A 72,089-nucleotide genomic window follows, 5' to 3' on the forward strand; every position below is an offset into this window, starting at 1 on the left:
TCACAATGCTCATAAATCTGAGGTGTAGTTATCCTTGCTGTGTATGCAAAAAAAAAAAAAAAAAAAGGAAGAAGGGGAAAGAAAAAAGAGACCTACAAAGCCAACTCAAGCGGTTTAATTTACAGCACTGCCTCAAAAAAAAAAAAAAAAAAAAAAAGAAAAAAAGAAATGGGCAAATGAATTCTAAGATAATAGACCTCTCCATATTATATTCTTTCACAATACGGGCACTTAAGGCTCAAAAGCTCTCTTCAAAGCCAAAAAGACTTTTAAGATAATCATTATGGTAGAGAATATAGGTCATCATTAGCACCAGGAGTGACGAAAATAAAAGAGGTGGTTAGAAATTCAAGTTCGCCTGCATCAAATGTTTTCCCTTGGCACAGTTAGCAATGCAAACAGCTGTTGACAGCACGTCAGGACAGGTACATTCGATGGGGAACAAATGGCTTTTTTAGTCGCTGCTTCCCAGAAATGACGGGCTGTAAGTCTAAGAGGCCAAAGGTCAAGCAGACAATGATGAAATATCCCCCACAGACCCAATGTCAGGTGGTTCAATGTGAAGATAGCTCTGATATGGTCTCTCGGCCTCGATTTCAGCTCCACTCAAGCCCCATTAGAAATAAGGGCAGCCTATTAAACCAGCAGGCAGCAAAGCTTTTCTCATCTGAGTATAAGCTTCCTGGCCACCTGGCTCTTTGACCCCCTGTGGTTTATTTCAACCATCATCAGTTTTCTAAATAAAAATTGGGGAAGAGTTGAACCTTTTGAAGTCGCAATTCTTTAACACTTTGGAATGCGAGAGCTATTGGCTCTGAAGTTGTCCAGAATGACAGACAAGTCTGATATGCTAACTGTCTAGTTCAAATTAAGACTAATATTTGACTTATGCCATCTAACAGTGGAGATGACTCAATTAGAGCTTTGATGAGCAAATTTGGTATGTGGTCAAGTCTCAGAGTATACACATATATCTGGGAATTTCAAATAGTGCAAGAAACTACACATTTGCTTGGGCAACACCAGAAGTGCTCAGTTGTATAAAATTGGAGAGAATGGTGATAGAAACACCCTCTGCCTCTGGGTCTCAATTCTGACCCAAAGCTTAAGCTTCTTCACTAAATTTTGTCCATTGATTTTTTAAAGGGAGTAGAAGGGAGGAGGAGAGAGAGAGAGAGAGAGAGAAACATGGATGTGAGAGAGAGAGATTGGTTGCCTCCTGCAGGTGCCCTGACCAGGGCCAGGAATTGAACCTGCAACTGAGGTATGTGCCCTTGACCTGGAATTGAAGCAGGGTCCGAGGGCTGACACTCTAACCACTGAGCCAAACTGGCTAAAGCCTGACCAAGATATATTTGGTAGCTACATAGCTGGCTCACTTCAGAGTCATCAAGTATATACCAATATGTAAAAATTCGCTCCACATACCTTTCCAAGAATACCTACAATTCCATCATTTGAGATAATCTTTTTAGTTTAAGACAAATCATCTTATCAAAAGCAGACATCCTTGTGATTTGAAGAGACTGAACTTGGAGACTTGAGTGCAGTGTAGCCAAACAGACTTCTGTGCAAAGAAGTTGATCAGACTCTTCCCTGGGAGCAAGTGAACACACTGGACACTTAGGATGGGAGGACTATTGGAAGGAGAAAAGGGAAAGCTGGGGCTTTCAAAAGACAATCTTGTCTCCAAGGCTATGAGATCTTTGAGAATATGGATTATATGTCTCAATTATTATATCTTCAATGCTGAGCACAGTGCCTGGAACATGGAAAGGCCTATTGTATCCTAAAGGATTTGAGGCAATTATCCAGTTCTGCAGAAGACAAACTTTCCTCCAAAAACATTAATCGCACATGTGCCCAAATGTTCTAATTAATTTCCCATTGGATATAGGAATAGATAGGTAGAAAGAGAGGAGAGTGATGAGAGAAAAAGAGGAGGAATTACCCTCCTCTTAAATTGTTGGGTTCTCCCAGAAGACTTCTTCATCCCCAATCATTATCCTAGAATTCCAAGTATTTTGAAAATTCCTAGTGTTCCATTGCTTATTATTTAATAAGGGCCACTTTCCAACTGAGCACTCTGGTGTGCTATAAGGTTGGACTACATGCATGGTACTTGAACTCAGTCTTGCAGTACTGCATCTGAGTGCTAGGCCTGAAACCAATGGCCTGAGTGCACACCTCTTGGTTGGCCAGGCCAAAGCTCATCCACTGCCCACATGATACTAAATGTGGGTTTGCCTAGACTGACTCCCTCCACTTGCAGTCAGTTGGAAATTATGCAGGTATATCCTATTCTCACAATACTCCACAGCAGGGAAGCATTCATGCCCCTATTTGACAATGATATTGACTCTTTTTAATTGAGCAGTTCTTTGTGCCAGGCACAGGCCTCTGTGCTTCACATATAGACCTACACATGATCTTTCTTTCTTTCCACACTCTGTTAGATTACTTGGAGGGTTTTTCACTCATATAAAGTTCATGTATGATCTCATTTGACCCTCACAAAACATTTCAGAAATAGGCACTATCATTACCTTATTTATAGATGAGAAAACTGTGGCTTAGACCAAGTTAAGCAACTTGTCCAAAGCCACACAGCTAGTATGAGAAGTTAGAGGGATCAGGGTCCAGAACTGTCCCTCTAAGACCCCACGTATGAACTGCTATGGGTCAGCATTGGCAGAAACAGTGAGTCTCCGATCAACTTGCCAAATGACAATGTTGGAGAAGCAGCTAAGTTTTGGAAATGCATTGAAATTTTGAATCGAACATGTTGCTATGACCTTAAAATTCTAATTGCTCTTTCTTAAGGAAGAAGAGGAAGGAATGCCTTCCTGGAAGCCAGAGACTTGGGCCTGAGTCCAGATGAGGAAACAGAAAGAAGGAAGGGGGGCTGAAGAATGCTAGGACAGTGCTATGGTTTGAGCATTTTAACTCAGGCATGTATGCGATGCAACCTCCTTCATTAGCTTTCTTACCATATTGCAACACTATTCTACAAGCAAGTCTACAACTCTACAAGCTCGTCCAAGAGGCTCTATTGGCAGAAATAGCTTCCTTTTCTGGGGCAGAAACAATTCAGCTCCTTGTTACTAAAGGGTAGGAATCCTCCTCAACAAAATTGCCTCATAAGACTTTCCAGCACTGTTACTCTGTAGATAACATTGGGTGAGCTACTGTGTATGATGATCTTTATATGGAGGAGAGAACAAACAATTCTTACTTAATATTTTAGTTATTTCATTTGCATCTAAGAAAAATCCTGAAAGCACTCCTGTGGAAAGGGGGTGGATGGAAGGAAAGCTTGCCTTGAAGCCCAGTGGGTTGGGTTTACTTTGGAAGAGGCAATGCTGTCATATGGAACTTTAGGCTTTTCTTTCTGTTTCATTTTTACTACCATAGTCATAAAGGGTTGATAACAGTTTGTTGAGTGAAGAATTATGGGCACCAAAGGCTTTATAATTTGCTTTATATTTAGAAAAATAGGAACTCAAGAATGAGCATTAGGGCGGTGGGCCCACAGAGCAAAATACAAATCTTGTAACATAGAAACACACACCTGAAACCTATATGCTAATATTAACCATTGTCACCCCAATACATTTAATAAAGTGATACAGAAAAGAAAAGAAGAATAAACATTAACCTAGGGGAAGAAAAAGGGAAGGGAAAAAGAGAGACAAAGGAGTGACCATAGGCCCTGACATGACTCCTAGAACCAGCTATCAGTGGGTGATGACAATTAAAAAAAAACAGTAGCTCACATGCACCACATGTTTTGGTTCTCATATACAATATCTCATAACAATCCTTGTAGTAGATCACCATATGTACATTTTAAAAAGGAATGGAGAACTGGGGGCATTTGTTGACTTCTGAAACGTCACCTGTAGCAGCAGAATGGAAAGTGGGACTTGTGACTCCAAGTCCAGTGCTCCTTCATCTGCCTTGGGTGGGCTATAACTGGAGGGGCTGGAGCTCTGAACCAAATGTCTGATGAACAGAAGTGAATAGATGCTTGAATAGCTGAGCAAGTGAGCCACTCTCAGATTCCACTTGGTTAAATTAGGAGATGCAGATGATTGGTTAAATAAAAGAAATCTTAGGGATAATGTTGCACATCCCTTATTTTTCAGATAAGGAAACCAAGTCCCAGAGAGGTAAAGTAATCTATACAAAGTCATACAGCTCCTTAGTAGTAGATCCTGGTCTTGAACTCATGTCTTCAAATTCTGAGTCTCTTTCCTGCCAGGCTTATGCTATTTCTATTACCATTGCACTCTTTTCCCCCACTCCTAACAGCTTCACAATTTTGAATTTTCATGATGGAGTTTCAAATACATGGCATGGGGAAATCTTCTCTGTGGTCCACAGATAAGAATTACAGACTTCCCCACTGTATTAATTAATGGCCTCATTAATCCACATTTAACTGTTCAATTAAATGTTTAATGTAACGCTTAGAGGTGCCATCAATTACCATGTGTGAAGCAGCTCTTGGAGATCCTAGCCTGGAAGCCGCTATGTACATGTGCAAAAAGGCTGTCATTCGGACACACCATGTTATCTCTTGGAGCTCTATTCAGGGAAGGTGCCGTATAGCTCCGGTTTAACTCAGGGCGGATTAAATCAGCACGTTGCAGAAGAATGGAATTAAATGCTTTGCTGTAATGACTCACATCCTCACAAGTACCACTCATTAATTGCAGGTGCTACATGACATGAATGTGCTAGGGGATGGCAAATACAATATTTTGAGTGCTTTTCTTTCCCAGAATTACCCCAGAGAGAGAAAAATGATCTCAGTGGTGGTTACTGAAAACATATGCCGGCTTGACTTCCTTAACAGTGATATTAACAGTGAAGAGTGAAGCCTTTGTGCCTCGGCTCAAAGAAAGGCAGCTCGATTTCCACCAAGAGTATTTCAACCTGACCTAGGTAATAATTAAGCGAGCCGCTTGGGGAGGTTCATAATTGCAGTTGCTTATTATGCGAGCTAAAATGGTGAGATTTGTTTTTGCGGCTGGGTGCCTCTAAGCAGGCCTGTGGATTAGAGCCTGCAGTTGCCCCTTTGGAAGGCCACCGGATGCATGCGATGTGTTGGTTGAGACATCAGTGGAGAGTGGCACCAGGCATCAGGGCCAGGTTTATGTCTTGCATTTGCTACAGAACTCAGGATTTTGAATGTTGAGATCAGGCAAGTAAGTATTGCTGTTGTCCTAAGTGAGGGCAACTGTTTTGCTTAGTGGTTGCGACACTGTGGAGACAGCTGTTATGAGAAGTCCGTGGAGTGAGAGGTAGGAATCACTGGTATCCTCAGGGTCTGCCCCTCTTAAGGTTCATCAATCAGGAGTTTTTTTCCGAGGGCCTGGGTGAGTCTGCTTAGTGTCAGAACAAGAGGACACAGGGTGTCAAGGGTGCGTGCAGGTGGGAGGAAGGGGCAGATTCAAACCAAGCAGAGTGCAACAGCCAAACTCAGCATCAAGAAGGATGTCTGCACTGGGAACAGCTTTCAAAAGTATTGCTTCTAAATGAGAAACTGGGTTAAAATTACAGGGTGGAGTCAACGGAAAGACAGGGAATTCAGGAATGAGCCTGAGTTAGGCACGAACATGGAGTCATGAGGTGGAGATACACATGTTTGAAAACTGCTCAGGATCCTTGCCAGACAAGCAGGTTTTCATCCGGGTGCTGGGTGAAGTCAGGAGAGTGGAAAATGAGGAACGTCCAGAATGAAAAGATTATAACAGTGGGGATGGAAAAGAACTGGAGAGGTGAGAAAAGGGGGTTTTAGAAAAGTATTGCTGTGTTAGGATTTGGACTTCAAAAATACCAATAGGATTAGATTATTTTAAATTGGCTTTGGTCATTACCTTTTATTTCTCTGTCACCACTGTCCTAAAACAGGACCATATGGGTCCTTAGGACTTATTAAGGTTATATATGCCTCCATGTAGAAGAATTAGGTGGGACAAATCCTGATGTTGATCTGTTTCAGCAATAAGCACAACCTGATTTCTTACTAAGGTTTATGAGCATTCTTCTTGGATGCTCTGGATTCTTCTTCTAGTTCAACCCTGTGGCTTTGGACCTCACTGACATGTTCTGCTCACCCATGTTTTTCTCCAGGCACCTTTTGCATCTCAGAGCTTCAGAGCTGGCCCCAGGTGATCTGTATTTGTTGTTGTTTGGAGATGTCCCCTGTACATTGTCAGGCTGCTCTTCTACCCTGGGGGATGTCCTGCAACTCCCTAGACTCTCTGGAAAGTGACCTGAGGGCTCATCTCCAACTAAGCACAATGTTACCATGGAGCCACGAAATGCCACTATTAGCAGAGACACAGATCTTCTGGTCCAGGATTTACCAAATTCTATGCTAGAGAGTCCTGGAAGTCGCACATGGAAGTGCCTTGCAAACTTCTCAGGACAATGTTAGTGGAACTAGAATGAGGCTGAGTGGGAAGTCCTCTCCATCTTCAACCTTTACAACCTGCTTTTCTTCAATTTTATGTATTATGCAAGATTTTGTTCCATTGCTAAGAAAACAGATTGACAAACATTAATCCAATTGCACCCTTTCCATGCATAGAAGACAAGGTTAAAATCTAAAGAGATGAATGATCTTACCAAGGAGACTCAGCTCATCAGTGGCCAGACCAGTTAGAAACTCTCCTTCCATTGTTCCTGTGGCTACCACTAGGCTGATCACAGAAACACATGGGGTCTCTCCTGGAGAGACGGGAACATGGTCTGGAGATATGTAATCATAACTTTCCTAGGAAATTCTGACAGGTTTGGGAATTACTGCATCATGGCCACTGTATTCAAGCTTCCCCGCCCAGCAGGTATGAAGTAACATGAGGGAGACTCCTCCCCACTGATGGGAAGAAGGAAGGAAGAGAGGGAAACCGGGAGTCAGCCAAATTCCCAGCACTCCCAAGACCATAAACTTTCTTACGTAAGTGTTTACTGTACTGGCTTTTGATTAATGAATCAGAAACCTAGTCTTACATAATGCAAAAATTAATACCATAATTCATTAAACTAACCAATCCCTGGTGTATAAGGCATTATGCTAAACATTAAGAAAACACAGATTAAAGAGTTACCTCATACCTGAAGAAGGGGGACATACAAGTTAATGGACATATATAATAACAATATAACGCTGCAGTAAGCGTTCAGACCGAAAGCAATGGGAGCCCAGAACATGGGAGAACCTCCCAAACTGGGAGGAAGTGAGGGAGTCCTGATGGTGAACTCAGCCAGTCAGATAAAGGAGGGATCCTTTCAGGCAGCAGGAGCAGCAGGAGCAGACAGAGATGTTTGGAAGAGCTCCAGCTATTCTGAAAACTACAGGAAGCTTAGCCTAGATGGAGCTATAGGGAGAAAGGGGCCAGTGCCAAAGTGGGGAGTGCTGAGGGGGGAGGGGTGGAGTGTGGTCTGGCCATGGAAGTCCTCAATGGCCTTCACCTTCCAGGTGCTGGGGAGTCACTGCAGCATTTTAAGCAGAGGAGTTCAGTGATCAAATCTGACTCATAGAGAGCATCCCTCATTCATTCATTCATTCATTCATTCATTCATTCATCTCTGAGTGTTTATTCTGTGCCAGAACCTGGTTTTGATACTGGGATACAAAGGAGAACAGATAAAACATGCTCTCTCCCCAGAGTGTAGGGTCAATAAGGCTGAGGCCATGAACTAGGCTGTAGAGTGTCCAGTTAGTTCCTACCTGCCTCCATGCCTAGTCTGCACCCACTGTGCAGGCCCGACAGCCGGCTCACATGAGGAGGGGTGCACAGGAATGCAGAGGGCTCAGGGGTAACCCATCTCAAGGGTTTGAGTAAAACCACTGTATCTACGGCCTATGGCTATAGAGCACCACTGTTGCCTCTAAGCAATTATTATAATTTCTAGCTTAAAAGTAAAACAAACAAACTAAAAGAGATTCTGTGATAGAATTAACTTACCATCCTGTGTTATGACTGAATTGTGTGTTCTTACTCCCATCCCCTCCCAACCCAAATTTATATGTTGAAGCCTTAATCCCCATGGTTGTATTTGAAGATAGGGCCTTTAAGGAGATTACCAAAGTTAAATAAGGCCAAAAAGGTGGAGCTCTAATTTAATAGCAAGAGGAAGAGACACCAGAGATAATCCAGCATTCTCTCTCTCTCTCCTCTCGCTCTCTTTTTCCACTCACAGAAAAAAGGCCACGTGAAGACACAGAGAGGTGACCATCCTTAAGCTGAAGAGAGAGGCCTCACAGAAACCAAACCTGTTGGCACCTTGATCTTGGGCTTCCAACATCCAGAACTATGAGAAAATAAATTTCTGTTGTTTACTCCGCCTAGTCTGTGGTATTTTGTTATGGCAGCCCTAGCTGACTGATACATCCTGTTAGGTGATACTGAAATGTCTTATTCATAACACACATTTTTTTAGGAAATAGGAGTTGAAGGAAGAACCTTCCTAACAGTGTGCACAGGAGTGGTGAAGCCCCAGACACCATCCTCTGAAATGGTTCACACCTATGATAGAAAGTGAAATTTCATGTGAGGTTGGTTAAATTCCGAAACATCTCTTCACCATTCTAGAGCCATCCCAGTGACCCAAGTTCTGGGCTCAGTACTGCCAGCAGCAAGCTGTGCAAACTCCTCTCAAGGATTCAGATTCTTCATTTGTGAAAGGAAGATACTGGGTGGTAGTGAGGTGGTGGGGAGCAGCTAAATTCTTGTAAGGTCCTTTAGCATACCAAGACACAATGATTTTGTGATTCTTTTCTTTCTAGCCTCCTAGATAGATATTTCAATACTGACAAGACCTATTGGGACATTCACCAGATAAACACACCAATGGTATAGCTATCTAGAAGTGGCCCACTTGCAATAAACCTGATTGGGGAAAGAAATGGACAATTAATTTCAGGCAAACAATAAAAATGTAGGAAAATTAAAGATGCAGAGAAACTAATAATGACAGCGATGAGGACTGGCTCTGCATTTATTAGCATCTTTTGTGTTCTTTTATGAAACATCTATTATCGGCAAACTGGCTGATTATTCTCTCATAATTACCTCATACGGAATAATTAAATAAAATGCAGACAATAATCTTTTATAGACAATTACAAAGAGAAACATTTTTTGCAGGAGGAAAAGAAGGGAGGGGTGTTGGGTGAGAAGAGTGGGATGTGATTCCTGGTTCCTGCATTTTCATGGGGGTTCCTTTGCCAGCTCCTAGGTCTCTGCTAAGACCTCAAAAGGGATTATAAGCCTCTGTCATAGGTGTCGAGGGCCTAGATCATCACTTCTGTGACTAGAGGCGGATCTGGCTCTGTCGTAAGAAGGGAAGCGTGGACAGATTTTGTAAAGCAACTCTTGGACCAAATATTCACCTGCAAAGCTTTATTCTCTGCCTCTAGCCATGTGGGGATGTCAAGGCAGCTATGATGATAGACTCTGAAGCCAGACAGGTGCCAATTCAGTTCCCTATTCTTGAGACTATACCCTGGGGATCATTGCTGACACTTCCTTCTTTTTCACCCATCACACCTAAGTCATCACCATGGGTCTTATGGAGATTGACTCCAAAATATTCCCTAAATCTTCTACCATGACATCTACTTCCCTCACCCTACACCACCATCTCTCTCAGGCTGCTGCAACAAACCTCCCTATAAGTATCCCTGCTAAGAATCTTGTCCCCATATAATCATTCCTCCATAAGGAACCAGTGATTCTTTGAAAGATATAGGGTCATTCCTGTATTTAAAACCCTGCAGGGGGTTCCCATTGCACTTAGGAAATGTACCAAATTATTTTGCTGAACCACCCAGCCCTGGCTGGTCTAGGACCGCCTGGCTACTCTGCACTAATTTACCCTACTCTCCCTTCCTTGACTAGCAGTCTCAGCCTCCTGCCATCCTCCGCATGGTGTGGCCTTCCTAAGCTTAGTGCCACTATTTAGACTCTGCCTTGACTCTTTTTCTTGGGTAATTTCTATATATCTTTCACATTCACTAGTGAGGCCAAGGACTTTTTTTCTGTTTTGGTTACCTAGAATAGTGCTTACCCTCAGGGAGCCAATGTTTTATTGGGGGGGCATAATAAAGTAAATACGTAAAATCACAGTGCTGTGTGGTAATGAATGACAGGGAAATGTTAAATCAGGGGAGAGGGGTGAACTGTCGCTAGGAATGGTGTCAGGCATTGCAGTTTTCAATAGGGTAGACAGGGAAGGCCCGTGAAGATGACATTTGAGTAAAGACCTGAAAGAGGTGGGGAGTGAGCTCTGTCTACTGCAAGGTCCTCAGAGAAGCGACACCCTAGTAGGTCTGAGCACACCTGGCATCCAGACCTCAGCTCTGACCACCATTCTCCACTAAAAATAACTAGGCATCCTTGGAGAATGGCTGACTCCAGGGCTTGGCGGGGAAAAGTACAATTCAGATGACTTGCTCAGAGAATGATATACAGCGAGATGGAAAGGATGCAGGCACCAGTTTGAAAGGGCTCCTGCTGGCCAAATCTAGGACAAAGCTGAGTGTCAAAATAAATAATGACAGGAATGAATTATGACCCATTGAATAAAACAGAAATTCATGAGTCAGTATTGATATAAATAAAAGAATGAATAAAAACATGGGGAGAAAATAAAGCTCTTCATTACAGGAGAATGCCAACTAATAAATGTAGAAGGAATGAGAGAATTAGGAAATTTCCATTTGGCGATCATCATAGTAATACTTAGGCAAGAAACATCAATGGATGTTAAAACTAGTGATTGAGAGAGGGCTAATGAAAGAGATCTTTACATTGTCTCAAAGTCTCTCCATATGCAATACTTAGTATTATTATTTTTTAATATATCTTTATTGGTTTCAGAGAGAGGAAGGGAGAGGGAGAGAGAGTTGAAACATCAATGATGAGACAGTTGTCATTGATCAGCTGCGAGCCTGCAACCTGAGTATGTGCCCTGACCAGGAATCGAACCGTGATCTCCTGGATCCTAGGTCAATGCTCAACCGCTGAGCTACGCCCAGCTGGGCCACATGCAATACTTATTAAGCACAAAAGGGAAAAAGTAACTTTATAGTAGAGAAACGTGGGCAACACTATCTTAATCAAGTGATCATAGTATCAACACGAATGGGACAAGCTGACATCGCACACCAACTGAAAAAATGTCAATGAGAAGAATACAATATTAATTCTGGGATTTCCTACCAAAAAAAAAGTGTAACCTGGGTCTAATCAGGAGGAAAGATTAGACCAACCCCAGTTAAGAGACATCCTACAAAATGACTGCCCTGTAATCTTCAAAGAGGTCAAGAGCATGAGACATTATAAGAATAGACTGTAGGACTATTCCAGATCAAGGAAATTAGGAAGATGTAACAACTGGGTGTGCCCCAACATCCTGGATGGGTCCGCTTTGCTATAAAGGACATCAATGAAGCAAGTGGTGTAAGTTGACTGGGGTCTCTGGATGAACAGTATATGAAATCTCCTTGTACTCTTCTTGCAACATTTTTTGGTAAGTTTGAACTTGTTTCAAATAATATTGCATTAAAAAAAATTTACCCTCAACTTCCATACTGCAACTATTGCTAGTGATAAGCTCCTTGAAACACTAATTGCAACTGACTGTGATATGACCATGAATGGTGACAAGATAGTCCATCGCCTCAGGTCTGCAGGACCTTTTGGGCTGCAATCAACTCCGGTGAAAATGAAGAGGAAGAAAATTCATGTGACTCTTGCCACCAGCTCTCACTTGGAAATTCCTCTTCGGGAGCAGCATCATCATCAGAACCCTTTTAACTCTAAACATCATCTCACCAGTTGTCTTCCTGCGTGGCTGGGAGTATGTGGGTGGCACCGAATAGAAGAAAGATATAAAAAAGTAGGAAAGAAATAGATGCAAATGGAAAAAAAAGTTCTATCAAAGTCTATATTCTTCCTCCTTCCCCCATCACCCCGCCAAACAGAATAATGAAAGAAAAAGAAAAGCATAAAACTCAGCCGCCACCAGGAAACCTCCCAAGTTCTTCTGTGCCAAAAAATGGCAAAGCCAAGGAACTGGCGTTTCACACACACACCTTCTCGGCCACGGACCCCAGCTGGTTCTCCTACGTCTGGGATATTTCTGAGGCTCTGGGGAGGTGCTCAGAACTGGAGCGAGACTCCAAGCCGCGCCTCAGAAGGGTGGTGGCCGCTTCAAGGGCCGTGGGTCAGCCAGCGTTTCCTCTGCTGGCTCAGGAGCTCACATCTGGGCAGCTGGGCTCAGGAGCACACGCCTGCCTCTGGGGGGAACTCAACTCTGGTCCAGGGAGGGCCCCCCGCTGCCTTACAGCCCAGGGTTCCTCTTCAAGCTTGGGCTGGCAATTTGCTTTGCCGATTTTAGCACAAAGGGTAAGAACATACACTCAGAAGCCAGATTACTTGGCCTCAAATCCTGACTCCAGCCCCTCCTGGCTGTGTGAACATGGGTCAGTTTCTCAGCCTCTTTGCTGCAGTGCCCTCATCTCAAAATTGAGAGCAATAATAAAACTTATGCTTTGAGATTACTGTGAAGGTTAAATGAGATGGGACTAGCACTTAGAAGTGTCATTATACATATTTTGGCTGTATAAATATATTTTATTGTGGCAAAATATACATATAATTTTATCCATTTTAAATGTACAGTTTAGGGGCATTAAGTATGTTGCTCTATCATCTGTCCATCTCCAGAAGTTTTTCATAATTCCCAACTAAAACTTTGAACCCTATAAACAGTAACAGCTCCTGGCAACCACCATTTTTCTTGCTGTTCGTATGAGCTGGACTGCTCTAGGTACCTCATATAAGTGGAATTATGCAATATTTGTCCTTTTGTGTCTGGCTTATTCAAGTTAGCATAATGTCCTAGAGGTTCACTCGTGTTGTAGCATGTGTCAGAATTTCCTTCCTTTTTAGGGCTGAATGATATTCTATTGTGTATATAGAGCATATTTTGATTATCCATTTATCTGTCAATGAACATGTGGGTTGTTTCTACCTTTTGGCTATTGTGAATGCTGCTGCTATGGACACTGGTAACAAATACCTGCTCAAGTCTCTGCTTTCAATTCTTTTGAGTATACTATTGTTTTATGCTGAAAGTCTGCCCCCCGTAATCCCTGTTGTTTCATGATCAGATGCTATTGATCTGAACCCAGAGATAGCTTGTGAATGGCTCAGCCATCTTATTTCCTTCTGGAGCCTCGGCCCTCATCACCTGTTTTAGGCCAGGAATGAACATCCAGCCTTGATCTCAAACACACACTCAATGCAGAGAAGCAGGAAAGAGTGTTTCATGGGGAGGAGGGCAAGGGCTTTAGAATCCGGGTTCTGTTATCTTATCTATGGGGACCTTGCCTTGTTCATTTAATCCCCATGAGCCTCAGTTTTTCTGTACATAAAATGAATTCTATACATAGACTATCACTTCTTTTTTGTGTGAAAATTAACTAAAATTATATATGTAAGCACCTGGCACATAGGAGCCCTCATTGAATGTTATTTCCTAAATACCCTGCTAGGATTAGTGTCAAAAGTAATATAAATTTGAAATTAGGAGATTTATGTGTATTATCATCATCATCAGTCATCATCATCATCATCATCCTTGCCATCGTCATCATCATCATCATCATCATCATCATTATCGTCATCATTGCTAATTCTTGAGGTAAGTCCTATTGTTATCTCTAATTTCCAGATGGGGAAACTGTGGCGTAGAAGGAGTCACTAATTTGCTCAAGGTCCCAAGCTAGTAAATGATGAAGCCAGGATTCAAATTAAGCAGATAGACTCCAGAGATGTATTCTTTACCTTCACACTCTGCTGTCCCTACAACTACCTAGTGAACTAAATAAAGATAAAAATAAAATAAGAAATATTAAAAAGTAAAAGAAAACAGAAGGAATTCTGATATTTTGTGAGTGTGTATGGACAAGCCGGGGGAGCAATAAGGATGACAGTATTATATGAATATGTATCTGAGTGAATATTTGACCTGAGGGGTATTGGTTAATGGACCACTATAGAAATGGAGGAAAGTCTCTAGTAGAGCTCCTGAGGACTATGTCCTTGCCATCATCAGCAGTTTTATTTTATCAAAGGCTTTGATAAAGGATAGAAGGAACTATTATAAAATCACATGGACCTGGGAAGGACAGCTGCTAGATGACTATAAGTTCTCTGTGTATGATATAGATGCAGAATAAATAGGATACATTTGAGTAAAGATAAATATAGAGATTTAAATTCAGGTTAAAAAACAACAACTACATAACTAGAATGTAGATGAACTGACTTGCCAGAAGTTACGTGAAAAAAGATTAAGAATGATTTATTTGGCCAGGAATGCTTCATGCTCCGGTTGTGGGATACACTTGCCAAACATCGAATGTTCCCTTAGGCCCTGCAATTAGTGCAGTACTCAGACGAAGATGGGGACCATTGCATAGGTTTGATCACATCTAAAACAATGTGTTCAGTGCTGGGAGTACTATTTGGAGAAGGGCCTGTACAAACCAGCATTTGTGTGGAAGAGGGTGATCAGAATGGTTAGGGTGAGAGATCTGGAAACTACATCACACATGACCTGTTGGTTGAGGGACCCAATCCAGCCTAGGGAGAAGACTTATAGGGACATAATGTAGTTGTCTACAAATATTTGAAAGGCTCCCAGATGGAAAAATTTTTTTTCTTCCTTGCTAATCCATAAAGTAAGACTGGAATAAATGAATGGAAGACTTAAGAGTCAGATTGCAACATCATATAAGAAATAATGTCCTAAAAATCATCACTGTTCAACATAGAATGAGTTCCATATAATGAGCTCATCTCTTTGTTCAAGCAGAAGTTGGTGGACTAACTGACAGAGGTGTTTTAGTGACATTTGTCCATCAGGAAGTGGATTGGATTCAAATGGCTGTGGCTACATGTCCTTATCAACTCCAGATTTGATGCATCTTGAATTTCTCCCTGGAGGCCTTGCAGGGAAGGAGGGTGAGGGAATGCAGCAATCCTGGCACACACAGGAGCAGATCTCAGTGTGTGGGTTCAAGTCTGGTTCTTTCCCTAACTAGCTTTGTGATTTGAGAAAGCCACCCACTCTTTCCAAGCCTCATTCTTTCATTGGCAAAAGAAGAGGCTGGATTAGATCTCTCTCTCTCTCTCTTTCATTGTGCTAAAAACACATAATATGAAATCTACTTTTTAATAAATTTTGAATGTACACGACAGTATAGTTAACTATATGCACATTGCTGTATAATCCTCTAGAACTTTTTCATCTTGCTTAACTAAAACTCTATACCCCATTGAAGAGCAATTCCCCATGTTTCCGTCCCCACAGCCTTGGCAACTATCATTTTACTTTCTGCTTCTAAGAGTTTGACTACTTTAAGAAAGTGGGAATCATGCAGTTTTTGTCTCTCTGTGACTGGCTTATCTCACCTGGCATAATGTCATCAAGTCTCATCCATATTGTAGCATATAACCAGATTTCTTCCCTTTTAAAGGCTGAATAGTATTTCATTGCATTGTATACCACATTTGTTAAATCTAATCATCCATTGATAAACATCTAGGTTGTGTCCATCTCTTGGCTGCAGTAAACATGGGAGTGCAAATATTTCTTTGAGATCCTTATTTTAATGTTTTGAATAATTGCTGGGAAGTGATATTGCTAGATCATGTAGTAGTTTTATTTTTAATTCTTTGTGGAACCTCCATACTGTTTTCCATAGTGGTGGCACTATTTTAGATTCCCAACAGTACCCCAGGGTTCCAATTTCAACAAACAAAACAATCAATACAGTAAAAAAGCAGCTTATGGAATGGGAAAGAATATTTGCAAATCATATAACAGATAAGGAGTTGATATCCAAAATATATAAGAAACACCTACAATTCAAGAACAAAAACAAATAACCTGAAAAAAAATGGGCAAAGGACTTTAACAGACATTTCTTTAAAGAAGACATATAAATGCAAATCACAACCATAATGAGATATACATCATACCTTATAGGGTGGCCATTATAAAAAAATTATTAAATGTAATTTCTACTTTGACAGTCTGTGATTCTAAATTTAAAATAACCCAAATTTTGCACTGTGATTCGCAAAGGATGCTACAAATCTCATATACATTTTATTTGTAGTGAAGCCTGAGGACTTGATTCAGTGAGTCTCTACTTTCTATTTAAACACAGTCTTAGAGTCTGATTCTTTGATTTTCAGCACCCTAACAGACTATATGAAATCAATGAAGAGGAAGGGGGATGTCCCAAGTAACTGATGACAGCACAAAGCGACTCCTGACATGCTGGTATACAACAGAACAATGGGAAGTAGACGCGAGGATTTCTAATTCAGTTTACTAGCCCCATAAACTTGGACCGGTGAAGGTATCATTGCATCACAATAAAGTATTTAATGCGCAAAATGTTTATGGCCTCTTTTAGGAAGCAAATGATAAAATGCTGAGTTGCTCTAACTAGGCAAAATTGAATGAATTAAGACCATCTGAGAGACAGGGTGAGGAGGAGCTAGGAGCCTGGAGCCATTTAGACCTGAGTCTGGATCCCACCCCCATCACTTGGTATGGTGAAACCCTGGTCTCCAGTTTCTCTTCTGTAAAGTGGGAATGATAATACCATAGAGAGCTTTGGGAGGATTCAGTAGAATCAGAAGGCTTGTAAGGTGTGTGGCCTGTAGGGTGGACCCAGTGAGGGTTGGCTGCTGCTCTGATAAGGAAAACTGGCAGAAAAATGATGGGTGTTGTGCACCCAGCCCACAAAGCAGGCCAGCGCTATGCAAAATAGTGCAAGGAAGAGCTCAAGCTGGGTGCTCCCTTGGACAACTTGGAGGAGACCGAGTGAGAATGGATGAGCTGGGTCCACTCCTAGGCCTGTGTTACTCTCAAGAGCATCAGGCTCTCTATCATCTGCTAGGGCTGGCAGACCTTCAATAGTTTCTGAGTTGCCGTGTTCCAGACCTTGGGTTTCCATGATGCACAGGGACAATGTATGGTTACAACTTTCCCTTTGGAGAAAATGAACTAGCATATGCTTTACCATTAAAGTAACTGATGGGTCACCTCTTCGAGGGATGCATACATTTTATAAATTTATGCTGCAGAGGACCAGACTTCAATCAAACAAGTGAATCACCTATGGGCAAAATTTCAGGCATGGGTTGGCAGAATGAGGCAGGGCATGTTTAGGATTCTGGGTCTTCTTAGACCTTTTTATGTTATTTCAAATATAGGTGAAGATAATATGAATACAAAATAGCTTTAAAAATGTATGAACATATAAAATTAATATTTAACACTATCACCTAGGTATAGGGGAGACACGGAGAGGGGAGAGGATATCCAGTCCAGTGTTTTTGTAGAAAGAATGCTGAAGGAGCCGACGAAGAAAACTCTTTCATGCTCTATCATCATTTACTAAGAATTTACTGCTTAAAAAAAGAAAATAAGTTGATGCACATTAGAAAGCAAATGTGCTCTTAAAAACAAGCTTTAATCTCAATTGAAATAAAAATTGGACTTTGTAATTGTCTATTTTTATTTCTTTTTTTAGATTTAAAAAAATTGATTAGAGAGAGAGAAAGAAACATCAATGTGAGAGAGAAACACTGATCGATTGTCTCCCACACTGGCCCCGAGTGGGGGGTTGAACCCAGAACCTGGGTATATGCCCTGACCAGGGATGAACCTGCCACCTTCTGGTGTACAGGACGACACTCCAACCAACTGAGCCACACCAGCAAGGACTGTGTATTTTTATTTCAGCATATAGATAGAAAACTATATGCATACATATTTGCATATAAATCTGTGGACATAGTTCAAAGGTTCATGTATAAAGTGTATAGTCATACAAAATGATACCTTACTTCAGCATTTTAGATAAGTGAATTCTTTATGTAAGCATGGTATTTGCCAGTTAAAGCAAATACTGTATACAACAACCATTTTAGTGGAACTCTTTTAAAAATATGTTATTCTACTCTGGCTCATCTTAAACAGAGCTATTAAATGCATTTTGACATTTTATGGTGAACTCTGGGTCAACATCATGCACGTTGATTACGATGCTGTGCTGAGAAGCACTGGGGCTTTCATTGATTTGAGCTTTACCTGGGGCCAGTCAACTGTGTTTTTTTCAATTCTCCTCCTTCCAAACATTTAGTAACAAGAATTCATATAAATAAAATATAATTAAACCCTTAGATAAAAAGTACAAAGCCAGCACGTATAGGTGAAGAGTGAATGTCTGTTGAGGGCAGGGAGGTTGTTGGTGAGAACATGTCCTGCGGTTCCTGGGTGGCCCAGATGTCCTTGCGTGACCTTGTCTATTCCCAGTTGGTGATGCAGCACAGTGGTGAGGATTCTGGGATTTGGGTCCTGCTTTCACTCCTTTTTGTGTATCCTGGGGCCATGTATTTGACCTCTCTGAATGCTGCGTCCCTCATCTGTGAAACGGGCATAGCAATCTTGACTGTCATACGGGTTACTGTGAGAATTCAATGAGCTGTGTGAAAGGAGCTCAGCACAGCACCTGGCCCCAGGGGCCATTCATGACAGGTCACAATTGACATCACTTCCTTTAGGTCATTCAGACTTGATCGCCCCAGCTAAAATCATGGTCTTCACTCACACTCCCCTCCCCTCAACATTCTATATATTCCCCGTTTTATTTGTGCACCTTTTATTATGTCTCCCAAATAATAAAATGCAAGATTCACTAGAGTTCAATTTTTGTGTCTTTGTTCCTTATTGGAAAAGCCTCTGGCGTTTAGTAGGTGCTCAGGGCACTTTTGTTTAATGACGAATGAAGGAATTCGCCCAGGAGGATGTGGGCAGACGGCACCGCGGTGCACCATTCCTACCACGAGGCTTAGTGGGCTGAGAGAGAAGCTGCTGTCCCATTCTTGGAGGCCTACAAGCGCAGGAGGCAGCGATGAGATACCGCCTGAGATGCCTCACTCCTTGCCTCATGAAGCCCAGTGAGACAACGGCAGGTCGGAGGAGAGGAAGCAGGACAGAGTTCTCTCTTTAGCAGCACCTGGACATGTCGGTGTCTGCCCCAGAACTCAGTCTCCCCCCAGAGCACATGTCCCATCTGCAGCCTTGTGTGTAGGGAGAATGAGGGGCCGCCTGTGTTCTGCAGCTCCAAGGCCTCTGGCAAGTCCCTTTCCCCCTCTCAAATTCTCTCCAAACCCTGAATGGGCTTTTGTCTGCTCTAGGGATCTTTTAGCCTGAAGTTTGGATGCCTGTCAAAATGCAAAAGTTTTTTAGCTGTGTCAACAATTTTACTTCTTAGAGTGAGTGTGGGATCTACTATCTAGATCTTTTGGAATAAGGGTGAGAAAGGGGCACTAGGCTCAGGAAAAAGGGAAGAAGAGAAGAAAGAAAATTAGGTGAGGTACGACAAACTTAGCCAATTTTCTTATTTTGCCTAAGGCTTGCCTTGCCCTCTAGCACCGGAGAGCAAATTTCCTCAAATATGGAGCAGCTTTTAATTCTGTAGTTGAACAACTGTTTGAGAAACTGCAGAAAAACCCTTCCACAGCCAGCCAATCATTGCTCAGAACGATGATCTTTATCAGCAGCGAATAGCTCCAGGATGGTCAGTTTCCTCTGAGTACCAAGGCTCATACTTGTGTCCCATGTTTTAGAAAGATTTCTATCAAAACTGTTTGAAATAAAAATGGTTTTACCTCTTACAGGGTTAACTCTTGTTCTCACCCATGCCAGGTTACTATGTGTCTATTTATACACACATATTTATACATGAATATTTGACTTCTGTCTTCCCTTAATTATTTATTCAATATTTTGAAAGTCCTCATTAGATGCTTCTAGCACATTGGTATGCCTCCTTTGAAAGGGGCAACTCACATTTCGATGTATAAGGATCCCTTGGCTTCATAGTCCTGTCTCCCATGAACACATACAGGTGCGTGGCCTTTACGCACCCTCTAGATTACTAGACTGTGATGGAGAAATTTGTAATTTGTACCTCTTCTCCATGCGAGTGCCAAGATGCTCTTCTTTCTAGCTAGCATCTGGAATGAGGAACATGGGTAGAATTTCTATTTCTTCACATCCTCTCAGGGAATATGGGAGGAGAAGATGGAAATGAGGGGTTTAGGATCTTATATCAAAACACATAAACATTGTCAAGCCCAGGTACTCCCAGCCTTGGGGCATTGAAGGGAACTGGCCAGAGTGGCCACAGATGCCAGGAGAGAGTGGGAGAAGCTCTCACATAATTATAACTGCTCTTGTTGTCAAGAGCTAAGGAGTAACACTTCTCTACCTGTGATAGAGTAAGGCCTCATTTCAGGTTCATAGTTTCTTCAAGCTATAGGCAAGGCGGACTTTCGAAGACCCAGGATTTCTTTCTCCTTCAAGCTTTTCCAAGCTGCACACTACCTTTAAAAATCAGGTCAAGAATGACCTCCTTCCCACAGAACCTGACCTCAAGTACTGATCTCTTCTGCAGTTCCTCCCGTGGACACACTCTGTACTTTCATGCATTTTCTGCAAGTAGCTGTAGATCATTTTTCCAGCTCCGTCATGTTTCAATGCTATCTCATGTGTGAATCAGTTTCCTGAGGGCAATGAATCCTTCTAAGTTACTGGCTGTCATAATAATTCATACGCCCTTTTACATTTAAAAACACATGGTATAAATAACAGAGAAACAAAATTGTCTCTTGTACTCAATTACCATCCTTCCTGACTTGCCCTGAGGATACCTGAAATTTCTACCACCACGCTTTAAGATATTTTTGATCTAAGGCACTGATCTTTATTGGGAGAGAGAAAATAATTGTAAACTAATATATTCATTCAGTGTTTCACTCGAAGCTTTCTCCTGTGCACTTAGTATGTATAAGGCACACTTCTGGGTAAGTGTGTGTGGGGATGTGTGTGTGCAAAGTGGAACTGGAGATTACCTTTGCTTTCCAGGAGTGTGGCAGTCATCACTCACTCTCACCGCTTCCTGGCTCTGCTCATCTTGGGGGTGAGGAGACACTGGTAGGGTGGCACTGGCCGCCTCCTTGTGTTGGGGGCAGGGCAGGTGACTAGTTTGCTAATGAGTTGTGGCAAGAAGTCATGTGTGTTACTTCCAGGCTGGAGCATACATGTGCTGGTGTGAGACTCTCCAGAGCTCTTTCTGTTTTTTATGCACGGTGACCAGCAAAGTATGATATGGTGACTGCTCCACGAGTAGAGCCCCTCAGCTAATGGACAAGGAGCATGATTGAGACAAAAGCCTTTGCTGTTTAAAATCTTTGAGATCGGGGGACCATTTCATGCTGTAGCCTAGCCTAGCCTATTTTGACTGATACAGGGAGCTTATCCTTATAATACAGCAACAAGACATGGGCATAAATGATTATACTATAAAGAAGAAAATTGTAAGGGAGATACAGCGTAACTCTTATGGAGAGAGATTCTTCAGTGTATGATCAGTGAAGGCCCAAAAGAAGAACTGGCAACTGGGCTGGGCCCAGTTTCAAGCGAAAGAGTAATTCAGACAAGAGCATCTCAGAAACAGTTTGAAATCATGTCTGGAGGGAGAGTTAACATTCATAGAATGTTCATAGAGAGTAATCGAGACTGAATCACAATTACTCTAATAGTAAGTTGCTATTTACTGTGTGTATTCACCATGTGTCTGATTATGTGCTAAGTGGCTTGCATGTATTATTGCCATCAATGTTCACAGCGTCCCTGGGCGGTAGGTGCTATCTACAGTCAAGAAAACCAAAGCTTCAGGAGGTCAAGTAACATGCTCAAGGTCCCACAGCCAGTTAGTATCACCGCAGAGGCTCAAATCCCAGCCTGACACCAGCATCCACGCTGTCAAACACATGGTGCTCTGCTTGTGAAAGGCATCTCAGCAGTTGTTGAGTATAGGAGGAATCTAGAGTTATGTGTTAGTAAGACTCAGCTTATCCATTAATGCAGCTGTACCCACTGCCACTGAGCAAGAAGCAAGTCTTTTCAGAATGGACTCAGCTAAGTAAGCTTTAATGGAGAAGACAATTCCAGAGGCAATGCTTGGGTCCACTGGGGGCACTGTGTGCCTTCAGACCACAATGTTGTGGTCGGCCCTGGTTTCCCAAGACCCTCCTTAGGTCTCAATTCTGGAAGACACTGAAGGAATCAACTCTAATTCCAGGTGTCATGAAAACTGAGTTTCTTGTCACCAATCCTCATTCTACCCTGGCCCATTTTCAGTTTTAATACTGTCTCCCATCCCATCTATAGGGTTTGGGATATGAAATTTCCACGAAACATTTGACCCTTTGGTTTGTTGAGAAGTAAAAGCCGTCGAGAAGTTTTTTCCAGCTGCAATTTTTGAACCAATTCCAGCTAGACAGATGTAACTTCTCACGTGGCCTTCGTCATTTGCCCTAGAATAACTCCCCACCATCAACTTTTGCCTCCACCATCTGATTTAAGCTCATCTTTCTGCTGATTTCATCAGCCTTTGTCAGTGCAGCTCTCAACTATGAACCCCACAGCACCTCTAATTTCTCTGCGAAATAATCTCCTCTCCTTCAAATACACCCTGAGCTCCTTGCAAGCAGACACTATGTCTTCTGCTTCACCCACAGCACTCAGTGAAAGCCTCAGCTGCCTCAACTCTTTTATTTCCATCTTTTCTGAAGCCATCGACTGACCTATATTCTTCCTCTTACTTTTCTGTGTAATCTCTAGAACACCTTAACATCTGTATCTCCTCTCTTGAACCTCTATCCCTTCAGAGCCATTTACTTGGAAGGCTTTTAAGTCAGTTCTGGGTTCAAATTATGGCTCCATAATTTTCTAACTAAAATACTTTAGGCTAGTCCCTTAAAGTGTCTGCACCTCAGTTCTCTCATCTGCAAAATGGGAAGATAGTGATGCTAACCATGTAGTATGATGCGAACATGACTGATATATAAACCATCTAGCCTGGCCGGGAGTGGCTCAGCTGTTGAGCATCAACCTAGAATCCAGGAGATTGCAGTTCGATTCCCAGTCAGGGCACATGCCCGGGTTGTGGGCTCGATCCCTAGTTGGGAGCATGCAGGAGGCAGCTGATAAATGATGACTCTCTCATCGTTGATGTTTCTATCTCTCTCCCTCCCCCTCCCTTCCTCTGTCTAAAATCAATAAAGATGTATTTAAAACAAACAAACACACACTCACAAAAACAAAACATCCAGCACCTGGCACATACTGGATACTCTATGGGTTTTTAGTTCCCCATTCTCCCTCTATTCCATTTTCAAACACCACTAGAAATAACGTGGTTCTTCATCTACTAAATCTACCTCCTTGTGCTCCTGTGTGAGGTTTTCATTTTCTTTTCTTCTTTTTTTTGCATGTTTAAACCTAGCGTCTCTGCACCCTGAGAAGAGGGCTGGGATGTATTTCTTAGGAAGGTTGTGACCCAAAGGCAAACAGCTTGCCATGGAGCCAGCAGCCCAGCTCCATCGGTGCAGCCCCCGATTCCTGCGCACTTGGAAGCCTTATCAAGTTGCAGGGAATCTGGTAGCGCTAATCAAACATTTGTTGTGCACCACCTGGAACTGGTGTGTACTTTAAGATAATGTCTGGCTTCAGATTGGATGCTGGTGATTAGAGCAGTAAATTAGCCCCACGTCGTGGCTGCAGGTTCTCTTGGCCCGCTTAGCTCATCGGAGCAGATTTCAGCATGCAGATGTTTTGCAGCTTCCCTTTTCATCTCCAAGGAGAACAATTACAATATCCTGATGTTCCCCTGCTGTCCAATTATTCCCTTTTGCTTCTGTGTTTTGGCTCATCAATAACAAAAGGCAGGTGACCCTTGCAAGCCCCTGGTCATCTTTGCTTGAAGATGCAGCCATGCTGGTCACCAGCGTGTGGTTTTCAGCTGAGTGAGAGCGCGCTGTTAAGGTCTCACTCAAGTCATGGGGGAGCTTCCACCTAATTGAGGACTGCTGGCCATTTGGGTTTATGCTCACATGCTCATACCCCCCGAATACACACAAGTACTCGGGTCCTCAAGTACTCGGGTCCTTGCGGTTTTCCACTTGACCGTGAAATGTTAGACAGGGGCAGTGGCTGGGCAGCCGGGGGGTGGGCAGAGCACTTTATGGGGGCAGTTGGCTACATACCACCCAGCAGAGGGCAGCAGTGCCTAACAGTCAATCCTAAATCCATCCCTTCACTCGGAGACAGGCCAAGGCAGGTGGGGGTGTCTTTGGTGCATCCTCTGTGGCCCCAAGAAAGTAGGGGGTGTTTCCTTTATGAAGTCTGTGGGCTGATTTCCACTGAAGAACATAGAAAATTCTAGAGCCATGAAGCCCTTTAGAGAGCAAAGGTCTGATCCATTCTCTGTATAGCACGATAATTTGTTCATGGAACCCAGGCTGGTCCTGGGAGGTCTATTCTGCTCTTCACCTTGAAGGCTAAATCAATGCTGGAGGAGGAGCCAGCATGTCCCAGCCAGCTGAGGAGAGGGTCAATGCGTCTCCCTCAAGCTCTTACTTGTCCTTTTAGTGCAGTGGGTTAGGTCCCAGTGGTTTTAAGAAAAAGTGCAAAGGCTTCAACTATCAGCTCTCATTTTCAAACAAATGTAATTTATGTCCAATTGCTATTTCCCTGTGTAGTTTCTATTCTAGTGTGTGTTGTGTATAAGAGCAATCCTCTTCCCCCTCTATTCAATTCACACACACTCCTTGGCGCTTTAAAGTTTTGTTCATTTTCTGGGGATTTACCCTTGGTATTGGTTTTTCTCCTCCAATCCACCCTGCAAATGAATCTCAGATTAACCTCACTAATCCTTCTCACCCCACATGGCTCTTTGGGGGAGGGAAAAATGCGTCCTGAAGTAGAGAAAAAAAAGAAGCCCAGGAAAGCAAAGGTTAGGGCAGCCACCCAATGATATTTTTCAGATTGTTCTTCTTTAACATCCAGGAGGGATAGTATTTAGACATTTTAAATTATGCAACAACTTGGAGCAAGATTAAACCTGGGTTGAAGGTGAAAGCATCATGAGAGCATCATGAAGGTTTGAACACCTGGAGGCCCGTGAAAGGAGCTCCAGGAGGTTGGGTAGAAGGGTGGGAGTGTAACAAATATAAGCCTTGCCCATATCAAAATTTTGTTTAGGACCCCCAGGGAAGCTGTAGAAAAGACTCTTGCACTGGCTGGATAGTTCCTCTGGGTGACCCCTAAACCCGTTTCAACTCTCAGCCTCTGGGATCGATGAGCTGGATGAGTTTTGAAGTGCTTTGGCTGAAGGAGCTTCCATATGGTCACTGTGTTTTCCACCTGGAGCTGAGCTGTTTTAGTATAAAAAGAGCCAATTTCCTCTGTCTTCCACAGAGAACCTGCATAGAACCTCTCAGCTGCTTCAGGGCGTTGCACGCAATTATGGGGAAAGCAATATTCATGGAAACCAGGAGACCTCAGTTTAGGTCCTACATTTCTCACTAACCCATTGTGTGATCTTGGGCAAGTCACCTTCCCTCTCTAGTTTTTAATTTGATAATCTGTCAAATATAGGCATTGGAATATATCAGACAAGGTTCATGTGTAGCACAGAGGAAGCCAGGCAGTCTATGCTCACTATATATAGTGCTAATAAATCACGGTGCTCTTTCCTACTGAACTAGACTCAGAATCCTTCTCAACACTATGTGAAACACTCACTATCAGCCAAACAGAACTTTCACTTGAGATTAAAATTGTTTGCCCTCACTGGAATAGACAATTTAAATGTTTTCTTTGCAGTTCTAAACTCTTCCTCTGCCATATATTATGCAAGGCGTCCTTGGTCATAGAACAAATGGGTATCTAGCAGCAATTTTCAAAAGAGCTACATGAAGTATAAAAAGAGATCTAAAACTAGTAGTGTTATACAATCAATTAGAAGTATTTAAGAAGTGTCTACCAAGTGTCTAGAACTTTTTAAAATTCTTTATATAGAGATTATGCCTAAAATACAAATATCTCAGGGACTAATGACATCTGACTTAAGCTTTGATACATAAGGGCATATGATTCTTTCTAACAAGGTAGGGTAGGTACTTATTTAGTGTCCAGGTAGCAAAAGTGGGGTAGAGAGAGTTAAGTACTATGGGGAATCTGGGAAGACATAACATGATAGACATAACATAACTGCAGACCAAGTCATAGAGGCTCACTTAAGTATAAATGCCTGTTTTGCAATGCAATTCTCCCCTATATCTTCAGGTAGAATGAAACCCCACTGTCCTTGAAACACATCAATGCATTCTTCCATGTACCACCTTTCCTGCAAAAGTAAAAGCTCTTTGAAAGTAGAGCTTGTGTTTAATTCTTTTTATATTACCAGCATCTAGCACAGCTATTACTCCAAAATGTTACTTAAATTCAGTTGAAATCACAGTTTTGTCTCCAGGTAGACTGTCCCTTCTTTATCAGTTATAGATTTATTCTAGTTCTCACTATAGAGAAGATTTACTAAGATACCCAATCATAGACTTTTCTCCATTTTCTGATAGTATCCAATCTAGAGAAAATCTTTATTTCCTTAATTTGTAGTCCAAATTATTAGATTCCTGAAAGCTATGACCAAGACACATTAAGAAAGATAAAATAAAATATTGACTCAAGCATTGATGTCCTCAATTGGCTCAGGTCAGGATTTAAAGCAAAGGACTGGATTATCAAATCCAGTCTTGTGTCTTTGTGGCTTATGCAGTTTGGGATGACTGTGGTCAAGAGACCACAGAAAACTAAACTCAGGAAGTCTTTCCTTTTCTGATCCTTAATTTCCTCAACTATAAAATAAAAGGTTTGGTCAAAAATATGTTTAGTGTCTTCCAAATGATGTTTTGATTTGAAAAGTACAATTATTTTTTAACTAAATGTGTGCCAAGTGTCACTATCCAATTGCATTACATGGGAAGATGGATTCAGGCCTGCTAGGTTCTGCTCTACCACAGAGCACAGGTCCAGCTGGGGGAGGAAATAATTAAGCGCCTAACAAGTGCAGAAAACTGGTCGGCTTTATCTGCGGAGAGAGGTTTATCAGGAGAATTCAAGAGCAGCTTCCTCAGAGGACTCAAGCTACAAAGCTAAAGGTAAGATTTTTCTTCTGAGGGGTGATGACCTAACAGGGCCCAGGAAAACTCAAGATCATCTACAGATCATAGATCCCGGAGGCCAGAGCTGAGCAAGGCAGCTGCGTATTTATCAAACAACTATAGAGTTGACAAAGCATTTTTATAAATGTTACCACTTTTGATCCCTGGCTACAGTGCTGAGAGTTGTTATTTCTGTTTTCTAGATGAGGTAACTGAGATTCAAGGAGGTTTACAATAGTTGAATTAATTTTGAGAAAGAAAAAAAAAGCAGCCCCTGACATCTGAAAGCTGGTTTGCCACTCACGGCTAGGTCATGTTATTCTCATGTTGAACATACAAAATATTAATCTCCGACAAAGTTACTCTGAGACCAGGAGAAAATGAGACAACAAGGCTACTTCATAATTTTTTCTGAACATAGGCAAAAACCAGGCAGTCATACCACCCACAAATACAAAACAACCCCCACTGTTGGGTAAAATGAGTGACTTCTTTATCAGTTATAAATTTATTCTAGTTCTCACTATAGAGAAGATTTACTAAGATACCCAATCATAGGCTTTTTTCCACTTTCTGATAGTATCCAATCTAGAGCAAATCTTTATTTCCTTAGATCCTGTTTTAAATCACCCAACCAATGCCCAAATTCTGTAATAGGTTCTTTCTAATACCTTATTACTGAGATGACCCATGGTTCCCCATGCTGTGCAGTCTCCCTTCTTACAAAGAGTAATAAACCCAACATGCTCAGCTACAGATGCGCTCCTGGTGGTCTTTGGCTGGAGGATGTTGACAATTTCTATAAGGTTAAGTGGGTTACCATGGCCACAGAGTTAGTAAGGGCTGGTCTTGTAGCATCTAACCCCTTGTTCTTTCCAGGGCACTATGCTACTGAACAAGGCTAACCCCCATTACCACCAGAGGAGAGAGGCCCACAGAGTTTAGTGGCAGCCACCAGGAGATAGTTGCAAGGCACTGGAGTTTAAAGAGAATGAATCATCTTAATGATTTCTATTTGAGTCTCTATTTCTTATTTGAGCCTTATATTGCTCTAGTGAGGAAGGTGGGATGGGCATTGATGTGCCATTTGGCAGATAAGATGGAAAGTGATTTACATATGGTCCTTAGCTACTTTGTGGAGAGATCCTTTCCTACAAATCTATGCATAAAATGGAGTACATGAATAACATTCTTTTTGGCCATGGTCAAGTCCTGTGATTACAGAATTAGAAGATGGGAACCTTGGTGGTGAGGAATTTACTTAAAATGGTCATAAAGTTTACATAATTATACACTTGGTGTGAGCAAATGATAAAGCTTTGGTTAAATTTTGTGTGCTTTTAGGCATCATTAAGAGGTAGATGGGCTCAGCCTGTGCGGCTTAGTTGGTAGAGCATTGTCCTATGCAGCAAGAGGTCACTGGTTTGATTCCTGGTCAGGGCACATGCCTGGGTTGTGGGCTTGATCCCCAATAGGGAGCATGAAAGAGACAGCTGGTCAGTGTTTCTCTTTCATTGATGTCTCAAGGAGATACATCCCTCTCACTCTAAAATCAAGAAAAACATATTTTTTGAAGAAGAAGTAAATGGGGCTTGGATTGCAGAAGATAATTGTTCAGACAGAGCAGGTCTGGGAATCACATTTAGAGGATTGGTGGGTACTTGTAACACATTCAGAGGAAGGTAATGATTTTGAAGAGAGGCTTTGAAATCAGGCCATAGGAAGAATGGTCTAGGGAATGTGGGCGGAGCAGTGGGCCTGGAGAATAGTTCACATGTTGGACACATGATAACTGTCATCAAACATAGGATAGGCCATCACATAGAAAAGAAAATAGACTTTCACTATGTTACTTTGGAGGCAGAATTAGGACCAGTGGGTGGAATTTATAAGAAGCCAGCTTTTGGCTCAATATAGAAGTTGTCTTTTTAACATGGAGAACTGTCCAACAATGTAGATGTCAGCGAGTTTACTATTCTTGACGTAATTTAAATAAAGTCTGGAGGACATTTTGTCGAAGACGCTTGAGAGCAGATCCTGTAGGAGGTGGAAGTTTGTTTTCCATGGTTGTTACATCTCTAACATGCCCATCTGGGTTATTCTAGACACTATACTAGATTTTAGGTGGAAATGAGGGTACAGGGGGAAATTTGAGAATAAACAAGATTCAGTCACTTTTCTATCTTGTTTTTTTCTTATTTGATCATTCACTACCTTGGATTTTAATTTTATTATCTCTTTGGTCAGGTATCTCCTCATTAGATTCATTCAATAAACATCCATTGTACACTTATGTTCTCCAGGTTCTGTGGATAACCTTAGTAAATAAAACAAACATGGATCTTCTTCTCATAGAATTCTATTAAGATCTTAAACTTTAGAACAAGAACTGCATCATAATCTAATTTTTTACCTTCCAAAGAGCATCAGAAAAATGTTGGCCCATAAATGTGTTTGCACATGCAGGGATAAATTAATCCGAAACACTTCTTGCTAAATCACCTCCCTCTATCATGTTATCTCAGAGTTTGAAAGGAAAAACTGCTTCCAGAAGTCTTTGGAATCCGTTTTCACTAGAGATAGGGGATAGCTGTCCAAGTTCAATTCTAAATGTTAACTGTACTGTAGCTCACAATTTGTCTCAAAAGGCAGTTTTCCAAAGATTTTACTCTGGAGATAAGAAATAAAGGGAGCAGTCTTCAGACCTCTTTACCAGTAATTCAATTAAGTTCAGTTCAATCCAATTCAATTCATTTCTTAATGGGGGCCTTTAAGGCACTGTGATAAATACTCAGAGACTTCAAAAACAAGTAAGACCTAGACCGGAGCCTTAGGAGCTCATCGTCTAGTTTGGAGCCACAAGAAACAGAGAAAGAGATTATATTAATTTCTGGGTTCAAGAAGAAAATGTCAATTTCACAGGTATTTTGAAGGATATGTAATTTTTTATGGTAATTGTAGGGGTTAAGATCTTCCAAGAAGGCAGAGGAACTACAGGGATTAGAATTTATGGGATGCCTTTGGAAAAATCCCTATAACTGAGAGGTTGAGTAGGTAGGGGTAAGAAGTAAAGCTGGAAGATGGGGCGACAGAAGACAGGCTAGGATGCCCAGACCAAGGGTTTATTTTAAATTCAGATCATTAGAACCACAGCATAGAGGAGGTACATCGGGCACTTTCATATGGATGGGAAGTGAGAGTGACAGGGCAGGTGTCTTAAGAGGTAGAGATGACCCAAACAAACGGGTGGACTTGGGAAATGAAAAGAAGATGAATCTGAGGTGCCAAAGAGAGAGAATTTACAAGGCTTAAGCTTTGGAGTAAATGTGGTTGGGAAGGAGAAGTGAGAAGGGAGGAATAGAAGTGAGGCAAAGAGCTAGGTCCAGAGCAAATATGAAAGGCTGAGTTTTAGACACTGGTTTTGAGATGTTGCCAGGATTCTAGGCTGAGGGTTTAGTTGGCAGTTGGAAGCCAGTGTCCAAAGCTTGGGGTAGGGATTAGGGGTAGCATCAGGGATTCATTCACAAGCCATCTGGCTGGAAGCCAATGTTATGAAAAGATGTCACTGTCAAGGGATGAAGGGTAGGGATCCTCAGTGGTTTTAGGAGAATACCTGTGTTTAAGGAAGATGAGAGGTAACGAAAAAGAGTGATGAAAAAGAGAGTGATGAAAAAGTCACTGTTGAGCGGACCACAGAAACCAGAGGAGACCTTTCCAGGGAGGTAGGCCAGTGGTCTACAGATCAAATAGTGCCAGAGGTCAAGGGGGACCAGGAATACGAAATAGCTTTGGGGTTTGGCAATTATGGATGTTTGGAGGCCTTTGCAAATGGCATCAGCACATGGTGGAAGAAGCAGGCAGATTGCATGGGGCTGTTTGAGCAGCGGAGGCAGTGATATAAGCCACATTTCAAAGGGGTTAAGAGGTGAAAAACATTTTGAGAGGATAGCATGGGTTACAAAATGTTCTATTAAGATAGAAATACATGAAACTATTTTTAAGAAGAAGTGGGTATAAAGTGAGGGGCTAAAGCAAGAGCAAGAGAAAAGAACCAAAATCTACTTGTAATTGTCTCTTATTGAATCAATGGTCAGAATCAGGGTCCCCAGCTCCTGAACCTGCCACTCCCCTTCTGCAGATAAGTAGCTCAAATGCCAAACACCAAAGTCATGGTAGGGCTCACGTCATCTCCTCTTGGAATGCGCCCACCCTGTGCTCACCCACCCACCCACCCACCACCATGCCATCGAGAATGTCTTTAAATGTCCCACTTGGCAGTGATCTGTCTTTTCTCTGAGCCTCTACTGTGTAAACTAAAACCTGAAATGATTTTCTTTACTGAATGTTTGTCTTTCCAACTAGACTCATGAGGGCCAGGAACAGGTTTCACACTTCCCTTGATTCTCAGCAACCCTTAGCAGAATTTGAGCACACAGCAGGTGCTCAATAATATCTTAGAGTCATAGAATTAAGTCACGAAAGTCTAAGTACCTCATTTTCCCGATGCGGAAATTGAAGTCTGGAGAGGTTTTTATGACTTAATTTACTCATCTGTCATTTGTCAAACACTTGCTGAGTGTTTATTAGTGGCAGACATTGTGCAAGGTGCTCAGGACTTCAGGAGACAAAGAGATTCACAATCCAGCCTGGAAGAGAGGCATGTGCTCAGCTCAACAAAATAGAAATCGTGCAATGTAAAATGGTGCTCTGTACAAGCTGGAGCAGGAAGGGCTGTTAAAAGTGAGGTTAAGTTCAGAGAAAGGATCAGAGAGGAGGAATTATTTGCCCTGTGCTTTAAAGAAAGATCAAAAACTTATGGCTTGGTAGTATTCTTGACAGGATGTAGCCCAAGCCTCCCAGACCCACACTGTTACCCTTCCAACTTGGGCAATGGTTAATTGCCCCTCTGAGTAACTGATTGCTCTGTCCTGGATCACAGTTTTTTAGCCTTCCCTGGCCAGGAGGTATGCGGACATGCACTGCTGCTTGTTAGATATCTGGGTGACAGAAGGAGCCACTATTGCTTCCAGGGAAGGGGAAGAACATGATGGAAACGGTGGGGCTGCCTAAGACTGGCTGGAGAGCTTGAGATAAAAGGGAGGGGTTAGGGAAATGTGGTCATAGATTGCTCACTGAACCTACTCTGCACTCCCCCTGCACTGGTGGTTCAGTAGTATTACCTACGCAAATGCAAGGGTTTACTTATTCATGTGTGTGTGTGTGTGTGTGTGTGTGTTCAAGAGTCTCTCTACTTCAAGAGCAAAGGGGCTCAGCCCAACCCAGGGGATGTATCTTTTGGTTAAACCCAGTGGCCACTTTGTTTGGAACCAGACACCTTTGTCTGAGTCCCCCAGCCATCTGTCCTGTAGTCCTAGAAGCTGGTTCTCCAGGTTACAAGTCCAGATCAGCAAGGGGAGTTCAATCAAGGGAGAGGAAAGGTAGGTAGTGGAGAGCTGGAGACAATTCCATGTAGAAGTCTGCATTTTATAGCAGCAAACACCTGGTCAGCAGGGGGACATGTGTTGGCATCTCAGGGAGGGCTGAGGCTGGGAGACTGCCACTGGCTTATGACCTTGGGTCAGCCACTAAGAGCACAGGAAGCCAAGAAGTCTCCATGCCTCTCTGGACTTGACTCCTCATCTTTAATATGAGAGGTGGGCTGGGGGTAGGGACCAACAGTCTCTGAGATCCTTTCCAACTCTGGGGTCTCCAGATTTCTAATTGGAACCCCATGAAGACAGCAGCTTGTCAATCTCTCGTCTCATCTCGCGAGGAGTCAGAAAATATTTGGCTCTGACTCTTTAGCATGGGAAGTGGTGGCCCACAGACATCACAGTCGAGATATTAATAGATTATTCCAAATGTTATATTTGCATAGATGCGCCGCTCATTATGCAGATTGCCAATTATGAACTATTTGTTCTTCCTTCCAGGGGGAGAAGTTGTTTATTTGCAAACTGCATGAGGGTGACTTTGGGCAGCATGGAGACAAAGCCCTCGCTCAGGAGCTCTCTGAGATGACCAGCAATTTACAATGTTCTTAAAGAGCCAGGTGAAGGTGACCAGTGAGTACTAGGTAGTGAGGTGACGAGACTAGCCACAAGATTTTAAGAGAAGGACTGAAATTAGAAGGTCTTGAGATTAGAGTGATCAAATGTCTAATGTGAAAGAAAAATAGTTTTGCTCTGAGTTAGGCATAATCCAAAATGTGTTCAGTCCATTTCAGCCCACAGCTTTTCTTCTGGCTGAATCATGCAACAAAGATCAGGTCGCTTCTTAGCAATTAAAAAAACACACCAACTTTAATAGTCACCTGTCACTTATTGAGCGCTATTATGTAGGAGCACTGTCTTAGGTACTTTACTTAAGTTATCTCATTTAACCTCATAGCTACTAGGACACACTGAAGTTTAGAGACTTTCCATACGCTCCCTTGCTGAACCGGTATTTGATCACAGGCTGTCTGATCCCGGAGCCTGTGCACTTAACCCTGCACTCTACCCTTCCTCAGACACTTAATACTTTAACCACGGGCCATTTTTCTCAGGGCTGTATATAAACACAAGACTGGATTCTGAGGGCATGTAGAAACGAGAGCATCTGATATAGTGCCCCCAATTGTCCTCTATTAGACTCCAGTGTTCCACTTAAGCCTCTAAATCTGAGAATTGCCTGAAGTTGGCTCCAGAGGGAGCATGAAGGTGATTAATGAGTTTTTAAGAGAGGAAATGAGGGAGGGATGTAAGAACTGTTTGTGATGAAGACAAAGAGGAGGCTGAGAGGGTATGTGGGACAATGACTGCGGCTAGCGCTGGGTAGGATAAAACCATAGACTCTTGGAAGCAGAAAGAAGCTTGGAAATCACCTCATTTAATGTCATACCCAATGCAAGAAGCAGAGAGCCCCAAGCTGAATAATTTAAATGTGTGAAGATGGTGGGGAAGGCTGTTTTCTCTCCATAACAGGTTGAGGCAAAAGGAAATCCATTATCAAGTCTTCATGGCCTGTATGTGTATGTGCCCAGACCTGGGCAGGCTATCCTAGGGACATCCAATAGCACAGAGCCCTGTTCTGAGGGAGGAGCTGGTCCCCTTGGGTTTCAAGACTACAAAATGAGACAGACTCCCAAAGACATCTACGGGTAACAACAGTATGGTCTGAACTGTTTTGTCCAATCAGCTAGTCACTAGCCACATGTGTCTATAGAGCATTTGAAATATGTTTAGTCTAAGTTGTGTTGCCAATTTAAACTACATACTGAATATCAAAGACTGAGTATGAAAAAAGGATGTTAAATACGGGGGGGGGGGTAAAAGTAGGTTTACAGTTGTGAGCATGCAAAACAGTTTTTCTCACATTATTATTAATCACTGTATTATTTTCCATAGAAACAACTGTAAACCTACTTTTGCCCCACCCTATATATAATTGCATTTTATATTCATTATATGTTGAACTAATATTACATACACATGAGATTCAATGAATGAAAATATTAAAATTAATAATTTTATCTTTTTGTGTGTTTTAAAATGTGGGTACTAGAAGGTTTAAAATGATAGGTGTCTCTCGTTATATTTCTCTCGGGTAGTGCTGGTTTACATTAGATCCTGGCTACCTAATGTGCAGTCCATGGACCATTAGCAAGGGCATCACCTGGAGCTTGTTAGACATGGAGGCCCCCTCTGGGCCTCTGAATTGAAATGTGCATGTTACTATGATCCCCAGTCCATTTGTAGCCACACTAAAGTTTGAGCAGCACTAGATTACCAGTGTTCCATGTCTCCTCTGTGGGCTGGTCTTTTCTAGTCTTCACATTTGGTGCCAGCTCTGACACTAAGTACCTGAATGACCAAGAACAAAGTCTGTCCTCAGTCTATACCTTCGATTTCCCATCTATAACAAAAAAGAGTGACTCTAGATGCCCTGATTGTCATCTCCAGCCTTAGCTAGCAGGCTAAGACCCTGTAATTATAACGTAGAAATTCTGTAATCTAGTAGAAGAAGTAATCATCATAACATTTAATTTCACTATCATATTATTTAACCATTATAACATTTAATTTTAGAATCTCCAGTTCCCGACCCAGGTTTTATCTAAGGAGGTAATATCTTTCCAATTCTTTTAAAGAAGACTTGTTAATTCTGTACCAAATAGCCCTGTTCGGCGTCCTTTTGAAAACTTCATTCCAGTATTCATGCTCATCAGTGAATTTACTTGTGAGCAAGCAGTGGAGAGTTTAGTATTTGGAAAATATGCATTGAGTAAAGGAAAGGGTGAGACACAAAGGCATCGACCATTTACAATAAGCTTTTTGAACATCTCTGGGCTAGATCTGCAAAATGGACATTCATCAACTCTTCCTCTGTAGATAGATAGTAAGCAGGCATTAAGGGAAGCAGAAAATCAGAGCATTTCAAGTCACAAGGACAGAGGCTTATATCCAGGCTCTGTAATTCGTGTAATTACAGATAAGTAATTTTACCTAGCTGAGCTTCAGTTTATTTCTCTGCAAAAAACATTAAGTAATGCCACTGTTCATTTACTCAATAGATTGTATGAGATTAAATTAGTGTAGCATGGTAATAGAGTGCAATAAATATTATCTATTATTATTTTTATTATTAATGTTATTATTTGAGACCAATACAGTGTGGGACTAGGTATTACGAGGGAGAAAAGAGTCGTAGGGCAGAGTCTACTAAATGTAGCTGAAAGGTCTTTGAAGTATAATAAGGTTTGATGAGAGGTGGATGGATCCTAGGTAGAATAAATACCTGACCTAAGGAGTATAAAAGACTCAGGCATATTTGGAGAATGGCAGATAGTCCGGTTTGGTGAACAGAAAGGTATAGTGGGAATTATGGTTGAAAAGGCAGTTTCCTTGGCTGTGGAAACTGGGGCAGAAGAGATATCAGCACTGCAGGTTTAAACACTTTTTGATTAACATTGAGAAAATGGGTGTCTACACTGCCAAACCAGGGTGAAGAGTCCCTTTACCTTTTGGGGTGTTATTTTGGTTAAGGGACAAGAAATTATTCTATCAGCCCCATCCCATCTCTAGGGCCTGTCTTTCCCCAACCAAGCCACTGGTAATCGGATCTTGCTCCCACGCTGACACGTTCCTGAGACTCATTTCATGCTATTTCTTCATGGGGGCATCTGGGCTGACAATGCAAAGAGACTTTTCCCACATAATTGAAAGGAATTTCTGATTATGCGCAGGGATGTCAGCCATGATGAGGTCTTGGACTGTTTCCAATCCCAGCCGCTCCTGATGACAGAGTTCCAGTCTCCCTCTCCTTCCCCTTCCTGGCATTCTCCCTGTGAACTTTCTGCTCCCTTCTGGGAGTGATTTCTCAAGATAATATGCTGTTTCCAAGCTCCCCTTTCTCCAGCCAGATTGATGGGTCCCGCGTGAAGTGCACTCTTTTGGGGGCCCTGCTCATAAGCGCTGCTATCGCACAGGCCTGCACACATTGCATCGGTGGTTACCCTGTCATTTCCATATCTGGAACCCTGTGCCTAACAGGAAAAGGTTGAGTGAACACACATATATTTTGGGTGTTTCTTTAGAGAAGTTCTTTTGAATATGCAGAACAAAGTGAGGGCTGCATTTATCTCTGACCTTTTCTGGCTCTTTTCTTGCATCTGTTAAGGGAAAAACAGGCCTCTGAGCTCACCCGCCTCCTCTCCCACGGAGCAAATGATAGAGTTGCCTGGATTCACTTCCTTGCCAGCCCTGTCCTCCCGCCTGCCTACATCTTTCCCTGTGGCTGATTCTCCTTGGTGTTTCTAGGGGATTCAGGGAAAACAAAACAGTGTCCTTTATTCAGGTAAAGGGGTAGCATCAAAGAGTGTCCCTTCATCTCTCTCTCAAATTAGATTTGGTTCAAGGATGTATCTCGTGTCCTTGACCTCCTGTGTCCCCACAATAGGTGTGGGGAATGGCTATGCATGGAGCACCGATGGGACATGAAGGATCACAACCACCCAGATGTTTCCAATCCATGGTGTCAACCAGTGTGCTCAAGATTTGCCTTTCATTAATCAAAAAGGGAATGAAGCCTTCAGGTCTCTTTCTCTAGTTAAAGAGCTTCTACTCTGATTACAATCCCTCAATTCAGGAGCCAGAAATAAGTTGTAAGTTGAGTCTAGATAACCTCTGATAGCAGGGCAAGTAGGAGCCCCGGGAAGGGACAAAGCTGGTGAACCAGCTCAAAAACAACACAAAGCTTTGATTTGTAGCACTTGCTGATTTCCTTGGTGTAAATACTTCCATCACAGCCAATTTCAAGCCACCAATATGAAATTACTGAAATTGAATCGAGGAAAGATGAGCACAATTGGCTTGGTGTGAGCCGCTCCTACACGTTACTGGGAAAATCACCTTTGCAAGGTCACATGTCACTGAAGATCAAACCACAGGTAGACATGATGTTTCAACCTGCTTTCTTCCTGACTGGTCAATTTATCATTTGAAATAGAAAGATGGTAATTATTTTCCTTTTTTAATTTTAAAAAATATGTATTTATTTATTTATTTTTATTAATTTTTTTTTAAAGACAGGCATACTGTCACATGCAGAACCTTATTTGGATGTGTCAGGAGTCTTGGAAGCTTGACTACCTTGCGTTTTTATAGAAATAGACCTTGAGAGCTTGCTCGGAGGTTCTAGCAGGGGAACACGGCTACTCGTATACTCTTGACCAGAGAATGGTCCTCCTATATCAGGGAAGAGTCGTCGTCCTTGACCAAGTGCACATCTTTGGGAGGGATGCACATGGAGCCATGAGGGAGGAAAGGGACACTCGTCTAGCCAACCAGATCAGCCAGATCAACCCTGGCTATCAAAAGGGTAACAGATGTTGCCAAAGATGGTAATTTCTTACATGCAGATTTCATTTGCTCTTGGGCATGCCAGATTCAGCTGGTTTCTGAGAACCCCAAAATCAAAGAGAAGGATAAATTGTGACAAGGGACCTCATTCTTCCTATACCTATAGGAAACCTTTGTGAAGTTTGGTAATTTTTCCCCAACACATAGGCCACCACCATGGAACCTTGGTCAGGTCATTTTCCCTTCCTGCGTGTTGTTTTCACATCTGTAAAATGAGGAGGGTAGGTTATAACATCTCCCAAGTCCCTCATAGTTCTAACATTCTGACTTCAAGCTAGAAATCCAAAAGCTACAAATCCAAAATACATAAAAAAAAGACATGTGCAAATTTCCAGTGAAGGAAATACATTTCTTGTTGACATGCTGCTGGATCACTGGTTCCTGTCCCTCAGCCAAATGGAACACTGATTCTGACAATTTTACTTCACTCCTCACGCAGGGCCTCAGCAGGCTGTGTGATTTGAAAGGATAGCAGCAAGTCCCAGTCTTTGTCCTTAAACTGCTCTCCCACTGGTCGGGGACTTGGCCTGACAGTCTACCTTTGCATATAAACTCTGTTCCATTCTGAAGTACACAGACCACTCAGACGAAGCAGATGGAATCTATCAGTAGCCACAAATGCTTTTGTATCAATATGTACTCCAGCAGATACCACCTGAGTCCTCTCTCTCAACAATGACAGACACACACCAGGTACATGGGGAGGTGGGGAACTAGAGACAGAGAGTCAATCTCAGTCCTGGTGGGTAGAAGTATGTCCTAGGCAGCAGGCTGCAGCTGGTTACCCTGGGTGGCCGGAGGACAGCTAGTGTTCAGCTTCTGGGTGATGGGAGACAGGAAGGTACCTAACAAATAAGGAGGATCCAGCAGAGGAAGGTATAAAATGATAGGCCACTCTTTAACTCAGTTTGCTGCAATCCACTTTGCATATTTCAGACTGTCTTCTGTAGATGGGAGTGGTGACAGAGGAGTCCTCGACAGGAGCTACATTAGTCCTTTATCTCTATGATTGTTATAAGGGGCTTCTCCACCTGGTAGCACCTGGCTGGACAGAGCTGACAGTCTGGCCTCATCACAAACCTTTTCTGTGGCTGATTCAGCCAGCACACGCTGGGACGGAGATGGGAGACCAAGTGTGGAGGGGGGCTAGGAAGGAGGTCCCTGGGGAAGTAAAAGACAAAGCCCAGACAGAATGGTGTGAAAGCGGTGACCTCCATGGTTAGTAAAAGTAAAAAGCCAAAGGAATTTGGCTGAAGAAACCAAGGGGCTGGGTTCAGACTCCTGATGGGGGAGGCAGCTGTGCTCTGTTCTCTCCTCCAGGGCACACTCTGCTTCATGGTAAGGCCTTTGGAAAGAAACCATTAAAATATATATCTATGCTGACTCTACTCATGCTAGAATTTTCTGATTACAAAGCTAAGATTTGTTGGTTTATTTATTTTGATAAGTAGCCATAGGGAATAGCCTTTAAACACAGTACAGTGAAAATGTGAGTTCTTTTAAGAGTTAGGACACCTGAATTCTAGGCTCAGCATGGGTTAGCCATATGTCTATTCAAACAATGTTTATTGAAGTTGGATTTCTTTTGGATCCTTTGCTTTGCTTGGGTATATGCATTTTGTCTGCTTATGGCAGCAATTTTCAACCTTTTCATCTCCTGGTACACATAAACTAATTATTAAAATTCTGTGGCACACCAAAAATATATTTTTTTGCCGATCTGAGAAAAAAATAGGTATAATTTTGATTCATTCACCCCGGACGGCTATTGTTGTGTTGGCTGTTGTCATTTTTTTATTTACAATCTAAAGGAAGAGAGGTCAGTGCCCCTGACTAAATAGTCAGGTGTTGCATATTTTAAAAATTCTTGCAGCACACTGGTGCCTGCTGCAGCACACCAGTTGAAAATCGCTGACTTATGAGATAATCGTGCCCCAGTTGCAACCCTAATTGGGCAATTTATGTGGCTGAGTGTACAAGAGAGAGCCCGTTCACAGTCCTGTAAAAGCAGTCAAAGGTAACAACAATAGTAAAGACAATTGTAGATAACACATACAGCGCTTATTATAAGCCGGGTGGCAGAGCTGTGGCTTGAGCCCATCCTCTGGCACTAGAGTCTGTGATCACAACCACCAAAGGAAAGGTCCTCCTCCTCACCAAGAGTGTCACCCACATGAGACAGGGGCAAGAACACTGAGGTAAGAGCTATAGGTGACCTGGGACCTCTGTGATACTGAGCATAAGACTAAATATCTCTAATCCTTTGTTTCTTCTCTAAACAATGAGTAGCAAAGAGGACTACCAAGACCAAGAAGTCATATTGCCATGTGAGCACTTTGTGTTTGGGGTTCTCAAGCTCCACAAAAGCAGGGATGTACGCTGTTTTGTACATAAAGGAAGAGGTACCTCTAATGACCATTTTCAAGGCTGGATTACTAAGGTTACTTTAGGGGAATGATCTCACAAGGCCACACAGCTAGAAAGAGGCAGAACTGGGACATGTGCCCAGAATTTCCAGCTCTAACTCTATAAAGCTGGGGCACTGGGGAAAGCACAGTGTTTCTCTGATCTAGGGGCTCAGAAACCCCATGATCCCAGCTGGGGCTGCAGGGCTTTGAGGGGTGGGGAGGGGAAAAAGTGGAGGGAGAAGGAAGGAGAGAGGACTGATGAACTCCTCATTTAATCAGAAAGGGTCCCCTTGACTTATTTAACTGTCTGTGATTTCATTTGAAGGGGATTCTATGGCCTGAAAATACTTTGTGACTCACTCTGTTCCAGGTTGTTCAATCTTCACTTGTGTGGTTACAACTGTCTCGGATCACGGTCACCAAGTGCAAAAATAACTAGACAATGTACTTTAGTTCTGTTCAATAAGAGCTCGCTAGTGAGGCCCTGGAGTGAATTCTTATTCATAAGAGACAACCCATTCCCACTCCTGGAAAAACAACTCGAGACAACAATGATAAAATGAACAAAATATCTCACGCTTGCTAGGTGCCGAGCACTATTCTAAAACTGTGCGTTGGCTAATCTATGCTGCTTATAAAAACCTTTTCTTTATAAGAGGCCATTGACTTCTTTTCAGAAGAAAACTGTTTTCTCTTTCACTGTTGTTGCTCTGTTATAAACACACTCACTCCCATTCCATATATGTATGGATATACATGCCTTTTTATACACACACCCATATATAACATAGGTACACATACATGTGTATGCATGTATGTTCATGTGTAAATTAATTCTTACTATAATTTGTCCATCTTCAGCATACCATTCATACAGAACAGCAGCTCTCTTGTTCTTACAATTTTATCCCTACAATGATCAGAACAAGTAAAGCGACCAGCTACACGGAAAAGCCTTTAAACACAGTGTAGTGAAATTTTGAGTTACTTTAGGAGCGAGGAGACCTCAATTCCAGGCTCAGCTATGTGTCTGTTCAAACAGTGTTTATTAATTACCTCCTAAGCATAACAAATTGTGGGGATACTAGAAGTATAGGATGTGGTCCCAGACCCCGGAATCAGCCATCAGAGCAGGAAATAAAATGTCCAAAACGTGTGCTAGGAGGGCAGGGCTGACCAGTTAGGAGAGTGGCTTGAAGAGCTATAGCAGCACGGGGAGAGAAAGGTGCTGGGGGAGGGGAGGCTCAGGGGAGTATGCAGAAAGCTTTAAGGAAGTGCTGGGATGTGAAACAGCCTGGAAGAATGGGATATTTATTTATACATGGCCTCTTTTGGCAAAGTGAGGGGACTGAGTTGCAGTGGTGAGGGAGGCACATCATGGGAAAGCAGCAAAGAGGGACGCAGGGAGCCTGGGCAGAGGGGAGCATGCTGAACCCCTTGCCCCCTCCCAGTCCCTCTTCTCATCCATTAAAGAAGCAGTGAGGACTGAGCAGGTGACTTCCCAAGGACCCTGTCCCCACCGTGACACTCCAGGAAGCGGCAGGGCTCCTCCTGTCTGGGCCACCTGGCAAAGGCCCAACGTGCTCCCTTTGTTTTAATCCACCGCATTCAGGAATAAACCTCTGAGTTCCTCCACCTTCCACTTCTAAGCGCAGCCTCATTGATATTCCGCAAACTTTCCTGGCCCTCCTCTTTTCTAATTCTGTGAGAAGACATTTCAATGAGTCTGAGCTGGGACAATTTAGAGCTGAGACGCGGCTCTCTATTCACAGCCAGGGGACGTTCTCACGAGATTTGAGTCAGGAGGCTAAGCTCTTTAGATCCCCCAGTGGCATTGTCTCCAAGTTTCTCGGAGACAGGCCACCAAGTTCATGCGAGGTGCTGATCTCCCTCCTTTCACAGACCTACTTATTAGCAGCTTTCTTTCTTTCTTTTTTCCCTTCCAGGCCCATAGATACAATTATTAGAAATTCCTGGTTTTGTGCCCATATTGAAAGAAGGCCTGAATGGGTATGCTAAGGACCCGAAAGTGAGCCACTCTCCCTAACTCCAGCTTATGCGGTTAATTAGATTTGGATGGTTTCAGAGGAGCAGCTGGAGTTTTCAGAAAATGGAAGCGATAAAAAGGACTATTCAAGGTATTTTGGAGGGACCGTATAAAACAATGTAGCTGTGAAATGGGGGTGGGAAATACAACCCTCTTGATTGGGGAGGCGGTTTCAGGGCAGAGGGGGCAGGCAAGGGGAGGCAGGGCTGGGTGTGCGCTGCAGAAAAGTGCCAGCCGGGGCAGATTCCGTTCACATGGACGCTGTCAGGCTGGTGCCACACAGAGAGCTCTGGTCCCCATAGCAGCTCTGTCCCTAGGGACTGGGTCTGAGGGGAGGGCAGACAGGTCCAGCACAGCCCATCTAGCACATGCTCCAGAGAGGTAAACTGAGGAAGGTGAGAGTTAAATATTTGTTTTGGAGTTCAAGGCCACTCTGTTTGGATGAACTATTAAAAGTTTTTTGGGAAGAAAATGTTTCTGGCCCTGGTTGGTGTGGCTCAGTTGGTTGGGTGTCCTCCCGTGCACTAAAAGGTTGCTAGTTCCATTCCCATTCAGGGCACAAGTGTGGGTTGCAGGCTAGATCCCTGGTGGGGGAGGCAGTGCATGAGAGAGGCAGCCGATTGATGTTGCTCTCTCACATCCATGTTTCTCTCTCTCTCCCTTCTCTTTAAAAAAAAAATTAAAATAAATAAATATATATATAAAAGAAAACGTTTCTGCAGAGCAGGCTTTTCATGCAGGCAGAGTGGGTGATGATCCACCAGCCGAGTGTGACTTGAGGAGAACCATGCTTTCCCTGCTGTGGGCAGAATACAGCCTTACTGGAAGTGGCTGCTGCAATTCTCTGATTTCCCTGCTTTTCTTCTCTCTTGCTCTCTCTCTGATATTTTAAACTTCTTACATATGCAAAGACCCTAAGGAGAATGAGCCTCTCCAGCCACCATCTAACACTATGACTCTGGGCAAGTCACTTTGTAATTCACATGGATTTCTTCATCTCTAAGACCAGGGAGTTGGTTTGGATGCTCGCTAAGAGCCCTGCTCACTCTCACACTCTGATACACTCCTGATAATGAGGAGCATCTATGAGAAGGTTTAGAAGGGTAGTGGGGAGAGAAGACCCCTTTCCACTGTCCCACGGGTCGGTGGGGGGCAGCTCAGAGCCATGTCTTCCAAATTCTCCTGCCCAGTAGTCAGGGATTAATGCAGTTCTGGGGACAGCGGTCAAGGGGTGCCCCTGGGAAGAAGGTGGGTGTGAACAAAGGCATTTTGTTTCCTGGAGCAGTGATTAGGAAACTGTTGTAACCTGGTGTTGTTTTGCCTTTTTGTTTCTTTCAATTACTGGGAGACTTTTTTTTTCGGACAAAATCCTGCATAGAACCCCACACTGTGAAACTGGGAAAGGCAGGGCAGGGCAGCCTGGGTAAGAGTGCAGGGGGCTACCAGGGCCATGCTTGACTTGCTCTGGTTCTTACTCCTTGGGCCCATGCACAGAGCTTCGGGTCCCCCTTGTTGCTTCCAAGCCTCTGCATACGACAAAGCAGCTTCTGCACAACTCAGACATCTTAACCTGTCCCATCTGTTCTTTATATTAGGGTCTGTCTAAGATTCCATTCGCTAGCACTGTAGAGGTGCTCTTTCCTCCACTCCTGACTCAGATTGTCAATGTGGGACATTGACTGGCTGTGTAGGTAGGAGTTGTGTGGGACCAAAATGTGGTTATTAATATCAGTGTGTCCATGGGCTGTCAAACCCCAGAGAGAACCACGGTTTCAAATAATAGCTCACTCATTCCTTTAGCAAAAAGGCACCTGCTTATACCAAAAACACTGCACTGCACTGTGGCCTGTGGCTACCAAGGCTGAGTAGTCTCTTCCATTAAGAGGTTTATACTCTAATACGGGATGGAAACCACAAACACAATGACTACAGTCCAAGAACTTCATCAGCACTGCCTCAGAGGGACACACAAAGCTATCAGAGGATGGAGAGAGTACTTTCATCTAAGTGGTCAGACAGGAGAGACGCAATGAGCCACCCAGAGTAGGTGAAGGGAAACAGCAGCAGTGGACTGGGTGCTTGCTGCCCACTGGTTTCTGTTTCGACTCTTTTGAGGTTTAAATATTGAAGAGAAGAGAGGAAGTGAATAGAGAAAATAAGTAAAGAAATTCAGGGTGGCAGGGAATGAGAGAGAGAGGGAGAGAGAAGAGAGAAAGGGAGATCTGCTTTGGACAAGCTTTCGACAAGTATCCTTCTCTGTATAGAAACCCTGACATTTTTAGATATTGGCTGTTCTTACCTCTTGTCTTTTCCATTGTCTGTGTGCCCTTTCTGTCAGTGGCACATTTTTAGATTGTTGGCTTCTAAAAGACAAGAATGGTGGGCATGTATTTCATTAAATCACTTTAAATGCAAGTGTTTTCCTTCCTTGGAAACCACTTTCTATGTTAGTAAGAGCTGGTGGGGTGAGGTATAAGGAAGTACACACAAGACATGGCCCTGTCCTCAGAAATAGGCTCTTTGGAGTCACAAGACAAAGCTTCCAGAAGCTTTTGGAAAACAGTGAATTCCTAAACTCTGAGTTGTTACCTATGAATGTAACGATCATTGATGATCTGAGTGGCTAGAGGAGATTTTGAGAGGCAAAGGGAGATGAGCTAGGATCTGCAGAAGATTTACAAATTAAGGGAGATCAGAACTGAATGAGTAAGTCTTCTAGTGCCAAGACTTTAGTTTTAGATACTTTGGGGGCCCCAAAGAAGCAGAAGACCCTTGAGTCACTTTCTGTTTTTCAGACCCAGGAAGCCACCATTGTCAATGGAAGAGTGCGCAGATATGCACCACTGGGTTTTGTGGTCCCAACAGGGCAAAAAAGGGAGACATCTGTGTGGGGATGGGGTGGCCATCAGGAGAGTACACTTTGGTGGAGAAGGGTATCTGGAGATATGGAAAATCAAGTAGAGGAGGGTTAACTGGGAAGGCAGGAGGTGGAAGCTAGCTTGGACAGAGGTCCAGAGGCAGGTTCTGCATATCTGGCTTAAAATGCAGACATCTCCTGATGGGAATGGAGGGTCTGGGTTGGTAAAGGGCATGAGAGGAAGCTGGGCAAAGATTTTGAGTAGAGAATGCATGTGAATTTGGAGACAGGGGATCTTGAATTCCAAGCATAGAGATGTGAACTTTATCCTGGAGGTGAGAGAAGCTCTTTTTCAGACCAGGAAGCTGAGCTCCTACCATTTCATCAGTTGGAGAGAAGCTCTCACCAGGGATGGGGCAGCAGAAATCTGAGCCAGGATGCTCTGCTGCATTCAGCGACATAGACATAAGGAGCTGGACGCAGCTCGCCATAATTGGCTCTCTCTAGGCTGCTGCCTTCTTGCGAGGAGAGGCGATGCTCCCTCCTCTGCACACAGTGATTGCTGGCCCAAAATAGCCCTGCACCTGCTCTGAGATGCCTGTGAGATAATTTCAGCTTCCAAGGAAACTGCCCTGATTGGTGTTGATTTTTCATAACCTCCCTTCAGGCAAACACCTGGAAATAAGCACCTGATCACAGAGGTGCACCCTGGAGAGCCGAGGGCACTGAGGCATGCAACCCCTGCCTGTCCAGGGAGGTCTGCTCCTTATCTCCTCCCAGGGGAGGGAATGCCCAGGCCCTGGGCCTCCTGCCCTGCAGGTACCTGTACAAAGGATTAGACATTAACAGGCTGATGCAGTGGGGCAGGAGAAGAGGGGGAAGTAGGAGCCAGAGCCATTGCCCTGGGAGCCACTTTGGATGCCATGCCAGAGGTGGGGCCTGCTGCCTCCTATCTCTGATTCACAATCTGACTCTGACCTATCTTCCCACCTTATCTTCCACATCTGCCCACTCTTCCATTTCAGCTCCAACTGGCCCTATTAAAAGACCTTCCTTTAGCTTGAGCCCGAAATCCCGGTCTGCTCATCTATCCAAATGCTTCCCTTTCAGCTCAAACATCATTTTTCCATAGTGGATGACTGTGGTCATCTGTGTGCAGAAAGATCCAGCGGACTCAAGAGTAATACAAACAACTCACTGAAAAATTGGGGGAGGGGGGATCACAGACAGGTCATCATATTTAAAGACATAATATTGATGCCTGCTATATTTAACACACTGTAAAAGTGACATCATGTACATTATCTCACCTGAGTTTCTCCAAAACTCTAGGTGACAGGTGTCAGTGTAGTGTGTTAATTTTTCAGATGCTTATTGACTTGCACAAGGCCATATAACTAGAAGTGTTAGAAGTCAGGTATGGATCCAGTGTTCAAACCTTATCCTTCCCCTGGGCTGTGTTATCTTGGTCACGCATTACACACGTATTTATGGGGAAAGGGAGATTACTTGACCATTTCACGATTTATGAGACAACATTTATTACTTTCTGCCAGTGGGTCACTGGGGCTCTGAGGATCCTTACCATTTCCCCACTTCATGGAGCTTCATCTAGACCCAAGTCGGCCTGGCTTCCAGGAGAAGCTGCCCCCCAAGGGTGACCTTTAAGACCAGCAAGGCCTTAGCCAAGGAGACAAAGCTCGGTTCTAGTGTTTCTTCTATTTCTGAAGCATCCTGTTTACTACAACTCAGTCCCTCTCACAAATTTTAATGTGGGACTTCATAAGGACAAAGGATAGACAAGTCTCTTCTTTCTCTCTTTCTTGCTCCTTCAGAGAATTTATTTTTAATTTTTTCTTAAACTGATGACATGCACAATCAATGACCTTGACTGGGGAATTGCATGTCCCTCACCTGCTCATCTGTGCTGATTCACTAACTTTGCTGTGTCTCCAAGGAGACTTTGCATGTGTGTACGTGAGTGTGTGTGAGTGTGTGTGAGTGTGTGTAATGGTTATTAAAAGCCTCATGTCTGAGAGCTAGGGGCTTTCTAGAAGTGTCCTGAGATGTGGCAGGGTCCAAGCTTTTCACCAAGCTAGGAAAATAGCTTTCTGTCCAGGGATCCCATCAGCCTACCAAGCCCATATCTTCCTCACACTCCTAAGAAAGTGAGCACTGGGAGCATCCCTCTTCTCTGGGCACCCCACTCCTCTGATTATAGCTGGAGGAAGGACTGGGTGAAGGAGAGGACAACCGGATCCATACACTTATTTTCCAACCTTTTCTTGTAATTCCACCATTTTTCTCCCTTAAGTTGTTTTTTTACCCTGTCCTAACAGCAGTGGAAGAAAATTAGGTCCGAAGCCTTCTGCCTCAGGAGAGGAGGTCTGAGAGTGTGAGAAGAGAAAACCTACTTAGCTTTGACCATGAGCAGCTCCTCCAGGCCCCCTTCCTCACTAGCTTTCCCTCTCCTCATGCTACAGATCCAACCTCTCCAACATCCTGAACTGCAGCCCCTACATTTCTAGATTTAAGCAAATAAACAAAATCCACAGGCCAGTGAAGCCTTCCCATCATTCTCTCTGCTACATTCCAGTGTGTGGTGTCCTTGTCATGGCCCAGCTGACTTCCAGGCCCCCTGCTCCCAGATGCTTGATCCTGCAGGATGGATGGCTTCCTGTACTTGGCCCCAAGACCAAGCACAGACCTCTGTTCTCCAAACCTGTTCAGTTGATCATCCCAATCACGTAGGGAACTTTTATAAGCATTTGCTCAAACACCATCGGGAGATTCTGATTCAGTAGGTCTGTATTTTTGTTACAGCTCCCAGGCTAATTCTAGTAACAGCCAGCCAGGTTTGAAGACTGCTGATCAAGACCATGCTTAATCTATTTCTTGATCTCTTTGTACCCAGACTTTGGCCTACATTTTATTTCCTCCAGCTATGACTTTAAGGGAAGACAGTTTTCTGGTCTCAGATTCAACCACTTTCCACGTCATTTCTGATTCTGACCCACATCTCATTAGTTCAATTTGTCACTATCTATGTGGATGTGACACGTTTCTCCCAAGACATTTCTAAGTGGACACTATCATACACTTGAGAAATTCTACAAATAGGATACATGTCTGTTAAGTGGGCTTTGCTGTTTAATCATAACCCCTATACAGTGATGTTTGTTGATAATATAATAATCACAGTCATAATAATAGTTGCCTGAGATAGGAAACCAAGCTGTTCCATATCTGTTATCTCATTTAGTCCAGTAAAAGTTCTAAAACCCTCCACTGTCATTCTCAGCAGTTCTGGACTGTTCCCCAACTCCTATCCCAGCTATATCTCAGTCTCCATCTTCTGGTCTGCTCTGGCTCCTGAGTTAGCTTTTCCTTATCACCTAGTTGGGATTTACCCCGTGAGGTCTCTTTGATTCTTGCTTCCTTGGGTGATCATCCTGCCCCAACTTTTCCTCAGCAGCCCAATCTGGCCAGCTCACTGGTCAGCGCAACCAGTGCCCTGAGATGGAGTAGGAACATGCAAACAATAATGCTTAGAAATTTGGCCCAGCAGGCATGGCTCAGCAGTTGAGCATCAAAGGTTCGATTCCCAGTCAGGGCACATGCCCGGGTTGCAGGCTCAATCCTCAGTGGGGGCATGAAGGAGGCAGCCGATCAATGACTCTCTCATCATTGATGTTTCTATCTCTCTCTCCCTCTCCCTTCTTCTCTATGAAATCAATAAAAACATATTAAAAAATAAAAATAAAAATCCTAGAGCCTTAAGAAAAAAATTTAGTACCCAGGTATTCTGTCTGAAGCCAGGGTAAATCTTATGGAGGTCCTGACTGTGTGAGTGTATCTCAGGGGTCTTTTCGTTCCCTATGCAAAAATACCTCTCCTCTCCAATCTACACTGGCAATCAGAAAAAGATGGTCTGTTTCATTTCTGTTGTATTAGAGTGACGATCAGCATCATACAAGTTGTCCTTCATTGAACACCTACTATGTTCCAGGCCCTGTGTTTTGTGTACATTGTCTCCCTCCAAGGGAAGGGTATGATCATCCTCATTTTGTAGTCTAAGATATTTAGACTTAAAGAGATTAATATAGAAACCCAACATCATTTCTCTTCCCCAGATCATAGAACCAGGAGGTGAAGGAGCAGTCTCTATGTCTCAAAGGACATCTCCATGTCCTTAATTGTTTCTTCCATGATGTTATCTTTCTTCAGTTTCATCAATAAAGGATCCACTGAAGATATTCAACTTTTAAAAAATACTATGGAAGTGATCAGTTACTGATACCCTTAAATGAGTTTCCTTAGTTGATGGATCTCAGTACACACAGCTGAAATTCCTTTGGAATTTTGAGATGGGTAAACCAGAGTTAATTTATGGGTTGAGCCACTCTGTGGAACAGCAGACCCAACAGGGCACATGGGGAAGGAGGGCTTGGGTGGGCAGCACACCACAAGAAATTATGACTTCATCTTTTTCCTAATTTCACCTCATCTGACCAATTCTATGGAAATTGTCTTTTACCAAAGCAGTGACTTTACCAAGGCATTGACAAGCTGACCCAGCTAGATAATCAAGTGCCACCAGTTCTGGATTCATCTTTCTGACTCTACTGGATAGGGCCAGAGCACCCCTCTGAGATCCAAGAGTATGCTTATATGTTTGTCTACTCCACTGAACTGAGAACCTCAAGTCAGCACTCTCCTTGACATGGCTTCTCTCTAGCACTGGACACACAGTAGACGTTTCTCAAGATGGGTTGAAGTGGTGAGTGGAGGGATGAATCACAGCTGCTTTTGCTGCCAGCAATAGTTCAAAAGCCAATCCATCTAGAGCTTGACTATTTCCAAAGGTCCCTCAGAAATCAGCCTGCTCCCAATGTCTAGAAGCTTGGCTGATTGACTCCCTGGGGATTCTTGAAGACTATTGATTAGATAAATAGAATGCTAACAAGTTGGAATGGTGAGCCAGAGAACATCAATTGCTTAGATAAGTTCAAATCAGCAACTTTTACTAGTTATAGCTAGGTAATTTGTCTTTATATTTACTTAGTATTGATGTTAAAAAGAACAGTTATTCATTCACTTTATAGCTTATCTAAACCTTACCCTCTCCAAAAAATTTATCTCAAGCACCTTCAATATTTTAGAGATAAAGCTGAGAGTTTTGCCTTTTCTCATAATGGAAGGAGACCAATTGAGCACAAACGATTCCCATAATCACCACACATTATGCCTTTCTTGGAAGAGTCCTCATTCATCTTATTAAAAATCTTTTAATTGCAGAAAGGAGAAAACAATTAACACTCATTAATCTGTCTTTTTAACATACATTTCTAAGAAATCAGAATAAAGCTAGCCTAAGCAGCCATAGGTAGACTACTACCAAAGAGTAGGTAATCTAGGGGCCTATATTTAGTCTTGGAAGGTGGTAGGAAGAAAACCAGTAGTCATAGCCTTTATGCCTGCCTACCACATTTAGACTCTGAAATACGTCCATCTTCTTAGTCCTTAGTTCCAGGAATCCTCCACACTTAATGTGTTTTTCTTCCTTTCCTGTTGAGACTTCAATGTGGTAGAAAGGAAAACCATTCATGGGCCTAGGTCATAGGAATAACATATGTGCTGATAATTATGAGATGACTGCAATTTTAATCTCTAAGTCTGCCTAGACCTTCAGGAGAATTGTGCTAAAACAGGTCTCATAAACCCCAATCATAAATGTTTTCTGTAACACAACCGACCTATAAAATAAATGCTAATCTTCCCATCTTTCCAAAGAACTGTATGAAATCAGGACTGTATTATTTACAGAAATTTTAGGTTCCTACATTTTATCAGTTTACTCCCATTCCCTTCCTGTGTTATCTAACCCCGTGATTTGAGTCACTAATCATGAATGTAATTCAACTACCTTCTACCAGTGTAGATGCACACCATGTTGACGTTTCCTGGAATTTGTTCTTCAGTTGTTTGCATATTTAGTCCTTCCTCTTGCTTTTATGTTGTTTCCTCTTCCAAGTATAATATATTCCTCCTCTTGCTACCTGTTGATCCTCTTTACTGTCACCCCCTTTCACCTTGTTACCATCCTTCAAACTTGGATCTTAGCCCAACTTACCCCTCTCTTCAGGGAAACCTATCCTGTCTCAAATGCAGCCTAAAATAGGGCTCTCTCTTACCTGCTCTCATCACTCTCTGCATTTTCCTTCAGTGTCATTTGTAAAAATATATATATATATATATATATATATATATATATATATGTATATGTATATGTATATGTATATGTATATGTATATATCTGTCTTACTTGGCTGATGTTCTCTCCCATGGTTGACTGTAAGCTCTGAGAGGGCAGGGGTTATATCTGTCTTTGCACATCACTGTATCTGCAGCACTTAATCCCTGTACCTAGACTTTCAGAAAGCTATTTTGGAAGATAGAAAACAGAAATAATGAAAAAGACAAAAAATAAAAAATAAAGGCATCAACTTTAAAATTTGATCTGCTTCTTGCACCTCTTTTTCTGTTTGTGGGATGGATGAACATATCATAAACTATTTCTCTCTGTTAGAGGTGGGAGAAGAAAATTAAAGATATAGTGGGTGTGTGGGTACAAATTGAATGTGTGTTATTCCTTCTCTAGAAGTATCTTCTCCATGTCTTCATGGCCGGTTCAGCTCTTACACAGGACCTAATTTTGTTTTTACTTTTTCTTTGATTTTTTTTCCTGGTGACTAAAACTTTCCTCAAAAATCTATACCTTCCACAGAGTCCTAAAACACCTATCTGTCACATCAGAGAACTTGGGACTTGAATGGGCCAGTCTCATGCCCTGTCCAGTGCAGCAACCCTGTCCATGAGCTTCTCATAGATATCACTTTCTTTGGCCAATGACTCTCTAATGGATTGAGAAGGTTTGCTTAGGTTGACCTAACATCTGTCTCCATGATGACCCCATGCTTTGATTCCATCCATGTTCCCCGGAACCCACACAGTACATCACCTCCTCCTTCTCCATCATAGTTCTGATATCTGGATACAGTTGTCACACCTGCCCCCTTTCTCACATCTGTAGCCCTATCCTACTCTCACAGTGTCCTTCATGGGCCTGCATTCCATGCACGTCTCATCTCATATAGACTGTAAGCTCCTGGGGGGAACAATTTTCCTTCGTCCTCTTTATATATTTCTCAAACCCAACTCTTGTCTGGAAACACAGTAGGCATTTATTGCTGAATGAAAAGTACATAAGTGGAGAAAGGCTATTGTGGAAAAACTGGAGATTATTTGGGCAGAAAACCAGGAAGGATAAGATTTCCTTCTTTTCCCATGGCTAGCAAAGTTAAATTGATCAATGTCAAGATTTTTCTACCACTCCATATTAGGCCTTTTTCTTCCAATAGAGAAATACAAAACATTCACTTACTAGGTAAAGAGGAGATTATTTTTCCAGAAATTGGGGTCAGAATAAAAGACTAAAGAAAAAACTCTCATCAGAAATCCATAGGAACTGAGAAGACAACGACAATTAAAGATATAAATGAAAGATCAAGAAGGGAGGAGAGAAAAGGAGGAGACGTGTGGAATTTAGAGTGTGGCCAGGCCACGAGTGCTATTTCTCTGGTATTGTCTGCCCAGTCCCTGAGGATGCATTAGGCTTAATGCAGAAAATGACTGACAAATTACTAGGTCACTGAGTGTGAAATTTATATTTTTTGCTTCTTGCTTTCTCCCATCCTATAATTGTATTGACCTAAACAGTGAAAATATTGTTATTGTCTCCTTTATTATGCCACCCCTGAAAAGGGAACTGCTATGTCTCGGTAGATTTTTTTTTTCTGGATAAATCTCTTCCTTGTGATAAATAAATCTCCTAATAGGGTCTGATTTAAATAACACTGTGCTGGGAGTGAGGCAGAAATCAAGATGAGCCATTAAGCCTAGTAATAAGAAAGCGGTGTGCGTCCGCAGCATTGCCACATCCCAAGAAGCCACATCAATTAGGTACCTAATGTGTGACCCGTCACATAAACCAGTCCAGCCACATACACCTCATGCTCCCACTATCGATTGTGGCCCAGAGATTTAGAAATAAACTGATCCTCCCAATTATCAAGCACGCAGAGCTGTGCCGGTCCTGCCATCAGGAGACTGAACTTCGGCCTCTTCCTGAGGAATTTCCCTCATGGTGATGAACGTGCTCTCCCTGTGACCTTGAGCTATGAGTGTGTTCATTTTATAATCAGCCCTCTCTGTGTCATGGAGGTGTTCTTGGGAATCCAAGAAATCAGAAATAACAACTGTTCAGTGAAACTCAGAGACACACTTCGTGATTCTGGGGCTTGATGCAGGTTGGTTTTAGCAACATTTATTGGCTTTGGAGAAAATACTCTGAAGTCCATTTCTTACATTTCTCTGACCATTTGGCCACCTCAGGTCATTGGGGTTTCTCTTTGCCTTGAGCCTTGAACTCTTTTAGCAGATTGTCTACTTCCTGTACTCAGTTCTAGGGTATGTGTTTTATCTTTTTAGCTCTGTTGCCCTTTAGAGTGAGCGCTATAACTTATCTTGCTTTTGTCTTAAATATTTTTCTTGGTGCCCAGCATAGGGTTGGACACATAGTAGATGCTTAATAAACAGTTAATAATATTGCATCTCTTGACTACTGACTTCTTATACTACTTTCAGCAGTCACTGTGTCCTGTCATTGATGGATTTAGATGTTGCCTTTTGTCAAGTTACCTGGACACATAAAATACTTAGAGACGACTTTGAGGTTCCCTGGCATTTTCATTTAGCTCAGTTATGCCTAGTTCTCTTAATCTTCCTCTATGTTCCATTTCTTGTCTTTTAATTTTTCACAATCTTGAAATGACAGCACCTTGGATAATTCAAGGGAAACATTTGGGGAAATGCCCAGGAGACGAAAGTGCTGTAACCAAGAGAGGTTAAATTTGTATAGTCTCCCCATTCTCACTGCATTCACTACATGATGCGTCAGAATCGAAATGCCCAGTGCAACCCACAGACAACTGTTGCTGCCTGTCTTTTCTTGACCTCTGTGGTGTTCTGGAACGGATGTGCTGGTCTACCGCCCAGGAGGCCCATTGATATATTTCCATCCATCCCCAGGAGGAGGTTGGACCGTGGCCAGCCAATCAAAACACAGAACAGGGAAAAAGGGAATTGTTAGCAGCTTTTTAAACAACAGAGTCCGTTTCTAATTCCGCAACATGGTCAACGGGCCCAATATGCCACTTTGGCTTTTCTGCAAAGTTCTCCTGCGGCTGCAAAGGATAACAGATAGGCTTTGGAACTTATCTATGCACTCCCCACGTTGTGGTTTTTCTCCCATTTGATATCATTCCTAGTCTGAGTCACATGTTTTTGATCAAGCAAAACTTTCCAGTGAACTGATAGTCCTTCCAAATATGATCTGTGTTTAAGTGGACAGGGAACATGAAGCACCTTTTAAAAATAAGAAAGCATAGCAAAATTGGGCAGAATGCAGTGAAAACCCATTATAAACTATCTCGATCCAGCATGGATCGTACTGTAAATCCAACTTTTTCTTTTAAGTCAACAACAGGTTCATCACCAATACAGGGGTTAGCAGGAAACTGATGCAAATAAAAATCTCAGACATTAGCATTTCAGTCACTTCAAAGTCAAGGGCTAATCCAATCCTCGGGCTACCCATGTAAAAGGAAGGTAGAACCACACAACTAGCATGAATGCAAAGGAAACAGGAGACAGAATGACCCAGGAAAACAGAATGATGTGCAGCTAACACCTGTCCAATGAATGCGTGAAGAGTCATCTCTAGAGAACAGAGACTGGCTATTTCTTGTAAACCTCCCATCTCTCTGGCTCCTATCAGAGTTCCTGGTATAAAGTGGTTTTCAATAATGTATTTTTTGTTGTTGTTAATCCTCACCTGAGGGTATTTTTTCCACTGCTTTTCAGAGAGAGTAGAAGGGACGGATAGAGGAGGAGAGAGAGAGAGAGACATCAATGTGAGAGAGACACATCCACTGGTCACCTTCTGCACACACCCTGACCAGGGACAGGGAGTGAACTTGCAACCCAGGTATGTGCCCTTGACCGGGAATCAAACCTATGACCCTTTAGTGTGTGGGCTGATGCGCTAGCCACTGAGCAAAACCAGCCAGGGCTCAATAAAGTATTTTCAGATGAATGAATAAATGAAGAACCAATTCTACTCTTTTTTGTAGGACTAAACAAAGACTAGACACAATGTGTTTCTTTGGGGTTATTATTATGACATTCACTTCCTGGCCAGGCAACTTTCTCTATTTCTCAGTCTCTCTGGGTTTTCACAAACTAAAACCATGTCCTGGATCCATCCTTTTGACAACATTTCTGGGGTTTGCCTCTTCCCCCTCACATCCAAAATATCTGCTTGTCTTACTCTTCTAGGTCTCATCCTATGTACCTCTTCATCAGGCTGTTCATGTGTATTTTTATAATAAACTTGTGATTGTGAATATAGAGCTTTCCTGAGTTTTGTTCACTGTTCTAGTGAATTATCAAGACTGAGGGAAGTGTGGTAAGCCCCAGGTTTGCAACCTGTCAGAAGTGCTTGGGGATACCCGGGACTTGGAATCAACATCTGAAGTGGGGGCAGTCTTGTGGGACTGAGCCCTTACTCCCGGTAGTTAGTGTCAGAATTGAATTGAATTGAATTGAACTGAATTGAATTGAATTGTTGGACACCTGATTGGTGTCAGAGAGTTGATGTTGGAGTGCATAGGGGCTAAGTAATATTTCAATGAATTGATCAGTGCATATTTATTTAGTAAAGAAATCTGAGGAGACTCTGCCAGGCACTATGGGGCATAGTATTAGTAATAATTATAATAATAACAAAGACAGTGACAAATTTTGACTAGAGGGCTTTCACATAGACCCTTTTCATTGTAAGAACAAAATTGGAAAATTACAGTTTATGAAATTTAGTAGGGCGAGCAAACTGTAGCTGCTTCCACATGTAGATTTTATTGTGAATGTTTGTTTTCTTAGGAGACATAGTCTTATAGGATGCCCCTTTGCCCATCCAAGGACTATAGTTTTGGTATGCCTGAGGTCTCATATAATCAGGAGTTACTGTCACATGCATCTAGTCTTGTCCTCGCCTCACAAATTATCCCTTCTGGATCCTCTATACAGCTTGTACAGGCAGTGATTTTAGAATTTTCTGATCTTATGGTACCTGAAATTTCTAAGACACTTTGAATACCCAGAAGGAATTATGGGGCCACAATATGACTGGGTAAGGGACTTGGGAACCCTTTCAAAAGCCTCATAAAGGAGAGAGAGAATCTTTTCAGCAGAAATTAAATCACAGCATTTTATTTTTTATCAGATACTTGCTATCATTTCCCCCTCCCTTTGCTGCCATGAAAATTGAGAAACTGGGAATCCAATTACAAAGGTGAGATAAAAAGGAAAGATAGTAAAACATTTTAATTGGCTGGAGACAACGCTGAATGGTGTTCTCAGCTCTGCACTGCAACTGCTCCGTGTGTCACAGTAGCAGAAGGAGGGGCACTGGAGGCAGAACAGTAAGGTGACAGGAGAGGCACAGGAACTGCCATGGGAGTGTTTGGATAGAAAAAGGAGCAACTTCACGTCACCCTGACCCCTTAGGGTTACTGATTCCATTAGGACAACCTGAACCAACATAACCAGAATATAGCCCAAATAAAAAAGACACAACTGCTCTGTGGGGCTCATTTCAAATGTTGATTCTCAGGGCAGGAAGAGAGATTGCCATAAGATGAACTTCAATAAATGGGGATAGCTTTGTGGGGCTTTCCTTGGAGTTGGGTTGGGGCTATGCTTATGAGAAAAAGCAACAGAATCAAAGACAGAGGTTTTCAGCATCACTAAAGCAAAACAGCCACTAGGACTAGCCTGGGTAGGAGTGGTCAAGCTTTCCCATGATGGGGCTCATATGCATCTGCCCAGATTTAGGTCCTGTGTTCAGCATTCTGGCCCCCAGCTACTGCCAGACTTGGAAAGTTGTCAGAGTCTTGGAGATCAGGGACAACAATGCGGGATTTGTGACTCAGGTCTCAAAGAAAGGCTGATTAAAGGGTGATTTAATGGCTTTCAGCTACTCAGGAAGGTTGCTAGATTGAGAGGCTCCTGCTGTAAGACTAGTTCTATATCTAGAAGTAGGTCCGGAAGTTCTCTATTTCTCCCAAGGACAAAGTTTGAGTGTCAGATAATCACCAGTCACTGGAATGCAATGTCACCGGAAGGCCTTTAAAATTAGGATCAGTTGCTCATTGCCCTTCCATATTCCATTTATGACCTGTTCCTGCCCAGTTTGCCTCCTAAGTATGTCTTGAATAATTACTTTTCTCCATCCTAATCATCAACACCCTGGTACAAATAAACACCATCTTTCTACAGGACACTAGCAATCATCTTCTCTCAGGCTCCCTGCATTCACTGTGATTGTTCTAAAGTGTTCTACACAGCTCAGCCAAAGTGATCTCAAAATGTAAATCAGACCGTGCCCCTTTGTTCTCAAATTAAAACTCTCCTTTCAGGGAGGTCTCCCGGATGTGACTGTTGCCTCCTTCCTCTGGTTCCCTCCTTCTTATTGTTCAGATTTCAGCTTAAGTCTCCTTCATCCAGCAAAACCTCACCTGGTCATCCTAACCTTATAGCACAAGCAACTGTTGAGTTGCATTCATTTAAAAAATTGGTTAATTCAGTCAATTCTCATTCTTTACAGTAGTTTTGTCCTATAAAGCTGTCATGAACTTGAAGAACATGTTCCAGAAATGCTGCTCTGAGAAGGTAGGGCACCACACTGGCTTAGTGAGAGGGCATTTCCTTCGCAGATAGCCCTATGACCTACCAAGTCACCCGAAGGAAACTTTGCTGTGCCCAGGTGATCCAGAGCAGAGGTGTCTGATGGACGAGTCTCCATAGAGTGCAACTTTCACCATGTCTTCTCCATGCTTTAGTGAGATGGCCATAGCTGGGTTGACCATATGTCTTAGTTTGCCTAGGACAGAACCAGTTTACCTCTATTTTCCTGATATTATTACTAATAATGCCCTTATTTTACTCTCCAAAGTGCCCCCTTTGGATGATAAATGATATGGTCGTCCTATTCATAGATTACCTCATCAAACCTGCTCTGTCTTGGATCCAACACATCACTGATCTGCTAAAAACCTGCCTACACAACTTGCTCTCCTTTCCTCTCAGTGTCTATGGCTCATCTGATGGTCCTTCACTGTCTACAATTCATGCCACGTTCTTTTCTATCTATTTATATTATCTGTAATTTACTTCAAAATGCATTAGTATAGACAGCATAAAGGGTGTGTGTGTGTGTGTGTGTTAGTTTTAAGCTACACCCTAGAGGCGATTCATTAACATTTGTAGTTCCTTCATCAGTACACACTCCAGAGGTGGTTAGTTAGCATTTGAAAGACTAATCAGAAACCACACCTCCAGAGATACCTACTACAGCCCTTTATGTTTCTTTATTTCTGGTTATGACCAGTGGCCTTGTTAATTAAAATAATGGATGTTAGAAACCACTTTTTTTCATTGATGGCTAGAAATGTGGGATATTTTGCATTGTTTTACAGGCAGTCTTGCCCTTGCACAAATAAGGTATAAAAATCTAGCAAAAGCAATTTTCTCTTCACTTTGGAATGGTGTTCCTGGGGTTAGGAGTCCAAACAGGTCTTTGCTTACCAGACAAGGAGGTCACTGGAATCCTGCCACAGAGACACTGCTGCATCTGTTTCAGTGCGTGTCTTTGTACAAGGACAGAGGAACAGGACCCATGTTGTTTATAGCATGGGTTGTGTGATTGTTTTCAAACCCTCCTGATAATAAACATGTACGTGTGTGGCAGAACTGAGTACTCCATACAAGCCTGACTACCTGGTAAATAAACTGGAAGCAAGTTAGGGAAACAGACCCGTAGCCCTCTCCTACTTCTCACTTTGAAGGCTACCAGTACCTACGAAAATAACAATAATCGGCATATATCAGCTGGCAAAGAATTCTGTGCCCCATTGCACGCTATCCCCTTTGCCTAGGCCCCAGCCCAGTTTGTTCACATCCTTCAAGTCCAGTTCAAATCCACCTCATAGTCAAAGGTTCTCCTGTTACTCCCATCCTTTTGAATTCCTCTTCTGATCTCTTATACCACTTACTGTTGGACACATGCAACCTAAAACATTTTTTAAAGAATTTATTTCTCTCCCAGCCGGGCGTGGCTCAGCGGTTGAGCATCGACCTAGGATCCAGGAGATCGGGGTTCAATTCCTGGTGAGGGCACATGCCCGGGTTGCGGGGTGCAGCCGATTAATGACTCTCTCATCATTGATGTTTCTATTTCTCTCTCTCCCTTCCTCTCTCTGAAATCAATAAAGATACATTTTTTTAAAAAAAGAATTTATTTCTCTATTTCTGTATGCATTCTTTTTATAAACATTCTGGGTGTGGAGATATATTCTGCTCATCTTGCAGCTCCCTTAATGCCTGACCCAAAGGTAAGCACATATAACATGTTCAGTAAATAATTCCTGGCCAGTCAACTTACTTAAGGACCTGAACCAACAAGCTTTGAGTCCATGTATTTGGACTGTGAGGCAAGGTGGAGGCCAGTTGGTAAAGGTGGCTGAATTCCAGGCGCAGGTTTAGATTTGGTGGTGGAGGAAACTGGGAACCATCATAGGTGGTTACTGTTACATTTCCATGTGAAATATGGGGCCAAAGGAACAGCCCCAGAACATCTGTCCAGGGCTGGAGGCCAAAGCATATCCTCCAGATGTTACTCAGGGATCTCTGAACGCATTCTTCCTGCTCTATTGGCAAGGAGGGAACAGAGGAAAGGAGGCAAGATCCAGGGAGAAAACTGATGAAATAAAAGAGACATTAAAAGGCACACCTTCCGAGAGCAGCCGATTTATGGCTTCTGAATATTGCACTATAAATATCAGCATCTTAGGATCTCAGAGTGAGAAAGGGCCCTTAGAGATCATCTGGCCCAACCTCCTGCCCAGTGTGGAATTATTAACCATGGCAGCCTGATGTTAATAAGGGTCCCCTGCTGCTTCCTTTGGAAAGCTCCATTTTTCAAGGGTCTCTCCCTCACCTTTTATATCTGGTTAGGCTACTGCCCAGAGGACGTTTTCACAGTTCAAATGCCTTTTTGTTTTCTTTTGGATTCGCTTCTCTTAAATCTGTTTTCCTTACCAATAAGCCAGCACAAAAAGCGGGCCGTCCAGGTGGTGTATGTTGTATCTCCTTTGCTACCCCTCACATTTCTAATTAATTGGTCCATTTTCAAAGCTGAAACTGGCAGGCGCTTGATCCTTTAGGGTCTCTCTATCCCTGCCAAAAACAGCCATGGTAAAAAAAAAACCTACTTTATGACTAGGTTTTCCAAAGTTACAGCCTCTCTCATTCCAACCAGCTTGGCAAGAAGGAGGCCAGAGCGCAGATTAAGCCATTTTCTGCTCGTTATCGCCCCATTAAGCCTGCAAAGATGCTGTGGGAGCCGGGCCTTCCTCTACCTGGTCTGGCCAGGGAGCCGGGAGAGGTTAGCACCTTCCCCTGAAAGGACCCATTTATTCAGTGAGTCGGGGAGAGGCGCCTCCTCTCCTGGCTGGAAGGGGAAGCTGCGAGGAAAGTGCAGGAAAACCTTGGCTCTTCAGAGCCCTCGGGGATTTTGGTGAGGAGAGTCTTCCAGGTAGCTGAAGATGGCTTACTTAGACTTCACAAGTGAACATCATTCTAGCTATTTTGGAAGAAATTTCTACCAAGTATATTCTGCATTTCCATGTCTTCCTACGTATGGAAGCCTAACCATAACATGATCCTTTCTTGATGGCTGAGGGTTATCTTTACTGACACCAGTTCTACTGGCTTCAGTGAATGACATGAGTTGTGCAACACTGGTGGTTGTAGCCTGGACGCTTTGCATTCTTATATCTGAATATAACAGTTTTTAAGGCTCCTTCCTCTGCTGTAATCAGTAAATCTAACTTCTATATGATGTCCTGAAAAGGATATCTAATTCATACACACAATGACGTGAATGAATCTCGAAATAATTATGCTGAGTGCAAGAAGCTAGTCAAAAATAAACAAAAAAGGGTCCATGTTGTGTAATTCCATTTATATAAAACTCTGTAAAATGCCAAGTAATGTATAGTGACAAAAAGCAAATTGATGGTTGCCTGGTGTAGGAGGGAGGGGAAAGAGAGATTGCAAAGGCGCATAAGGTAACTTTTGGAGGTGATGGGTGTATTTGCAATCTTGATTGATTATGGCGATGGTTTCAAGGGTATATATATTTGTCAAAACTTATCAAATTGTATACTTTATATTAATGTCATATATGCATAATGAAGTATATGCATTATACTTCAATAGAGCTAGTTAAATAAGTAAGTAAAGGCATACATATGTAAAGGTAAGCTATACACTCATTCACTCAAGTTTTTGTGGGAGCCCTGGCATGTGAGGGCAGGAGGCGAGCATTACTAGGAAGTGAGAGGCAGAGGGAGGTGGGTGGAAGGCAGGGTGAGAGACGCACCTGCTCATGGTGTGTGGAGCTCACCGAATGTTAATGCTGCCATGGCATGTTCACAGCCCTTTCTAGGTATTAACTCATTTATTCCTCACAACAACCCCATGAGGTGGAGAGGCAATTTTTTAAACCTATTTTATGGAGAGAAGAAAAGAGAGATCAAAGCAAAGTGGATTCTCAGTGAGAGAGGTCATTGACAATTGTCACTCAAAAGATGGTTTCTAAAGATGAACCTACAGACCCAGATGGACTCACAGAGGTAAGTACATTTATGTGATGCTATGGCCAAGCTGTTTAAAACTTCACCTCACATTCTTCAGTGAGTGTAATGGGAATTTGGTAACCGCCCCATAGTAAAAGAAGTTACAAGAAGTTTAGAGAGAGAGAGGGAATATATATGGGGCAGTCCTAAAGGATATGGGATATGTGGCTACCACATGCCATTCCCTAAATATCCCCCGTGCACCCGAATTCTACTGGCTGGTGTTTAAACTGTCTTTAATAAAGGATTAACAACAAATTCTCATTCAATAGGAGAAACAAAATGCAATTGCTTTCTGGGTTCCTAATATGCAGACTTACATTTACAATAAAGGTCAATAACTGTGATTCAATTTTTATATTAGCTCTTCTATTGTATCACTGATTACATACAAATCCCAAAGCAAACAATGCAGCATTGACCAGGCCTCAAGGGACACAAGCAGGGAACAGGATGTAGAACAAACCAGAAATATCCCCTTTACCTTAAATTAATAGCTTTTGTCAGAAGAAACTGAGACTAATGTCAGAACCTGGTATGTGTCCTTGCAGTGTATCACACACATCTAGGTGTAATAAACTATATATAATTCTCAATTTAAAATTGGGCCCAGTCAATCTCAACAGACACTTTTGTCAAGTTAAAGAACCATTTCAAACATTATTAATAGGTGTCAGTGTTGGGTGGGCTAATATGTAGCTCAGTGTCTGGCACCCAATAAACACTTATTACATTAATGAATGGACTCAGGATCCTGTTGCCCAGAATAAGAGCAATCAGCCAAGTATTGCTCTTTTATTTTTTGTTAACAAGGAATATCAAGGACTGATGGGCTATGGGCAGCATAGGCTCCTTTAGACATGGAGCAGAAGTTTAGACCTCTTTGAACTTTCCAGTGTCCCTAGCACACTGTGCAGTTCCTTGAGAGACTTCAGTAAAGATTCGTAGTTTAAGTGATAGCAATTTACTGACTCCAGATCAGTGCTGGGACAGATCCTTTGTTATTTTCTATGTATATTGTAGAATATAAATTACACTGTCAATACAAAAGAAATGGCATGAAACTATGTATTGGATTTTAAGAAAATGCCCTAACCAATGCTTTTCAGATACCCCTCCCTGCATTACGCCTCATTCCCAAATTCCTCTTTCCTACAGCAGAGGCTCCTATACAGTCATCCTTAGAGAAGTTTAACCACTGGGGTCTGTTACAGGATGCAGCCACTAGTACAAATAATGATTTTTTTTTTTTGCCTTTCTATCTAAATATTTTCATCTCTCAGTTCCAGGCCACTCCACTTGATTTTTCTGAAAAGGCAAATAATTTCTTCTGTCAATGGATATGATTCTGAAGATACCGATGCATTTGGGAGTATAATTTGGCCCAGGAAGGAGATAACCTGAAACCACAAACTACCCTAAACACTCTATTATTAACAAAGAGAAAAAAGCCAAATTGAGTTAGAGAAAAGCCTTACTGAATGATAAATTACCAAACCCTGTGTCACTCAGGACGTTTCAGCCCATTCACCCCAGCTGCGTTTTTATGAATTCTTGAGGAAAGAACTTTGAAATGGAAAGTCTAAGAGTCAGGATGTGAACGGCTGCATTTACTCCCTAAGGTGGCCTGAGTCTTGAGAAACACGGCTGGGAAATTCACCCTGCACATCTCCGCACTCCTGATCCTTCACGCTGTTCTCCTCATGTAAAATTGCATCATCCAAATCGCTGCCAGTACTTTTATTCTAGTTCAAGCTGTGGATTTTGTGGAGGAGCCATCATTCTGGAAAATTCTCGGCAGACCAGGATAGCATTGGTCAATCTGAGTGAAGACTTTGACTTCACCTTGCAGTTTTTAATACCTCTGAGTTTTTTTAATGTCCTTGACTTATGGTTATATATTTGCCTTATTTCCTCCCTTCTAACATCTTGAAGCACCTTGAGAGAAATTTCTACAGCATTCGTCCAGGTCATTGATCATTACTGGACACTCATTATATATCTGAAACATGGAATTGACTGCTAAGGAGTAGCCTATCAGGATGAATGTTATGGTTGCCCTGAACTTCAGAGGAGAAGTTTTAGGAGAGAAAATATAAACACAGATAGTATAGTAGACACAGATTTCCAAGGGCCAAGTATTTCTCCTCTACAAACAGCTAAGTTTTTCAGACCCGCTCAGCTGCACCCATGGGCAGAGATGATGTGTTGTCACTATTAACCCCACCACCAGAGAGGAAGGTCCAAATATGGGCTGAACATCAATGATTATTAGAGATCCCTTCACATTTACAGATAAAGGGTATTACGTCTGAGATGTGCTTTAAAATATTACAGAAAAAAGAAATATTTTGATTGTTTTTGATGGTTGGGGGAAATAAATGAAACAAGAAAGTCAGGATATTGACAACTGTTAAAGGTGAGTACATGTGAAATATACACTATTCTATGTTTGTATATAATTGAAAGAGTAAATAATTGTTGAAATTTTTGGTTAAACATAAGAAAGTTATTTCACCACCTGTCCGAGAGCCTGGTGCTTGATTCTCAGCTGAAAATGTCCAAAGACTGCAGCAGCCTGTGTTGGCTGAGGAAGGAGTGAGGGCTGTGCTGGCTTCCATGTATTCCCTGGAGCTAGAGGAAAGGCCAGTAGATTCTGCAGAAGGGGCTTTTGAAAAGACCCTGCTTAAGAACTTTGCCTGCCAGGATGAAGAAGCCACAGCAGAGAGATCTGACATAAGCTTTGCCACCAGCAGCTTGAACTAAAAGGGAGATTCAAAGTTGTTCAGACAGAGGACACAGTCACCTAGAAATAATTCAGGGTTGGACCTTAGAGAGAAGATCAACAAAGAACGCACAAAAGTGCCCCATGGGAGAAGGGGTCAGTGTTTGTTCACCTGACACATACAAAAATGTCCAACATGTTAGAATGAGAGAACTTGCTCCTAAAAGTTGTGCTCTTTATCACAAATTCTCTTCCAATCTTGGGATGGGGGTAATACAGAAACAGATTTTATCAAGAAGAAGGTGAAATGAGGCAAAGATATAAAACAGATTATGTCCTCCTACCCCCTTCTTCCTGAGCTCTGGTGGGGAGAGGCTTTCCCCCACTTTTGTCCTAACATTCTAATACCTGAAAATGAGACTGTTTAGTTGATACCTAAAAATGACTTGGAGAACTAAGGGCTCTGAGATATCAACAAAATTGGAAAAGGCCAGTGGCTAGAAAAGATTAATTTGGTTCCTTCTCATATCCTAATCAGTCCATCTTATCCAACAAACCAATTGCATTGCTAGTTTTACCTTCTCTAAAATAAGCTCCCTAAAGGTAAGAGCTATGTCATATATGTCTCTACTTCTTTCATCCAAATGTCTAACAGAATTTTGGACAAAGAACCATCTAGCAATCATTTTACTTAGTTATGTATTTCTTATGTTCCTTGGATTTTATGATATATCACAATGCCTATCATTCACATACTTTTTGAAAGTGCATTGAAGGACTTCCATGTTTGTGGATGTATGTTGGGTGTAATTTTATCTTCCCAGAAATAAGGTAAGTTCAGGCAGGCAGAGGTTATCCCAAACTTCTAGCTCAAGAAATGAAGACTCAGATAACTTCTCTAGCTAGTGAGTGACAAGGAAAGACCTGAGACATGGTCTTCTTATTTCAAATCCCATGCTCTTTCTCTCCAGCACAAAGCTTTTTATAATTGGGAATGGTTTGGGGAGGAAGGGTCTTAGAGTGAGTGATGATAACTCTGTATGGAAGGGAAAATACCTGCCTAGCTGCATCAGATCCATGACCTCACATCTGTATACAGAGCCCATGTCTATGTTCCTATGTCCTACTCAGGGTGGATGGGCATTCTGCCTTACCCAGTAAATCCCCCATCACTCAAAGATAGAGATCATGGCTCGCATTCCATGTCCATTCTTTTTTGGACCCTGGCAGCCATGCACCATCATCACTCATGCATAGAAATGTTTTCCCAAACTCCCATTAGAAGGCCATGTGCTCTGAAATGCATCTTCAAGCTTAGTGATAAATTTCCCCCAAGCCACCCACACTCTTTTGCTTGTGGACAATTGCACAATTTCAAATCCAGCTGGGTAGAGCTAGGGGTGCGGTTAGAAGCCAAAAAAAAAAGTTTGTCTTGATGCAGCACAAACACAGAGTTGCAATCATAGCTTTGGGCTCCCTAGTCTCTTGCTTGACCCCAGTGAGTGAGTTGGCTATGACATCAGCTCTGTTTACTTTCAAGGTCTCAGCTCATACTCAAAGACTCAATCAATCAACTTTGATCTGACCCAACTTCAGTCACTGGAATCCAAAGTTATTTAATTCTGAGCCTTAGTTTCCTCATTTGTAGAACGAGATAGTCATTTTCTCTTTGAAATGCTATTATGAAGACTAAGGGAGATGATATATGTAAAGCACTTGTCACTGTGCCTGGCATGTAGTATAACCTCAACAAACAGTGACAATGATAATAATAATGACATTAAAAATACATTATAAGTATAACTTATTATATTGCAAATCATGATGGCTTGAAATCTGAACTGGCTACCTGCTTAGTTTAGTTTACCTAAGTTTTCTTTGGCTCCATACAAATTTAATGAGCTAAAGTGTGTCACATGTCTCATTTTATCTACTTTTTTCCTAAATCAACATTTATTACTGATCAAAGGCCTGTGTTGTGCACTGTGGAAGTTACAAAGAGGAGGAAGACACACTTCCAGACTGGTAGGAACTGAAAGTCTCATAATGGAGTCAAAGATACACACATTAAATTATTGGATGACAATATGATCTGGTGACAATCTAGCAAAATTAAAAGGGCCTTTACTTCCAGTCCCAATGAACCTTGTCCCTCCTTAAAAGTTCCTCCAGATGTCAGTCACCAGCTTTGGCCCCCAGTGCCAAAATGTTTCAACCCTGGGACACACAGTCTTTTCTATTAGTAGAGGGAGCTGTCATCTGCAAATCTGTAATTTTCTGAAGATCTGTTAGGCAAAAGGAAGGGGGTCATTGTAGGGGTCTGGGTGCCACCAGCATATGTATATACACATATCATCCCCAAGGGTCCCTAAGTTCAGTCTCTTCTAAATGAGCTTGCTAACCATCTTGAAAGAAATGTATAATTGTATGAATGATTTCTCCATCATAATCATTTCCATAATACAGAAGAAATGCTACCTTGCCAAAGGAAATAAGACATTGGCAATCAACATGTCTCCGCAGACATTGTCAAAGAGCCATAACTGTAACAAAATAAACAAATAGATCATCAAAACATTCCTTTTCCCTTTCCCCTTGCTTGTCTCTCTCCTTTTTTTCCACTTTGAATGCTCCATTAGAGTGCAGAAGATTTCACAGTTTTCTCCAGCTCTGGAAAAATCGTTAAACCCTTCTGCTGGTCGGCTTTGGAAACATTTGGAACAAATTATCTCTACTTTTGGAATCTGAATAAAGGAATGTGAGCTTCACTGGAGAAATGTGAAATCTAGGGTGGGATTCGCAAAATGGTTTAAGGTTTGCTTTTGCACACATACTTTTTTTTTTTTTTAAGTTTGTTTGGGTTTGGAACATAGTATAAGAAAAATAACAGGATTTGCAGTGTGCTTTTCATAATTCCCCTGCTTTTCATAAAACCAACCAGCCCCTCCCCCAGGGCTCCACCATCACCCTTCAGCAGCTTCCCATCTCTGGTGTTAAATGTGCTTTTCCATAATATAAAGTCCACCGGTTAGGGTAAAGCAAGAGGATGGAGATTTTTCTGGGGATTTATTCTTTGTCCACACCGATGGCAACCTTTTGTTATGCTACCAACTTCATGATGTCAGAAAACCCCTCCGAGAAGCTGACAGCTCTGGAGGGAGGTAAGGAGACTTCATGAATCTCAATACTGAATTGTCTTATCAGAGCCCCAAGCAGCTTTATTAAAGCATAACCTCAGTATGCCCTTAAAAGTCTCTGATGGGGCTGATTTCAGTCTGATGTTGCTTTTTTGAGGCTCCACCCATTATTTCTGCCTCTGGTCCTGTGTTTGACATTTAGTGATAACAGGAGAGAGGGCCTAAGAAGCTGAGAGATGACACAGACATCCTCCTGGACTACAAGTTGCTTCTGAGATATTCTTCCTGGGGTCTTTCTGTCACACTTTCTTCCCTACTATGCAGACACAAGCATCTTCCAGAAGAGAAGACACTCACTTTCACAGCATAAGTCAAAATGAGGAGGGTAGCGACAGAGAGTTTTAGAACCCCTGCTTAGGATGGGGAGGAGAAATCCTTATGGAGGAACCTCCCCCCACTTTGTTTTTTTTCAGTTACTTAGGAAGCTATGGTGACCACACCTGCTTAATTTTTTAGAAAGTCTGTTTTTAACATTCTCTTTGGCTATCCCTGTACACACATGGTATGTGTCAAATCATGTCCTCAATTTTAGTTCAGAAAAATGTGGACACTGTAATATTCCTATAGTTTCTGAAGTCTCATTCAGAGATTCCCTAAGAACTCACCAACCTTCATAATTTCCTTCCCTCCTTCCCATCCCCACAGCTCAGTTAGGTAAATATGTATCATGCCCAACCCATGACGTGATAAAGTGCCTGGGTTAGTTCATCGACTGATGAGCGGATAAACGTGATGTGCTGTACGCATGCAGTGGAATATTATTCAGCCTTAAAACAGTATGGCATTCCGACTCAGGCTACAACATAGACAAACCCTGAAAACACTATGCTACGTGAAATAAGCCAGTTACAAAAGGACAGCTATTGTATAATTTCACTTATACAGGGTCCTTGGAGTAGGAAAATTCATAGAGACACAAAGTAGAATAAAGGTTATCAGGGGCTGAGGGAGGAGGGGAAGGGAGTGGGAATTAGTTATTTAAGGAGTACAGAATTTGTTTGGGTTAATGAAAAATATCTGAAAACAGACAGTGGTGATGGTTCTACAACATTGTGAACGTACTTAATGGCACTGAACTGTACACCTAAAAATGATTAAAAATTATAAATTTTATGTTACTTATATTTTACCAAAATAAAAACAAAGATCTGGGGCCACTGGTTTGCAGACCCTCATGACTGGGGGAAAAATAGTATATTGTTCGGAAGTAAAGAAAAGAAATACATTCATTACACTTTGGCTGCTACCAAGTAGGTGGAATCACTCATAATAGATAATTGTGATGCTTAGACCTTTCTCAAATCAAAGGCATATTGGACAGACCATCTCTCACTAAGAGTGGGACTGGGTAACCCTCTGTTCCTTCCTCCATCAGGAATTTCTAACGAGGCTTTTGCACACTGGACAGGAATTGAAAGCAGGAAATTTGTAGAGCCTGCCTTAGGTCTGCTGATCCAAAAGGCAACATGAAAGATGCGTGCCTAGAAGAAAGGTCTGCCTTCTTTTCTTAGCACTTGGGCCCAGAAAGCACCTGAACTAGAGCTCTACCCTTTCATGCAGTAACCCTGCTCACTAGTAAATGGGACCAATGAAGGGCCTTCACTCGGAGCAATCTAATGAGCCCCTCTTGTCTGGGAGCTTGAGGGGATTAGGTGAGATGACTAGACAGGAGTTTGACAGAGGGGCAGAGAACTGGGGGGAGAAACACTTTCATATCTCTCCCCAACATAATTCATTTGCCACCAAGGATCCTTCCTCTTCTTTATCAGTGCTTTCCCATGTACTTTAGGTTATTGATGATATGATCCCAAAATTCAATGGAATGCTCCTATGGTTTGGGGAAGGTGCAGAGAATTAAAGTGGAGTGTCATTAATAGAAACCAGGGTCATCACTATTCATAAGGATCGGAGCCAAGTCTTGGGACAAAGAGGCAAAACCTGTGAGGAACATGCAATCAGGCACAAACGCTTCTAATAGAAAAGTGTGGTTCTTGGAACTTGACTCACATCAGGTATACTTTGGACAGAGCATTGCTTATCATTTTTCCTTCTGGCTAGCAAGAGGCAAAAAATGGTTTAAAACAAATAGCAACATCTTGGCAATCCCCCCTTTAACGCAGAAAGATGGGAGGAAAGTGTGAAAGAAAGGCTACCCAACTAAGTGTCAGGAGGTCTGGGAAGGAATGCAGTCTCTGCCACTGTGTGTGTCTCTGGGTCAATCGTGCCACTGCTTTCATCCTCAGCTTCCCCAGTGGACAAACGGGAGCTGGTCTAGAGCAGTGGTGTAACCCAGGGTTTGCTTTGGAGAGTGTTCTAAACAGTCTTTATGTCTGGGATCTCATCCCCACTTGCTGACTCAGACTCCATATGTGTGTGTTGGGGGGGGGGACATGTAGCAACAACTTGGGAGCTGGGAGGGCGGGGCACACACACATACGCTTTGACAACAATTGCCATGAAGATTCCGTATGCATCCCTCGTTAGCATCTACTGATCCAAATGATAGCTAAGGTCATTTCAGTGCTAACATTCCTAAGATTTTAGTAAAAAAACAAAGACTGAATACCTACTAAGACCATTAAACATGCCTATTATAAAGATCAAATGAGAAAATAATAATATGGATGTCCTAGAACAGTGATTTCAATCGGTGTGCCACGGCACACTAGAGTGCCACACAATTTTGAAAACATGCAATATCTCACTATTTAATCAGGAGCACTGACCTCTTTTTTCTTAGATTGTCAAAAAATAAAAAAATAAAAATGACAACACAAAAACCATCTGGTGGGAAGGAATCAAAATTATACCTTACTTTTTGTCAGATTGGCAAAAAATATATTTTTTTGGAGTGCTGCAGAATTTTAGTAATTAGTTTACGTGTGCCATAAGATGGAGAAGGCTGAAAATCACTGTCCTAGAATACGGTGCTATACACATGTAGGCAATTACTAGGGCTCCCATAATTCTGTGTATTACCCCGGTGATTCATCAAATATTAACCAAGCCCTTTTAGATTAGAAATTCTGCAATGATAAGTCTGGGGAACAGGATCCACACTTGGCACTTTTGCTTGCATTTCTCCTTGGGAAAGCATTTGGCAGTGTAATAATATCCTTGCTTGTTTTCTGATAATTTATTATGTATGTCATGAGGAGAGCCCTGGACATGTGCCCATTTCCCAACAAAGGTGAGTCGTGGAAAACCTGGATCTACCTAAAACCTCCCCATTTTTCTCAGCTCAGAAGCTGTGTGTCCTGAAAATTTCGGGTCTCACTGAAGGCGTGTGTGCCATTGTATTGTCATCACCCTGTCCCCAGAAGCTGATACACACCCCCATGCCTTGGCTTCTAGAACGATCTTGAGGTAGGGTTGGTTACTATGTTACAAAGGAGGAAAGTCTCTGCCTAGAAACCTTCATTTCCATTGAGCTAATGAGAGCGCTGTCACCTAAATTTTCATTGTTTTAAGAGCAAGTGGAGGCTGACAGTTTCCTTTCAAGCTTGAATGATGAAGAGAAAACATCCCACAGCCTCATCTGGCTGGCTTGCTGCGAGGTAATGAGCCCTTGCAGCACCCATCTCTGCTAGACTGGGATGACCTTATGTCTGGTAATGCATCAGGGAAGAGTGAAAAACGCACCGCAGTCCCCGCCAACAATTCCCCCAGGACGTGCTGAATGTGCCAAACAGTTTAGTAAATAGATCTCAAGTTACCATGTTGAAACATATTCCACCGTATTGCAACAGAGAATGTCTCAATCGAAAGGTCATGTGTTGCTTTGCAAAGACCCTGTGTGAAGGGGTTGGGGGCTGCTGCTTAGAAGGGGAATGTCATGGAGGTGAGGGTCAGGAGATAAAATATTCGTAGTGTTTAAAAACAAATTTCA

This window comes from Miniopterus schreibersii (genome assembly GCF_964146895.1).
Source record: "Miniopterus schreibersii genome assembly, chromosome: 10".
NCBI classification, from domain to species: domain Eukaryota; kingdom Metazoa; phylum Chordata; class Mammalia; order Chiroptera; family Miniopteridae; genus Miniopterus; species Miniopterus schreibersii.